Consider the following 72,089-nt stretch of genomic DNA (forward strand, 5'->3'; position numbering starts at 1 on the left):
ACAACTTCACAAAAATTGAAATTCAAAATAAAATTTTATTATTTTGTCTTTAAATTGAATGACCATATTTGCATTGAAAGGACACTATAGTGAATATAGTTCTGAATAACTATAAACTATTGAGAAAAGTAATTATTATAAATAAAGAATTTTAAGTAGCATTATCTGCTATTAATTCCAAATATCTACAAGGAGGTAATCTAAAATACAGAGACATGTGGAACAATCTCTAATTCAAAGCAAAAAAATTGAATACAAGATTCTCAACTAATGTTAGAGAGATAAAAAATATGCTATAGTAACAATGCAATATATATCTTTAAAATTTTTATAGTGAAATATTTAAAATGGGTGGAATTCTCAGTACATAATATGCTTTGAAAGTCAGGATAAAAATATAGAGATATTTAAATCCTAACTTATATATATGTGCATAGTAAAACACTGGAAATAAATACACCAATATATTACAAATAATTTTCTCCACATGGTTATTACAAAGCTCATCTCTGTATATTCATTTCTAATTTACAAATAAATTTTACATCTCCTTTCCAGTAAAAGAAAACATGTTTCATAAAGAAATATGTCAATGGAAGATTTAAAACCCGCAGTAATTGAAACAGCAATCTTCTTAGAATACAAGATGTACTTATCAGTATCCTTTTGACAATAAATGAAAGATTTACAAGCTAAACTTAGGCAAGTGAATGAATGTATTGGCTCATCTATTAACTCATCAAGTCATCAAACAGTAGGGGGAAGGATAAAGCTGAATACCATAAACAGGAACCCAGAACATGAATGTTAACTAATATCCTGCCATTAAATCCTCTATCTTTTTTTCACATATCTTTTTTATAATCCCAAATTTGATTTCTGAGAGCAGGAAATATGACTGTCAACAGTTTGTGTATGTCAGTTCTGAGTTTGAACATTAGTTGCCCTCTATTACCAAGTGCATCATCCTGAGAAAAGCATAGATATGGTCCATGTTGGTCAGAGTCTCATACATACACCATTTATCAGTTGCTAGGACTTGATTCAACTTTTGGCCAAAGGATGGAATATAGGTGGTATCTACAAGTCATTTTCTATAACACTTCATAGTTACTGCAAGAGAAAGATATGTGCCAGAAGAAAGAGCTCTTGTTTTGATAGAAAAAAGATTAGAAGCCCTAGCTACAGCAGTTATCTCTTCAGAGGGGGAAAAAAAAAAAAAGGAGCTTTCTAAATAAAAGCATAAAAGTTGTATTGTTGTTGATAGAGACAATCACTCACTGTGAAGATGAGAAACATTTTTTGTCATAAAAGTAAATGTGGGCCCTCGCTGGTGGCGCAGTGGGTTAAAGCACTGCACTGAGAATCTAAAGCCACTTCCACATGAGTTCGATTCCCACCTGCCCCACAGGTGACCACATGGCGTGGCAGACCTCTCCTGGCCCGCCCGCTGCTCCCCTCAGCAGTGTACTTCGTCAATCTGCCTGTTCTGCTCCCCATTCTGTCTCTGGTGAAGCCTCTCGCCGCCCCTGAGCCTCTGACCTGTACCCCAGTTCTGTATGCACAAATAAATAAATCTTTAAAAAAAAAAAGTAAATGTGACAGAAGACAAAGCAAGAAATGAGTGGGAAGAGTAGGCATTTTTCTGAATCATAACAATTATGGGATGGGCAAGTAGCAATTCCTGCTAGATCGATGGAACAATTAATCATTCAGGAAAAACCACAGTGAAATTTTATATTTAAAAATACCACTAACAGACAAATTCTGGGGTGGTTGAATATAAAATTCTAGCTAGTACACTGATACTATATGAACTGATTTTTAATTATCCAGGAAAGAACTAAAACAAAAAAAAAAAGTGATGGAAAGCAAAAGAAAAATCATATCAAATAAAGGATATGCTTATTTATGAATAAATGAGGACCAGTTATGAGACAAAGGAATTCTGTTAAGCTCTGGTCTGTTAAGTCATTTGTACCATAACTCTAACTTAGAATGAGCCTCTCTTGTTTGTCATTAAAATGGCTATGAATTGAAATTTCAGTGTCTTTTGATATGAATCCCTACTTGCATTAGCATACACAGAGAAATAAAACACATCTCAGACAAAAATATGGATTGTAATAAATCATTTATATGCAGCAGCAACAGTCTTACAGCAGAAATAAGTAAAGGAAGATCTTGGCTAATTATATATGGAAGGAAGACTGAATATTCACAATATAGCAGTCTAGACATTCTAGATTTCCTGATGCATACATATGTAAATATATCACAACTTCCTGTTGCCAAAGAATTCTTAAAGTACCACTCTGTATAATTGTATAATGAAAATTAAAATTCTGTATTTTTTAAAAAAGAACATACAGGAAAATGGCACAGAAATTAAAAGGAAACCCCTGTGATGGCTGGCCAGTATTGTCCATAAAAAGGATTACCTAGTTGCAGAATCTAATTTTCCTGGATTGATACCAAGTATTAGAACATCAAATGAAACGCTTCTGCACAGCAAAAGAAATTATCAGTAAAACAAAAGACATCCTGCCAAAGAAATAATAACACAAATTACAAAGAGGCAATATACAATATATCAAAAGAATTCATGCAACTTAACAAAAATGGGCAGAAGAGCTACATAGTTCTCCAAGGAGACATTCAGATGAGCAATAGACACATGAAGATTAAAGTTCATCATTTTATTATTAGGGAAAGGCAAATCAAAACCACAATTGATACTATTTCACCCCTATCAGAATAGCCTAGATCAAAAAGACCAAACTCAAAGTTAGCAATATAACGAAAAGGAGACCCTAGTCGTCTGTTGATAGGAATACAGACTATCTAGACCCTATGGAAAACAGCATGGACGTGTCTCAAAATATTAATACAGATCTATCATATATGACTCAGCAATTCTCTTCTTAGGTATCTATCCAAAGAATACAAAGCATTCAGTCAACATGATATACTTTCCTTTTAGCCCTATTTACAATAGTTAAGTTATAGAAACAGCCTAAGTGTCCAAGGACAGATGAGTGGATTAGGAATATATCATATATATATATATATATACATACACATAATACAACTCAGCTATAAAAAAGTATAAGCCATTGCCATTCACAACATGGATGGAACTGGAGAAGATAACGCTAATTAAATTAAGTCAGAAGTAGAAGAGAAATACAAAATAGTCTCAATTTTATAGGAATATGGAGAATCATTAAAAACCAAACCAATAATAAAGTCGACATCTACTGCAAAACTGATGCAGCAAGAGGGCCAAGGTGGTGTGATGACAGCGGGAAGGGGAGGGCCCAAAGGAATGTAATAGAGGGTTCTTGGGCACTGTTGGTAGGTAGGGTATGAAAATAAGCTTATGTAGAGATTTAAACCAAGATCCCACAAAGTGGATACAGTGATGTAAACCTACTTTACCTCAATAAACTTAATGCAGGGTGGAAAAAGAATAAGAGAGGAAAAATGAAAATTTAATGGATTTGAGTGTCATGCTTATACCTGGAAAAAAGTCCTGGTGTTTTCACAGTTCTTTGTCTAAGAACAGGTCACATGGATTCTACCTAAAGACGTCAATCACTATATGGAGTAAAAAATTCTGCTGTCCTCGCACAACCATGGTAAAGACCCAAATGAGCAATCTGCAGCATACAGTCTCTTTTAGCCAGCTCTCTTAGCTCTCTTAGTTCAGTCTCTCTTAGCCAGCTGCCCACTGAGTGTTGATAGACTTAATTGTCTGTGAAACAGATGCCATATTTGTACTTCTAATAATTATTACATAGAAGTATTATTCCATAGGAATTAAGACTATAGATTTGTATAATCAGAGACTATAACTAATCCATATTTAATTACCTCCCTCTTGTCAAAAGTGTTGTCGCTTTCTCCTAAGTAATAGACAAAATAGTCTCAGTGTCACTGTATATAAACTAAATCAAGGTAGGGCAAAGAAAAGTAAATGAGTTTGAACATCAAAAAATAATAATAACAATTAACAAGGGTTATTCATAAAGTAGATGTCACTTGGAGATCTTCCTAAAATTCACTAACTGACTACGTACTCTCTTCATTGCCACCTTCATTTCTTGATTCCTGAATGTGTAAATCATAGGATTCAGAAAAGGCGTGAGAGCAACATCAAAGATGGCCAGAAACTTATCTAGATGTAGGGAAGGAAATGGCCATGCATAGAAAAATATCACTGGACCAAAGAAAAAGACTACTACCATGATGTGAGCTGAAAGTGTGGACAGAGCCTTGGAAGAACTACCCAAAGAGTGCTTTTGGACAGTAAGAATGATGACAACATAAGAAATGAGCAGTATGATGAAGGAGCCAACTGAGATGAAACCACTGATTGCTGTGACCATGAACTCTAATTGGTAGGTGTCTGTGCAAGCAAGTTTGATGAACCGAGGAAGGTCACAGTAGAAGCTGTCCAGCACATTAGGTCCACAGAAAGGTAAGTTTACAACAAATGCTAATTGAGCCACGGAGTGGATAATGCCGAGCATCCAGGCAGCCACTATAAATAAGATGCACATGCGTGGGCTCATGATAGTCAGGTAGTGCAGGGGCTTACATATGGCCACATATCTGTCAAAGGCCATGGCGATGAGCAGCACCATCTCCGCACCACCAATGATGTGGATGAAGAATATTTGAGTAATGCAGCCTCCAAAGGAGATGACTTTATGTTTTCTGAAAATATCATAAATCAATTTGGGACAAGTGACAGAAGAAATTCCCAGGTCAATGAAGGAGAGGTTAGCCAACAGAACATACATGGGAGAATGTAGGTGATGGTCATAAATCACAGTGAGCATAATGAGAGAGTTTCCCACCATACTTGCCATATAAAGCATGGAGGTAAACACAAAGAGGAAAAGTTGAATCTCCCAGATATTGGTGAGTCCAAGGAACACAAATTCTGACACTGTGGAATGATTTGCTCCATCCATTGATTTATCAGCTGGAATGTATCCAAAATAAATCTAATGAAAAAGAAACTAAAATAAGAATACTAATAATCTTTTACTTTATTATTCAAAAGTATACACACTATGAAGACTGTATATTCCTACAATCCCCTCTAAGTGTCCTACAATCACTAGAAGGCATTTATTTATTATTGTCTAGGGCAGGTGAGTCATGTCCGCATGCAATTTCCCTGTGACCACAGTCTCTAGGGCTATTCAGCTGTACCAACACAATGAAACATATATGGGAACATGGTAGATTCTGAATCATACACAATTTTCTAACCAGAAAAATGGGTACCAGGGAAGAGAACATAGTGTATGTGCACACAGGGTTGGTATGTGGGTGTAATTGTTTGACATAAAGAGAAAAGCCAGGTGGAGTTGGTATACCCCAGAAATCACTGATTCTGTCTTTAAATTGTTCGTGAAGCAATTCTCCAGTCATCTGAGTTATTGCATGTCTTAACTTTACATCTTCTCATGCACATAATTTGCCTTTTGTAGTCATTTTTGCATCATTAACTACAATCACCTTTGCAATTCACACCAAGTCAGGGAACAGTAAGCAGAAGAGAACCTGGTAAAGATCTTAGAATTAGTTCAAGAACAGAATAAGATAAAGCAAGAATGGAATAGATATTAATGGCACAGGGTATTTGCACTGATGTCCACATAAATATGAGTAATAACTTATCAGATGATTAGAAACCAATATATGGTCAAGATGTGCAAAGTAGGAAACAGGGCATTGTTTTTTTTTACTTACTGTTCAGATTCTTCCCAATCTCAGATATTTTTTAACTTTGATTTTAATTTTTTGGAAACCTAAGTTATTGGTTGATGATAAACAAATAAAAGGTCACAGTTTTAATATAACTCCATTAACTCTACCCAGTCTCCTCAACTCTCCTCAGCCCTTCTATCCATTTTATCTCTTCTGTCTTCTTCAACCTTCCCTAGTTTCAGGGAGACAATGCCAATTGTGAGTGTGCCCTCAACCTAATTCTGGGCAACTATGTGAATCTTTATAGTTATTACCCATTTTTGCAGGGATGCAATGCTACCACACAGAAGATGTGTTTCTATTCCATGCAAAAAAAAAAATCTGATTCTCAGGCCACCCTGCTCTATAGTACTAAACATGCTCCTAAACATTGAAGTTGGGGGAAAAAAAAGGAGGGTGGAACATAAATCGAAGAGGGCGAGGGCTGCTGAAGTAAAGTTAGAGGAAGGAAAGGAAAGGACAGAAGGGAGCAATAGTTACAACAGCAGCCAACATAGAAGGAAACTTCCTTAGCTTCTGTCTTTTAAGATTCATGACATGTATTTGAAAACGTAGGCTTTTTATTTTTTTAACCAGATTTTTAAATTATCTGTAATAGTGATAAGAGTTTTAGTTCTGGAAAACTGAACAGTGCCTATATCAGCTGTATTACTAAGTATTTTCCTTTTCTCATCTTTGTAATTACCTGTTCTCTGTATAAATACAACCCCAAAACATGACTTATCTTAGAGCAAAAACCAGCAAATCCAATGCTGTTTTGACTACAGCAAGGAAGTATGGCTATTTGTTCAGGATACAAAGCAATTTCCCAAATTGGAACTGTTAATATACATTCCAAAACAGTGTATGCCTTAAACTTATCCAGTGTTATAGATCCATTATATCTCAATTAAGCTACAGGAAAAAGATTCCACTTTACTCAAGTGAATATACATTTACATTTAACACAGACATATGTTAACCTACTCATTACAGTAAAATATTTAAACACATATTATTGCTACAAGAGAAAGGGGGCAGGTGATTGATAATAGGAATAGAGAAGAAGCAAAATAAACCTTTTTATTTTGCCAATAAAAGATTAAGCAAAAGAGGATAATTTATTCTTAAAAAGCTATAAGAGTCCACAAAGAGTCTAGTTAAAGAGAAAATTTTGAATTCATCCAGAATTTGAAGCCACAGAAGGGAAGACTGGCTTAAAGGATAATATATAAAAACATAATAGAAACTTAATGTAGGGTCTACACATGGCCAAAAAGTTAAAATGCCTACCGTTCATCACCACCATAATTATATTACTATTATTTTCTTTCATGTGCCATTCTCTAAACAATTACCCAATTCTCCCTTCCTTTATAATATTTACTCCTGGACACCAGCGATCTTTTTTTTTTTGTCTGTTACTTTAAAACATAAGAAGATTCTTGCATGGGAGAATATAGGCCCCCTCACTTCCACTAGCATCAGTACCTACTCTAGCAAAAGATCTTATGGCAGCATTGTCAGGGGGCAGAGAAGTTCCACACACTAAGTTTTCTTCTGTCCACAAGTATTGCCCACATCCTTCCAGCCCTCTCCACCCCCCCAGAGGACAAGAAGCTACATACACCAATGCCATTTTGGGAGGAGACTAATTAGCTGTATTAGATATTGCAGCCATGGGCTGCATTAGAGTTCTGGGATTCTCAGACTGAGGTCATCAGGTCAAGAAAATCATCTCAGAGGATTCTGAGGGAGAGAACAGTATAATTTCTTATTAAAAAAAATATATGTATATATATAAACTGATTCAACATTTTATTTCATATCCTGTTTATTATATAATCCATAAGAATCCCTTATGAGGAAAAATTCTAATTTAAAAATTCTGAAGTTTACTGTAGAACAATTATATAACTGAAACATATGTACACAACTCACTTTATGCATTCGAAGTCCAAAAATTACAAGCAGCAAACATAAGTAAATAAAAGTACAGGTAATGAAGTCAAATGTGAACATTTAAGTACAAATAGATTAGACGAGATACTGAGTCTAAGTAAATATAAGAAATGAAGAGATGTGTCTAGAATCTCTTCTTCCTGGAGAAACAATAGGGTACCAAACAAAGTATTGATTGAGTATAGCAAAACTTTGTAAAAGTAAGATAATTTTTAAAAACATGATTAAAAGGGCAGAATTAATACACTGAGATTATTTAATTCAGAAAAACAGAATGAAAAACATTTTATTTTAAATATACTATAGATGAAAACATGAAAATAAATTACATTTTTTTTAAAGATTTATTTATTCGTACAGAACTGAGGTACAGGCCAGAGATGTGGAGGGTGAGAGGATTCAACAGAGACAGAGTGGGGTACAGAACAGGCAGATTGACGAACTACACTGCTGAGGGGAGCAGCGGGCGGGTCAGGAGAGGTCTGCCGTGCTATGTGGATCTCCTCGGGGCAGGCGGGAATCGAACTCATGCAGAAGTGGCTTAAGCTTCTTTGTGCTGTGTTTTAACCCACTGCGCCACCAGGGAGGGCCTAAAATAAATTACATTTTAAATAAGGGTATGGATTAATAATGATAGACGTATACTTTCTTCTGCCCTATTCAGAGGAGATCAGGCACATTCAGGGTGGTAGGGCCATAGACCTTCTGCCCTATTCAAATAGAACACAGGCAAAAATAGAATGATTTTGACAGTTCATAAAAGAAGACAAATTTAAGCTCAAAAAATTTATAAAAGATACAAAAATAGGAGGTAAAAGGCTTGAAAAATCTGAGTTTTTTGATTATTTTTTATTTTTTAGAAGAACTGGGATATAGACCAGACATGCAGGTGTTCAGAGGATTTACCAGAAACAGAGTATAAGAAATAAATAATTGGAACCACATTAAACTAAGAAGTATTTATACAGTAAAAATATTGTCAGAAACATGAAAAGGCTATCTACTGACTGAAAATATTAGCACACCATATTGTATATGACAAAATGTTAATAGCCAAGATATATTAAAGAACTCATTCATTTAAAAGCAATAAAACCAATAAAACACAAGTAGAAGAAAGTGTCTCTTACTCAAATGATGAGGTATTGAAGACAAACAGGAAGGAACATGAAAAAAATGCTCCACTTCTTTTATTATAAAGAAAATGCAAATCAAAACTACAAGGAGATATCATCACACATTTGCAATAATGCTCTATATCAAAAGTACTGTAAATAACATGTGTTGGGAAGGTTGAAGCAAAAAAGGAACTCATATCATTGTTGTTGGAAGAGTTGTATGGGAAAAGTGAGAAATGGTATGCAGATTCCTTGTAAGAACTGGAAATAGAACTTCTATAGGAACCAGCAATACCACTCCTAGGTATCTAACCAAAAAAGAGGAAAAAACACTAATCCAAAAGGATATCCATACTTCTCTATTCATAGCAAAATTTTTCCAAAAGCTAAGATTGGAAACAACTTAAATGCCCATGTATACTTGGTAAAGTTGATATAGAGCCCTCCTTGGTGACACAATGGGTAAGGATGCAGCACTGCAAGCTAGATGCAGCTACTTCAGTGCAAGTTCAATACCTGGCCCCGGAGGTGAACCACACGGTGTGGCAGTCCTCTCCTGGCCTGTTCACTGCTCCCCTCAGCAGTGTACTTCGTTGATCTACCTGTCCTGATCCCCACTCTGTCTCTGGTGAGTTCCTTCAATGCCTCTGTACCTCTGGCCTGTTCTGCAGTTCTTTATGCATAAAAAAATAAATCAAATGAAATCCTACTAAACGATTAAAAATTATGAGGGACCCTCCCCAGTGAGGCAGTGTGTTAAAACACAGCACTTTATGAAGCTATCTATAGCCACTACAGCATGACTTGGATCCCCAGCCAGGGAGGTGACCCACATGGCACAGCAGACCATTCCTATCTTACCTGTTGCTCCCCTCAGCAGTGTATTTCAGACAATCTTCCTGTTCTACTCCCCATTTTGTCTCCAGTGAAATCTTCTCACCCTCACCCCCGCACCTTTGGCCTGTAACCCAATTCTTGTGTGCATAAATAAATAATTCTTTAAAAATACAATATGAAAATGATGAAACCTTGCCTTTTGCAGCCACATAAACAGGACCTGACTGTGGTGATTATGATGAGTGAATTCAGTCAGAAAGTAAAAGATGATTTCTCACCTTTGTGGAGTACAAATTAGCAAAGTTAAAACAAACTAAGGAAACACATCAAAAACACTCATTTTATGAAAAATATGGTTGTTACCAGAGAGAAAGGAGACAGGGGCTGGAAACAAAGGTTGGAGAGGGTCAATTTCATGGTGGGAAGGGCACTAGAACTTTGTCAGTGACTGAGGTGAGACATATTCACATAGTTAGGAGTTATACCAGAAATAATTATACAATATAAATGTGTAAAGAGTAAAACTTTATTTAAAAAATAAACTTATATGATATACATTTAAAGCATGTACAGGATACATAGCATCCTGATCAAATAGTACTTCATGATATGCAGAAAGATAGAAAGATTTATTAATTCATTCAACAAGTATATTTTCAGTGCTTATTTTAAGTCAACCTCATTTCTAGTTTAACAGAAATATATTTATAAATATAAATATAAAACACTGTGCTTAAGATAGTTTGTGAATTAGAATATGTAAGTAACCACACATCCTGAAGATGATTGCTACTTTTTAACCCATAACCAAAGGATAAAATAAATCAGAACAAATGAGAAAAAAAAAGCTACAAATGCAAATCGATAGGCATGACTTCAAGAAATATCACAATTTTAGAGATCAGAACAGCCTGAAAACAGTGGCTTATGCACGGGGGAAAATTAATTTACATCTTTAATATTTGTGAGAGGAAATATTGCAAACTATTTGAAAACCGATACAGGTTAATATGATCTTTTATTTCTATATCTTTAATGAAAAAAAGTCCCTCCTTTCCCCCCCCCCCCAAGAGAACATCTGTCACCGATTCTTCAGGGAGAACAAAACAGACCCACCTAAGGGATGACAGGCCAAGACTCTCAGCGTGAAACCATCATTCCACCTTCCTCCAAGATGGCAACCTAAGAAGATCCTGATCTCACCCGCTCCCACAAAGGAAAATGCAGCTACCTAGGAAACTGCTTCCACGGGAAAGAAAATCCCAAAAACCACCTGAGCAACATCTCCTCACAGGCCCAGGAGAGAAATTCCACATCTAAGCAGGTAGGAGAAGCTGGGAATCGGCCCAGCCACGAACCCCCCTCAGCGCCGCTACCGCCACCTGCACGGCCACTGGCAGTCGCGAGGGACCTTAACGCTTCTCCCAGAGGAGCAAGCGTCTGAAACCCCCATCAGGCACCCCCAGCTTTTAAACCTGAGCCCCCGCCCGCAGCCCCCAGAACATCTAGTGAGTGGACTCAGGAGGCTCATGGCCGCGAGACCATGATTGTTCCAAAGCTGGAACAATCCGAGAAAGGAGAAAAAGGGCTTATAAACCTCGGTGTCTGACTCACCTGTCTCAGTGCCTGGTACCTGGACTTTGACTCTGTGTGAAAGAGGCTCAGTGCTCTGTGCTTGTCTTTGAGTGTGGGCCTGAGGCGCAGGCCTCTGATTGAGGGGCCTTGAGGCTGCTGGAGTGCTCGCCACTGTGGAGACCCGAGGGCGCCATGTTCTGGCGCCCCCTGTGCTGTGCTCTGGGCGCTGTACGCGTGCGGGGAAGAGGGCGGAGCTGGTGCCTGAGTCTGGTACCCGGGTCTCTGTGCTGCTTTCAGGAATGCCAGTGCTTGCCTGGGGTTTCCTGCCATGTGCAAGACTGGCAGAATCTGAGAGCAAGTTCATAGCAAGCCACCACAGGTGTACGGCGTAGAGCACCGAATGAAGTTAAGGAGAGTCTGAGAAAAAAAGGCTTATTTGCTTTTCAGTGGGTTTCGACCTGAGGGGCGGTCTGAGGTTTGGCACTCGTAGAAATCCTTGAATAGACTTGCTCTAGGTAAATATAGGTCAGTGCACTCCACTGGTTGCTTTCCCTTCACCTTGCCAATGCTCACTGGTACCCCTCAAAAAAGCGAGCATACATTTGTCTGAGGTCTCAATTTTTGTGACTGCTAATCAGGGAACACCACTGGATATTGATTTCTGTGAATTTATCATCAGGTAATGTGGCCTTTACCTAGAAGAGTATTCTGTAAACATAGTTCTGGTTTAGCTATATCGAAACTGTATGCGTTCACTGCAGTGGAATAGTAAGGCGAAAATATTTTGAAATACAACAGGTACTGGCATGTTTATTTTGTTCAATGTATATTTATTATAGGGGTGATAGGGAAGTGGGGAATGATTCCCAGCTGGACCTCTTTCTGTTTGGACTTTTCATGATCTCCCTCTGTCTGCATGGGTTTCTCCAGGTATTTCAGTCTCCCCCCATAGATCAAAGATGTTCACTTTAGATTAATGGCATGTCTAAATTGTCCCAACCTGGATGAGTGTGACTGGGTGTTTGAATGCTCCCTGTACTAGGATGTCCTCTCTAGGGGTGTCTTGGTTGTCTACCGTGAAAGGCGAGGATCGACTCTGGCTATCTCAGCCCTGAATAGAATAAGCAAGATAGAAAATGAATGAAGTACTACAAACTACTAGCTAATATTACAAGTGATGTGGGGGGTTTTAGAAGTTTGGTGAGGGTTTTTGACCAGAAATATACTATAAGATCTTAATTGTTTATATCTAGTCGCTTATGGTAAAATTGGTTTATTTTAGGTTTTTTTTTCAGTTTAAGTCACTATTCAAGAACTAACAACAATCTTCTTCTCTTCTTCTTCTTCTTCTTTTTTTTTTTTTTAACTTACCGTAAAAGAATTGGAATCAAGGCCAGAGATGTGGGAAGTGAGAGAATTCACCAGAGACAGAATGGGCAGCATAACAGGCCAATCCACTAAAATACATTGCTGAGGGTAGCAGTGGGGAAGATAGGAGCAGTCTGTTGTGCCATGTGGGTTAGCTCCCTGTCCCAGGATAAAACTCGTGCCACAGCAGCTGGCAATAGCTTGATAGCACTGAGACTTTCACTCCTGCACCACCATGGAGGCCCCCTATCAATAATTCTAAGGACTTTGTGTTTCAGTTCTAATGGCATATATCACTGCCTCGTCCATGATTGAAAAGATCCAATATAATCATTGTGCCACACATAGCTAGCTAAATTTAGCCCGTTTAGTTATGGTTACAAATGGGTTTCAGTCATTGGCAGGAACCACTCATTGATGGTGGTAGACAGATCACCTTTGCTGAACAGAACTTCATAGTTGGAGCAAATGAGTAGCTTCCATCCCTATAACTATGTTTCCCATGTTGAGGAACACGCAGTGGTTAGGGAAGAAACTGATGAGAATCCATAGATTTATACAATTTTATACAATTACAGGCCTTCCCTAACATGAATTCCTTTATAAATGTCTTCATTGAGTATTCCCTTTAATTAGCCAATCTACCAGGTTGCTAACACCTCTCCAGGTAATCATGTCAATATGTTAATTCCTGAATTTCAAGAGAGTACTCATGTTTTGAACAAAATAACTATAGGTCTATGCCTTGATTTTATCACAAAAAAATGTATAAAGTAAACATTTAGAAGTATAGATATATAAAATTAGGTGTACAATCAATTGGAATTATAATTCTGGCAGATATATAGTGTGTCTAGTGAAATTTAACTTCTAAAATTGTTAGTTATTTTAAGATTTTGTTTTAGAGTTGGTAATGTAGTGGATATTCATTTGATAATTTTTCAATAAGATTGAGTATTCAAGCATTGGTTATGGCGGTCGTGTGCGTGTTGGTGTGTTTACATATAACATTGCAGGATGTCAGTATATTTATATCATGCTAGCAAATGTTCATTTTGCTTTATTGTGAAAAACATTGACTACTTTCAAAGTATAGGTGTTTGTGGCAGTGGGCTATATATTGTGAACATTCATGAGCTTTGTCAGTCTACTAAGGTAATTATATACGATAATTCTCAATTACGTATCATTAAGTTGACAAAAACCTTACTGTGACCTATATTCGACACAGGGTTCAACCTGGGGCCCATCCTTGTAAAGCCTAATTTTAGCAAGAGTCTTCTAAATCTCCGTAGAAAAATTTCAGAATTTGGAGGTCAGCTTAAAACAGGCTCCATCACAGAAGGCAAGGAAACAACCAAAGAGGCAGACCACTCTGGATTAGTAGGTACTAGTTTTATTAAGCAAGGAAATGTATTTATGAGGCTCATTGTGGGCAGTGATGAGGTGAGACGAGTCCTGCACCTACCTACAAGAATATTGAAAGTGTATAAAGATCCCTTTCTTGGTCCAGTCAGTTCTAGATAGTCATAACTAGGCCCTTACTCCTCGTGTTGGGTGGTGGGCCAAACATACAATGGAGAACAGGTGAGGTGACTGTGATTGCTGAAGTCCTGCTCTCTGGTCAACAAATGTTTATGTGCCCGCAAATACCTCCTCCACACTTTAATATATGATCAAAGTCCTCAAATACTTTTCTCACTCTCTGATCACCCTGGTCTGTCTTCACAAAAATCCATTTAGATCAACTTAGAAAAAGTTTCTCCCTACCCTTAGTGTCTAAGTACCAGTCCCAACCAGCTGCTCCTTGGCTGCAACCCCCAGTTTGTTCTAATTCTATTGGGAATTGAGGGCAGATCTCTACTGATGTCTCTTTATTTATCAACATAGCATTTTTACGACTTATACTACTACTGTCAGTCTATAGTTTTTCGGGAATAGACTACTAGCTGTCTGTACAATAAAAAGTTATTACATGCAATAAAAGTCATAAAATGGATTATTGAAATTGTCCTAGAGATAATTAGAGCTAAAATGTGATTTTAAGTATATACTTGATTGTTTATCAAAGAATAAAAATCCATCTATTTTCAAATAATGTACCTTCAAATGATAAATGTAAATTTTTTGTCAAATTTCCCACAGTTCAGCTTTGATATTGTTATGTTAGACTCATATTTTCATTGAGGTAATATTAGTTTTCAACATTGTATATGATTTAGGATACAGTTTCACAACTCTTCTCATGTATGTTTCCACACTATACCCATCACCAATCATTGTATTCCTCCACCCTCCTCTTTTCCCCTTTTTTCCCCATCTCAGTCATCTCTCTCATAGTCTCAATTCTACAGATCTCTAAATTGTTTCATTCAACTTTATCTGTTCCATATTTTCTTAATATTCCACATATGAATAGTCATCCAGTGTTTATCACTCCCCTTCTTACTTTATTTCATTTAGAATAATTTCTTTCAATTCTATCCATATTATGGAATATAGCGAGCAGAGATCTTTTTATGACTGAGTAGTATTCACTTTTGTATTTCTGTCACATCTTTTTTATTATTATTATTATTATTTTAAGATTTTTATTTATTTGTGCATACAGAAGTGGGTACAGGCCAGAGGCTCAGGGGTGGCGAGAGGCTTCACCAGAGACAGAGTGGGGAGCAGAACAGGCAGATCGACGAAGTACACTGCTGAGGGGAGCAGCGGGCGGGTCAGGAGAGGTCTGCCACGCCATGTGGTCACCTCTGGGGCAGGCGGGGATCGAACTCATGCGGAAGTGGCTTTAGCTTCTCAGTGCTGTGCTTTAACCTGCTGCGCTACCAGGGAGGGCCACTGTCACATCTTTTAAATCCATGCCTCTTTCATATGGAACTTAGGGTGCTGATGTGTATTTTTTTTAATTTAGTTTTGTTTTTAATTTGCCACAAAATACTATATTGAAGCAAGACTAGTATATGATTTTCTGTCAGAAAATCTGTCACATGGCAAATATATCTAGGTAGATTCATACTGTTTTTGACTAATGGTAATAAATGTTATTCTCTGCCTTTTGAGTAATCTTCCATATGAAGAGATATTTTTCAATCACAACTACAACTTTGCACTTTATGATGACATTATATAATTCATTACTTTTTAAAATATATTTAATAGCTATAGTTCCTTCTATTTTTATTATAAATATATTTATACTCTGAATAGCAGGTGGCTATGCTACAACCATTTTTGTTCTCAGACCTTGTATTGCTAACATTGCATTTGTGAGTTAATTTGTGTATGCCAAATAGATATAGTGAAATCTTAACATTTCTCTGACATACCTATGAATGTGATCATATTAAGGTGCTTGCAGATAAAGACCATTAAGAAAAGGTCAAACTGCAACGGTGTAGGTGGGAAATGTTTCGTGTGTATATGTTATCCTGTTCAAATAACATTAAGAAAGCATATCCTTTTATGTATCTCTAAAATTACCTAATATATAAATATTATTCCTTAGGAATTTAGATTCAAGATTATTATAATCTTTGCTTTATATATACTTTATATGTAACGCTATGGTTTCAAAAGTGAATTTCCTTCTTCCTGTGAACAACAACAAAACAATAGTATCAGAGTATCTAGCAAAATAAGATAGAACAAAGAAAACTTTCTGAGTTTGGCAATTAATAACAAATACTAGCAATTAACAAGGGTTCTTCACAATATAAGGGTCACTTTAAGAGATCTTCCTATCAGTCACTAGCTGTCTGCATACTCTCTTCATTGCCACTTTCATTTCTTGATTCCTGAATGTGTAAATCATAGGGTTAAGAACAGGAGTGAGAATAGCATCAAAGATGGCCAGAAACTTATCTAGGTGTATGGAAGGAGATGGCCATGCATAGAAAAATATCAATGGGCCAAAGAACAAGACCACAACAGTGATATGTGCTGAAAGTGTGGACAGAGCCTTGGATGAACCACCTGAAGAGTGCTTCTGAACAGTAAGAATGATGACAACATAAGAAATGAGCAGTATGATGAAGGAGCCAACAGAGATGAATCCACTGTTTGCTGTGACCATAAATTCTAGTTGATCGGTGTCTGTGCAGGCAAGTTTGATGAACCGAGGAAGGTCACAGTAAAAGCTGTCCAGCACATTAGGACCACAGAATGGTAGGTTTACTACAAAAACCATTTGAATCATAGAGTGGATAATCCCAATTATCCAGGCAGACACTAAAAAGAAGATGCACATTTTGGGGCTCATAATGGTCAGGTAGTGGAGGGGTTTACATATGGCAATATATCTGTCAAAGGCCATGGCGATGAGCAACACCATCTCCACAGCACCAATGACATGGATGAAGAATATTTGGGTAATGCAGCCACCAAAGGAGATGACTTTGTGTTTTCTGAAAAGGTCATACAACATTCTGGGACAAGAGACACAAGAAACTCCCATGTCAATGAAGGAGAGGTTGGCCAACAAAAAGTACATGGGGGAATGTAAGTGAGGGTCAGAAATCACAGTGAGCACAATGAGGGAGTTTCCCATCATGCTTGCCACATAAAGCATTAAGGAGAACAAAAACAGGAGAAGTTGGATCTCCCAGGAATTGGTGAGTCCCAGGAACACAAACTCTGATACTGAAGAGTGATTTGCTCCATCCATTGACTTTGTGGTAATGCTGCCTGAAAACAATAGTAAGTGAAAATATCAGTTATGATAGGATAGTTTTGTAAATAGACATCAAACATTATGAAAACCTATTTCTATTTTAGGATGAAAACTAATATAACATGCCCATGATTTCTGAAAAGAACTCACACAGAACATTGGTAGCTGTTATGTGGAGCTATTTCTCTACCACCAATTTGTTTCTCATGTGATACAAAATACTAAGCATGAGTTACATGAACTCCACAACAAATCTTTTGATCAAATATTACCTTGCCCCAATAACAGACTTAGTCATTAATACAAACCCTCCAGAGCCTAAATCTTCATCTGGCACAGAGATATATCCTATTTTACTGCACAGCTCCTAGCACTGTGAATATACTTATTTTCAGTCTTAATTAAATGTTTACTGTGCTTGTGAAATCGTGCTTTATTATAACTAGCACTTACTTTTTTGTGTGTGTATTACCATTAACTGAGTACAGTTCTAACTCACCACATAAACTGTAAACTTCTTTAAGCCATCATTTACGACTTATTCAAATATGGGTTTTCTGAATCAATGGAAAAAAAAGTTCACAGAGATGTGCAGGTCTGTGGACTGTTAACATTTTGCATAAAATTAGGTACAAAATTGAATGTGAGTGTTAGCAAGTTCTCTACAGTTTGATACCCAGGTTCTGATTTTTGTCTTGTGCTAAAGTAATGAAAATCAGGAAACTAAAGGAAAAGGCTTATCTTTCAACATGGATGATTTCAGAAACTCTGCCTTAGGACACTTAGCACATGATCTAGAATGATTAAAACTATGACAGGCATCATTGTCTGGTGGAAATCATTTTGTAGAAAATTCTACAAAAGGACTTTTCACTATCTTATAACCCTTAATCTTATTTAGAGAAATAGCATAGTATAATAGAATGTGGGTTTGGGAATTAAATTATCAGAACATATACTATGAGTGAAGCACTGACAGGTTGATTTTGGGCAAGTGACTTTGACTCTTTGAATCTGAGATTATTCATTGATGAAATGTTTTTGTAAAATAATTAATATATCTTAACCATATGTCTACATTAGGCATTCAGTAGATTTTGGGTATTTCTCTTTATTACTTGCTTGCTCAAATTACCACTCAAAACAGCAGCAGTCAATATAAAGCATCATGAATAATGAACAAGAAAAGAAAACACTTATTGATTGTAAAAATCAAATTTACACATCAGAAAATAATTTCAGTAAGTATTAAGGCTAATACAGTATTCATGTTTGTTAGTGACAGACTTAAGCTATCATTGCATAACTTCAAAAGATTTTCTCTCAAAAAACTTTCTTAGTATACTTACCAGAAATGTTATTTTTATACTATTTGCTAATTTCTTCTTCCCAACTGGGCTTCAAGCCCCATAAAGTAATAGACACATGTCTCATTCAATCCGATGTCTCAAAAAATTGGAATCACTTCAGGTATTTAACAGGGACAAAAATACTTGCTGAAACAGTGAATAAAATGTATTTGCTGTAATTTAGAAACTGATTGTGTCATAAAGAAAGGTAAGACAAATTCAGGAAAATGAAATAGCTCTCTAAAGGAAAACCAGAAGAAAAAGAAATGAGTTCAGGAGTAAAACAAGCTAAAATTAATGAGGTCATTTGTGGCACCTATTAATAAACTCAGTCTCCCTAATCTCTGGTCATTATATATCAGAAAAAGATATTAAAATATCTTAAATAACTGACCAAAACAACATATTTTCTTAGTGTAAGACCTTGTACCAGAACCCAAATCTACTGATTCCAAGCTCAGTCCTCTACCAGTTCCCTGCTTTCTTTCTTTTAAGTGTGACTTCCTGAGGCTAAAATTTGCAAAAGGCAGGATGATAGATGTTAGAGGAAAAGTGAGCCCCTCTTTTAGCTGGTAAGTGCCATTTATTGACAAATGCTAACTGCTACCTTGGCCTTCATGACAAAACATCCCTGATCAACTGTTTATCAACTAAGTAATGTACTCCCGTGTCCTGAGAAAACTGACAGTTTTCTGAAACTGTTCTTATTGTTCAAGCAACACTGTGATGTAATGTGGGTGGTTTTCTTATGGACTCGTGATACAAGATGTCAGTGTGATATGTCCCATTCATTCTCTTCCAAAAGGGACTGATAGCACTAAGAGAGTGGTGTAGCAGGGACTACTCACATATTTAGTGAGATATATTTCATCCCTGATTTTTTTTCCATTTATAAAATGGAGAACATTAATGTACTACAGAACTGAGAATGTGAGCTAATATATGTCATCAAATCCAGTTAATTCTCCCTCTGTGGGGTATCTGAACTGCAAAATCTACATAGACCACTCAAAGCCATCTGGAGTGTGGTTCTTTCCTACCTTATTTTTATTACTTTTTCCTACATCTTTTGTTGCAACCCATGATTTAGTAATACTATTTATTATCTAAGAAGATCACATATTTCATAATCTTCTGTGCCTTTAAATATATGAGGCTTCTTTTTCCAACTCCCATTTTCAACATCACCATGCTCTGCTCTTCTATCTGGAAAGTTATAATCCATATCTCACAGTAAACATGGGGTATACAGTTTTAACTCTCTTTTCTACCACTTTGTTGTGGTAGAAATCTGCTCTATGCAGATTCATTTATATTTTTCTCCCCTATATTCCTATATCTAGTACTTTCTCCATGGCCTGAAAGCATCACATTATAGCTAGTTTTATATGTAAGTATTTGAGATCTGGGATTGTGTTTATTCCTTTTTGTAAAATCAACTATTAATACAAATTTGGAATTTAAAAGGTTAATGTTTTTAATGACAAGGAAATTACAACTTAGATGTAACAAGGGCAGCTTTCAACATGTGAAAGTCAGGTTGCAGTTAAAATAATAATAGGCATAATCTAGTATCTAGTATGTATAAGAATAGGCATAATCTAGATCTAGTATGTATAATATCACAGCTAACAAAAATTGAAAAGATATAATTGGATGAATAAAATGCATGAAAATATTCCTGATATGTAAGTAGGGTAGATTAATTAAAAGACTGGACAAAGGATTCTAAAGAAAGAGAAGGAGAAGATGGTAAATATGTAGAAACTAATAACACTGAGTGGTTTTCAGCTAACCCAGGAATAAGATCTAGAATAAAAGAACCTTATAAAAATTAAGTGAGAAATAAATATTCCATTTATGGACTAAAAGGACGGATATACAAAATCATATGTAAGAGAACTTAGATGTGTGAACTCACATATTAAAACCTTAAATCCACTTCATGCATTGTTAAGATCCAATTTTCCATCCTGAGCAAAAGCCATAAAAGGATACTTGATGGTGACACTAAGGTGAAGTTTTTCATCTAGAAGTCATCAAATGCTTACAATAACATACCACAATATATTTTAAATCTATCTTTTCTGATAGACTGATTTTATCCAGAAGACAAAGTTGTTTTTTTTTCTCAAACATTAACTATAACCATTCATCTTAATCTGTTAGCTGTCTTTTATTTATGGTTAATTATTTCTCTTTGACCCAAATAAAATTAATCTGTCCTCCACAAACACATTCCAGACAATTGATCCTTGTAGATTAATGAATTGTTTATGTCCAGTCTCCAAATAATAGACTCATCAAGCAAAGAGATCTAAAGATATCTCCTATGTTCAAAAATCTAGACCATTATTCATATAAATTTCTTTCTCAGTCGAAAGATATTGAAAGTTTAGAACCTCCCTTATATTTTTCATATGGCCACAAAATCCTTCTACTTAATTAGGTAAAAGCTAGCCTTCCATTACTTTCACTTTTTATAACTGTGTACAATATAGTATTTAGTGTCTTTCTGTTAAATTTTCATATATATAATCTCAACAATTGATGACTTCTTCACTTTCTGTTTCCAAGATTCAAAAATGTAACTGATTCTATAGCTTTCCCCTTAGGATATCTTTCTCATATACCTCTCCCTCTGTGGAAAAAATGACATTTATCAACTTTTTCCTAAACTTTTATGCGTTCCATTTATGGTTCAAAGACAAAATTGACACATAAAATCCTAAAATGGTGAAGCATTTAAGAAAGCAGAAAAATTAATTTTATATCTGTAAAATTTCCACGTATTTTGACATAACATTTACATTCAAAATGTTTTAGACAGCTTTGGGCCTTTGGATCCTGCTTCTAGTTAAGATACTCCCATCTTGTAAATATTATCATTACTTAATAAATTTCCACCTCTTATCAAATAAAATCATCATTTTATACTTCATCTAATTTGAAAAAAATTACTGTACCCTGTTTTATTGATCTCTTGTGTCATCAGTTCTTCCTGCCTTCTTAGTAAATTGCAGAGTGAGAATCATTCATATAGTTATCTCTGGCAACAGAGTTCTGATTCCAAAACATCATAAGCCATTTCACTGTCTAATATTTTTCACACCCTACTGCTGTGTAACTCTAGGTAAAAGTCAGTTAGCCTTCTCCAACATGTCAATACCCTTTCACAGTTACTTTCCACTACTAGTCAGTTGGTTACTCTGGACACTGTACTAGCCCAGGAAATCATTCATGCACTTGACAATCTGACTCTCAACCATAGCAATTCCAGTAACAGACACTAGAGCTAGTTCTCTTATTGTTAAAAATTCCCATTTTTCCATTTTACCTGGTAAAGAAAAGATAATCTTCATGGAGCCTTAGATTTTCCTAAAACTTCTAATGCAGAGTACCATTACATTTTGCCATGTGTGGAAATGAAGCTAATTAGGAGCTCTTTAAAAGAGAATCAGGTGATACTACAAGGACCTGAGTTTAGAAGGAACTCATGTTCCAAGGGATTTGGTCCATAGGGACCTATTTGGTTTGACCAGAGCATCCAAATGTCCAAAAAGCTCTTAGCAAAACCCTAGAGAAGAGAGAGTAAGAGTAGAATCTTTACTTTGTGCTTAATATTTTTGTTCGAACTTGCTATTGTACAAATACTGTTTGTTGCCAAATATAGGTAGAATTACCTATGGATTGGTAAATTATTAACTCAAAAAAATTAACCATAATCATCTTGATCATCTCCAAAGTAGATTAAATTTTTAATATCATTTAAGTAGTAGTAGTGGAGTTTGGGCCTCCCTGTGTGTACATCAGGGATCCTCTGCAACCCCCTGTATAGGCTCTGACTCCTGGCCCAGCTACCATCTCTTCAGAACAGATTCAAGCCCCAGTCTGTGCTTTACGGTCCCTCACTTTTTACTTTGGTCCCCATCTAAACCCCAAAAGTGACTCATCCACCAGTACCTCCTAACAGACCTGTGCCCTAGCCTTGACCTCACAGGGCTATGCTCTACATCATGGATCCTCACCAACCACCTGCCTCACTACTCCCATTAAGCATTCCAGACTCCAGCTCAAGAGCAGACACAAGCTTCATTCTAAGCCTTAAAGGGCATACCTTTTACCATGTGCCTCCAGCCACACCTCCATTCAACATTTAGCCACCTGAGCACCTTGGAACCATACTCAAGCCCCAGTCTGGGCCTCATAAGGCTTCCTTCAATATCTGGGACCCTTAGCAACCATCTGGCTACTAGAAACATGCCTTGCCCTGAGCCACTACTCCTGGGCAAGGCAAGGACCCAGCAGCTCAGCCTCTTGGCCCTGAAACACCCAGCCCTTCCCCTGTACCATCAGAACAAGTACTAGAAGTGATGAGAGAAGCTGTAGCACCACCCTAGTTCCAAAAAGACCCAATTAGCTGTGCAAGGACTCATACATCACAAAGTCTCCAACTGCAGAAGAACAAACCTAAAGCAAATAATGGAGAGAAAGAAATATATAAATAGCTAAACAAGCCCTGAGGGGAACAAAACATGGCAAAGAGAAAATAATATCCCAGAACCAAACTACAAAGACATAGAAGAGTCTCCTATCAGACATGGAATTCAAGATGAGCAAGAGTGAGAATGCTAAATAATAGGAACAACACAAATTAAACTTAGAAAAGGAAATTAATAGTATGAGGACCATAACACAGAAGATCAAAATTGCAACTTTAAACAAGAAGACAACATTGCAGGAGAAAGGGAAAATTTCAAGAGAAATCTTTGGAAATAGTATATATCAAATGGGGGAATGAGTCATTGATCTTAAAGATGCAAAGGAAGTAAGAAGAAAGATATAAAAGTAAAAATGGAAAAAGAATGAAGAAACATTTCAAAAATCTCTCACACCAGAGGAAAGGAAATATATGAGTCACAGGAATCCCAGAAGGAGCTAAGAATTTATTGGAGGATAATGGAGGAAAAGCCTCCAAACTTGAAGAAGGCAATGAACATAAAAATAAAAGAACCAAATGAACACCCAGCTACCTATCTGAAAGGAAAACTACAGAAAGACATGTAGTAGTAAATTCCCAACAATCTAGAACAAAGAAAAATAATGGAGCTGATGAGGTAGAAGAAACAGATAATCCAGAAAGGAGCACTGATTACACTAACATCAGCTCTCTCTAAAGAAGCACTAAGGGCATGAAGAGAATGGAATGACATCCTCACAATACTTCAAGAAGAAAGAAAGAAAAAAAAAAGCCAGCCAAGAGTATTCTATCTTGCAAGGCTCTCCTTCCTGAATGAGAAAGACAGGTATCTTCTTAGACAAAGAAATCTTAGGCAGTTTGCATCCACTAAACCCAACCTCTAAGAAATATTAAAGCATCCTTAGGGTCTAAAGCAGAGAAAGGAATGATTATAAAGAACTGAATAATAAGTTAAATAGAACCAAAAGCAATGAACAAAATGGCAGTGATGAACATTTACATGCCAATAATCAATCTAAATATTAATGATTCTAATTCACAAATAAACAGAACAGTATATATAGCTAGTTAGGAACCAGAATCCAACCTTCTGTTGCCTCCTAGAAAATACCTAAGGGCCAAAGTTAAATTTAGATTGAAAGTAAAAGGATGGGGCCTCCTTAGTAGTGCAGGGCTAAAGTCTCAGCACTATGAAGATATCACACTACTAAAGCATGAGCTTAATCCCTGGCCAGCGAGCCAACCAGTACGGCACAACAGACCTCTCCTGTCTTTCCTGCTGCTCCCCCAGCAGTGTACTTCACTGATCTGCCTGTTCTGCTCCTCTCTCTGTCTCTGGTAAAGCCCCTTTCCACCCTGCACCTCTGGTCTGTACCCCAGTTCTGTATGCATATATGGATAAATCTTAAAAAAAAAAAAAGAAGAAGAAGAAAAGAAAAAAAGAAAAGAAATAGAAGTAGATACAAAGAAATGAAGAAATGTTCCCTGCCCTTGGTTTGTCAAAATGCCCACTCTACGAAGACCAATTTATAGACATAGTGCAATCCCAATAATACTTCAAAGAAATAGAACAAAGATTACTGAAACTCATATGGAAGCACCAAAAAACAAACAAACAAACAAAACAAAACCTGAATAGACGACTCTCCTGACTAAAATGGAAGAAAATGGAGCACAAAACATCCAGGATTTAAACTATAAAACAAAACCATAATCATTAAAACAACATGGTACTAGAACAAAATCAAACACACAGAGACCAATTGAATTTCATTGAAAGCCAAGAAATAAAATCACACATTTGTGAACACCTACTTATGACACAGGAACAAGTAAAACCTCTTAAGTAACTGTTTCTGGGGAAAATGTACTGCCAAATGTAAAGGAATGAAAGAACCTATACCATTAATTCATATTGTACACAAAAATCAAATCAAAATGGATAAAATACTTGGGCGTAAAATCTGAAGCCATAAAGTACATAGAAGACATAGAAGAAAACATAGGCTAAATACATGACATAAACCTCAAAAGCATATTTGTGGATTCACCTCCAACAGCATGAAAAATAATGGAGAAAATAAACAACTGGCATTATATCAAACTAAAAGCCTTCTGTAAAATTCATGAGACAGTGACCAAAATAAAGAAATACACTACTGAATGGGAGAAAATATTTTCACACCATATATTTCCTAAGGAATTGAGATAGAAGGTGTACAAATAGCTTATACAACTTGAAAAAAGAAAACAGTCCAATCAAAAGTGGGCAGAAGAGTTAAATAAACACTTCTCCAAAGGAGACATGCAGGTGGCCAACGGGCATATGAAAAATGTTTATTGTCACTTAATATAGGGACATGCAAATTAAAAACTACAGTGAGATACCACCTGTGAGAATGACACATGTAAAACAAACAAACAAACAACAACAACAAAAAAAAATGGCAAGTGTTGTAGTGGGTATGGAGAAAAAAGAAATCATATTATGCTGTTGGTGGGAATGTAGACTGGCCCAGCCCCTGTGGAAAGAAGTGTGGAGATTTCTCAGAAGACTAAATATAAATTAACAGTATAAACCAGCTGTTCCAAATCTTACATTGCCATAGTCCCAAAATAGTATATTCCCTTCCTTTATATAGCCCATCTGTTTTAGAAAAAAAAAAGTCTCATAAAAATTCTCAGAGCATTTTTATATGATAGTCTAAATTCCAATTATCAAAATAAATAATTTGACAAAATTGGTTAATACTTCTTGTTAATAGCTATAGGTCTTTGCCCTATTTTTATGATAAAAATATATAAAACAAGCATTTAAAACTATAGAAATGCGAAATTGTGTTTAATCAATTCAAGTTATAATTCTGACAAATGATGAGTCTATTGAAATTTAACTTCTAAAATTGTTAGTTATTTTAAGATTTTGTTTTAGAATCTGTAAAGTAGTGGATATTCATTTGATAATTTTTTTTAAATAAGATTGAATCATCGGTTTTGGAGTGTATGTATATGTACCTTTAGATGTGATTGTGTGTTTGTGTATCTTTACGTACAAGTTTATAGAGTGTCTATATGTTTCATGTTAGTAAATATTCATTTTTCACTACATTCAGAATAACACTACTATTAAGGTATAAGTGGTTATGGCAGCAGGCTGGTATATTGTGAGCATTCTTGAGCTTTGTTAGTCTGCTAAATTAATTATATATGACAATTCTCAATTATACACCACTAAATTGGCAAAAACTTACTCAGGATCCTCTGAGCCATATTCTGCACAGTCCTCAATCTGGAGCCCTTCCTTGCTAAGCTTGTAAAGCCTAAATTTAGTAAGAATTCTCTACTTCTATGTAGAGAAAATCCTGAACTTTTATGTTGGTTTGCAAACAGGTCCCATTCACAGGGCAAGGAGACACAAAACAAAGAAGCAGACTACTCTGAACTAGTAGGTACCAGTTTTATTAAGCAAGGAAACATTTTTTAATTTATTTTTATAATTCATATTATTTTTACATGTTGTTCATTTGTGTACAAGTTTGATTTCTCCTCTCAAGTGAGAGGAGAAAACTTTCTGAGGAAATTTTTTAAAATTTCCACCACCAAGATGCACCTGACCTATATCACAGAGTCTCTGTATTCTTCCTCCCCTGTTTTGATCCCTTGTTCTCTCCTTCTCTGATGGATGTTTCTGATTTATAGTGGATGTTTCTGATTTATAGTTTGTCTGCTAATATTCTCTCTCTCTCTCTCTTTTTTTTTTTTTTCCTTATCCCTTGCTTGGTTGCCCTATATTCCTCCTGTACGTGAGACCATCTGATATACTTTCTTTTTTCTTTTTCCTCCTGACTTACTTCTCTGAGCATAATTCCTTCTAGCTCCATCCATGTTGCTGCAAATGGCCTGAGTTTGTCTTGTGTGTGTGCGTATATATATAAGTAAGAAGTGTGTTTATTTTTTTAATATATTCATGACATTATTCTTCATTTTTTACAATGAAATTCCCAGCACAAATTCACCCATGCACCATCACTACAGTCCCTTGTGCTCTTCCCAATCCTGTCCTCATCCTTCTCCCTCCTTCTCCCGGTAGAATGTCTCTTATCGATAGTTGCCTGATGATTTTGATTTTTACTTTATTATACTTTTTCCTGATTCTTTATTTGATTCTCTACATTCCTTCTATAAGTGAGAACATTCAGTATTTTTCTTTTTCTTTCTCTTCCAGCTCTATCCATGCTGCTGCGAATGGGATGAATTTGTCCTTTTTTATTTTTGTGTAATAGTCCATTGTGTAAATATAATGAGTTTATCTCTTTTGATCACCAAGCAGTATTCAACTGTGTATATATATCACATCTTTATCTAGTCATCTGTTTTGGAGTATTAGGTTGTTTCCATATCTTAGCTATTGTAAACGCTGCTGCAATAAATATAGGAGTGCAGCTTTTCTTTCAAGTTAATATTTTTGTGACCTTTCAGTATACTCCTAACTCCACTTTTTAGTAGTTTGAGGATTCGCCATGCCTTTCCATAATGGTTGGACCATTTTGCATTCTCATCAGCAGTGCAGCAGAGTTCCTTTTTCGTAACATCTTCACCAGCATTTGTTGTTGCTAGGTTTTTATTTTAATAAGGGCCATTCTCACTGGTGTAAGGTGGTATCTCAGTGTGATTTTGATTTTGATTTCCCTGATTATAAGATATGTGGAGCATTTTTTCATACATTTGCTGGTTATCTGCATTTCTTCCCTGGGAAAGTGTCTTTTTTAGTTCTGCCCATTTTCTGACTGGATTGCTTAAACAAGGAAACTTATTTAAGAGGTTTGTCAAGGGCAATGATGAGATAAGTAGAGCCCTGCACCCACCTCCCTGAATATTTAAAAAAAAATTTTTGACTTACATAATTTATTCCTTTATATTTTTAGTTTATATGTTTTACATTATTCTTCATTTTGCATTTTTTTTATCTCATTTGTAACCCCGTGGACTTCCCACCACTTGAATATTGAAAAAAATTTTAAGGAGACCTTTCTGGGTTCAGTCCTATACATCATCCAGAGAGTCACACATCATCCAGAGAGTCACAATATCTTATGTTTATAAGACAGGTTGTGTTGGAGTGGTGAGCAGAAAATAAACCAAGAAGAGATAATGTGACTCTGATTAGTATGAAAGTCCAGCTCTCTAGTCAACAAATGCTTGTATGCCCTCATATAAAGGCATACAAGCCCTTTAGTATCTGATAAAATTCCTAAACTACTATTCTTACAGTTTAATCGCTCTGGTTTGCCTTTGGCTATAATCCATTTAGGTCAGTGTAGCAAAATTTCTACCAACCCTTAATGTCTCCCCTTAGTAATATTCCAGCCATAATACCATCCCAAGCCTGCTGCTCCTTGGCTACAAACCCCTGTTTGTTCTAATTATATTGGTAATTGAAACTAGTTCTGTACCGGTGTATCTTTTGTCAATTTTAACCACTTAAACTATGGTCAAGCTATAGTTTTTTTTTGTTTTCTTGTTTGTTTTTTCTTTGTTTTTTGGTTTGTTTTTTTTTTTTTTTTGGTAATAGGCTACTTATTGTCTGAATTAAAAAGTAGTAACATACAATAAAATCCAAAAAAAAAAAGGATAAAGATTACACTTGAAGTAATTATTGTCAAGAAAATAAGTAAGTATACATTAATTGTTAATCAAAGAAGAAAATACACAAATATCCAAATAGTGAATTAAAACAAGTAATGATGTATGTGAATATTTTGTCAAACTTTCCATGGCTCATCTTTGATAGTTTTATGCTTACTATGCTATTATTTTTTTATTGAGGTAACAAACGTTTACAACACTGTATAAGATTTAGGGATATAGTTTCTCAACTCTTGAGATGCATGTTTGCACACCACATCATGTCATCACCAAACTATTGTACTCCTCCACTATCCTCCATTGGGTCCCTTCTTCCTTTTCCTCCCCAATTCAAAGTTCCATCTCTGGTAGTCTTAATTCTGCAGATTTCTAGCATTGTTTTAGTTTTACTTTGTCTGTTCCCTTATTTTTGTTTATATTCCACAGAGGAATAGATCACCCAGTGTTTATCTTTCCCCTTCCTACTTACCTCATTTAACATAATCCCCTTCAGTTCATCTGTATTGTGGGAAATGACCAGAGTTCACTGTTTGTTTACCTGAGGTGTATGCCATTGTGTATTCATATCACATTTCTTTAACTGACTCATCTGTCATGAACCAATTAAGGTATTATTGCTTTATTTATTTTTTAATTTAGGAATGTTTTGACACCAAATACAATATTGAAGCAAGACTGTGATCTGATTTTCTCTCTATCAGATGACATGACAAAGTTATTTGGTATATTCATTCTGTTGTTGACTAAAAAACCGTTATTTTCTGCTTTCTGAGTAGTCTTCCAGACCCTAAGCAGACACTTTTCTCATTCACAAGAGTAACTTTTGTGCTTAATGTTGACATTGCATATTTCATTGCTTTTAAAATTTAGTTATCTTTAAAACACTAAAATTCCTTTTATTTTTATTATAAATATATTTTCAATCTAATTGGCCAGTAACTATGCTACAACTGTTCTTGTTCTTCAGATGGCGGTACTAGTACCATAACATTTGTGGGTTGTTTTCTGTCTATCAAATAGATACATTGAAATCTTAACACTTCCCCCACAAAGCAGTGCATGTGATCATAGTGATACAGGGTGTTTGCAAATGAAGACAAATTAATATAAATTCAAATTGTGGCCCTCCCTGGTGGCTACAGTGGGTTAAAGCACAGCACTGAGAAGCTAAAGCCACTTCAGCATGTGTTTGATTCCCCACCCTGGAGGTGACCCACATGGTGCAGCAGACCTCTCCTGACCAGCTGGCTTCTCCCCTCAGCAGTGTACTTTGTCAATCTGCCTATTCTGCTCCCCACTCTGCCTCTGGTGAATCGTCTCACTGCCCCTGCACCTCTGGCCTGTACCCCAGTTCTATATGCATAAATAAATAAATCTAAAAAAAAACAAATTGTATTTAAGATGGATTAGGAGATACTTATCCCAGGACTTTAGAAGTTTGTCCTATTACATATCTCTAAACCTTAAATAATAAAAATATTATTCCTTAGGAATTTAGGTTCAAGATTATTATAATCTTTGCTTTATAAATACTTTATATGTAAAATTCATTTCAAAAGTTAGCACCTCTCCCTCTGAAGTGAAAAAAAAAAATAGTACCAGTGTATATAACCAGGTCAAGGTATGACAAAGAAAAGTTTCTAGGTTTGAATATCTATAATAATGAACAGCAACAATTAACAAGGGCTCTTCACAATGTGTCACTTAAGAGATCTTCCTGAAATTCACTAACTGACTACATACTCTCTTCATTGCCACTTTCATTTCTTGATTCCTGAATGTGTAAATGATAGGATTGAGGAAAGGAGTGATAATTGCATCAAAGATGGCCAGAAATTTATCAAGGTATATAAAGGGAGATGGCCATGTATAGAAAAATATCAGTGGACCAAAGAACAAGACTACCACCGTGATGTGAGCTGAAAGTGTGGACAGAGCCTTGGAAGAACCACCTGAAGAGTGCTTCTGAACAGTGAGAATGATAACAACATAAGAAATAAGCAATACAATGAAGGAGCCAACTGAGATGAATCCACTGTTTGCTGTGACCATGAACTGTAGTCTGTAGGTGTCTGTGCAGGCAAGTTTGATGAACCGAGGAAGGTCACAGTAAAAGCTGTCCAGCACGTTGGGACCACAGAAGGGTAAGTCTATCACAAAAACCAATTGAACTATTGCATGGATAATGCCTATTATCCAGGCAGCCACAACAAAGAAGATGCACATCCGTGGACTCATGATGGTCAGGTAGTGGAGAGGCTTACATATGGCCACATACCTGTCAAAGGCCATGATGATGAGCAGCACCATCTCCATACTACCAATGAGGTGGATGAAGAAAATTTGAGTAACGCAGCTACCAAAGGAGATGACTTTATGTTTTCTGAACAGGTCATAAATCATCCTGGGACAGGTGACAGAAGAAACTCCAAGGTCAATGAAAGAGAGGTTGGCCAACAGAAAGTACATGGGGGAGTGTAAGTGGGGGTCATAAATTACAGTGAGCATAATGAGGCAGTTTCCCATTATGCAGGAGACATATAAGATTGAGGAGAACACAAAAAGGAAAACTTCAATTTTCCAGGAATTGGTGAGTCCCAGGAAAATAAATTCTGTCACCAAGGAGTAATTTGCCTTCTCCATTGACTTTGTTGGCAGTGATGACTGAGGAAGAAAAAGGTGAAAATATGAATTATGATGTGATGCCTACAAATGAATAGAAGTCTTATTTATGAATTTCTATTTCCACTTTAGCATTAGACTGGCCTAATATGCCTGTGATTTCTGAAATGATATCATACATATAAACTGGTAGCTTTCATGTGGAGCTCCTTCTCACCACCAATGTGTCTACATTTAATCCCCCTCTGCTTCTTCCTAGATGTGATGCCATGATATTACTTATGAGATTCTAGATTGTCAACATGAATGACAGGAATTCTAACCCAAATCTTTAGACATTTGTTCTAATATGAACTTGTTAAAATAACAGGCTTTGTCATTAATTATAAACCCCTCTAAGCCTAAACCTTCATCTGGCAAAGAGATCAACCCTATTTTCCTGTACAAAGCCCTAGCACTGGAAATATGTTCATCCTTGAACTTACTTAAATGTTTACCATTTTATAAAATCTTCCTTTATTTTGACTAGTATTTACTTTGTTTATTGTATTACAATTAACTGAGTACTGTTCTAACTCACCAAGTAAACTTCATAAAGGCAGCAATTTATAACTTATTCAAGTGTGGATTTTCTGAAGCAATGAAAAAATGATCCAAAGAAATGTCAGGTATATAGATTAGCTATTAACAGCATAATACTATACAAGTTGCATACAGAGATTAAATGTGAGTGTTAGCAAGTTCTCTAGCAATTTGACACCCAGGTTTTTTTTTTTTTTAAAGATTATTTATTTGTACATACAGAACTGGGGTACAGGCCAGAGGTGCAGGGGTGGCAAGAGGCTTCACCAGAGACAGAGTAGGGAGCAGAACAGGCAGATCGACGAAGTACACTGCTGAGGGGAGCAGCGGGTGGGTCAGGAGAGGTCTGCCACACCATGTGGTCACCTCCGGGGCAGGTGGGAGTCGAACTCATGCGGAAGTGGCTTTAGCTTCTCAGTGCAGTGCTTTAACCCACTACGCCACCAGGGAGGGCCCAGACACCCAGGTTTTTTTATTTTGCCTTGTACTAAAGTAATCTATGAAAATCAGGAAATTAAAGAAAAAGGCTTATCTTTCAACATGGATAATTTCAGTAACACTGTCTTAGGACACTTAACATATGATCTAGAATGTTTAAAACTATGGCATGCGTCATAATCTAGTGGAAACGACTTTGTACAAAACTCTACAATGGGTTTATCTTACTCTCTTGTAATCTTTTACTCTTAGAGAAACAACACAATTTAGTAGAAAAAGTATGGGCTTGGGATTTAGATTATCAAGCTTTATACTATTGGTCTGCAATGACAGATTGATCTTAAGCAAGTGACTTAAACACTTAGAACCTCAGATGATTCATCTATGAAAAGTTTTAGTAAAATAAAGTATTACTACTTTAATTATTAATAAATGAATAATTATATGGCTACATTAGGCATTCATTAGATTTTGTTTATTTTTTTTTTGTAATATGTTTGCCCAACAAAACACTCAACACAAAACATAATGAATAATGAACAAGAAAATAAAATACTATTGATTGCAAACATCAAACTTCCACATCAGAAAAATGTCTCAATAACTATTTAGGATTAATACAGTATTCATGTTTTGTTAGTGATAGAACTTAAACTATCCTGATAATTTCAGTTGATTTGCTCTCAATGAACACTTTCTTAGTAGTACTTACCACAACTGTTATGTTTTACTATTTGTTTAATTTCTTCTTCCCAACTACGTTTCAAGCCCCATAGAGTGACAGACCACATAGGTCTTCTTCAATCCAGTGTATTGAAAACTTAGACTCACTTCAGATACAAAACCAGGACCAAAAAAATGCTGAAAAAACAGTGAATAAAATGTATTTGTTTTAATTTAGAGACGATCAGGTCATGAAAGAAAAAGGGTTTGAGAGAGGGGAATTCAGGAAAATGATGCAATATTTGTCTGAAAACAACCAGAAATAAAAAAGAATTACAGTAGTAATATTGTCTAAAATTAATGAGGTCAATTTTGGAACCTATTGATGAACACAGTTTCCCTAATTGTAATTTCTAGGAAACAAATATCAACCCCTTTTAAGTAACTTGACCCAAACCATAAATTTTCTTGGTGCTAAAACTGATGCCAGAATCTAAGTCCATTGAATTCATGCTAAGTCCTCTTCCAATTCACTGTTTTCTTTCCTTTATGTGTGACTTTCTACAATCTGCTACATGGCAGGATGATAGATGATGTTGGAGGCAAAATAAGCCCCTTGTTTAGCTGATGAGTGCCATTTTTTGACATACTGGTAACTGATACAGTGTCTCTATGATTAATCATTCCTGACAACTGATTATTCAACTAATTAAGGTACATCAGTGTTCTTAAAAACCAGATATTTTTGTGAAACTGTCATTCCTTTTGCACTAGCAGTAAGCGGTTGTAGTATGGGTAGTTTTACTAGGGACTCATGTTACAAAATGTCAGTGTGATCTGTTCCATTTATTCTCTTCCAGAGGGAACTGATAGCCTGAAGAGAGTCTAGCATAGGCTTATCACCTGAAACTTCTGTAATATAAAATTCAGGTTTTACTTTCTTCATAAACTCACTCTTCATTCCTCCAACCTGAGCAGTTTTCTATCTAGTATTTCATTTTAATACCTCATACTCTCGTTTCACCTTCTCCACTCTCTGCTCTTCTATCTGGAAAAGTTTAATACATATCTCACAGTAAACATTAGGCAATAATGTTTAAACTTCCTATCCTACCACTTCTTCATACCCTAAGCAGATCCAAAATTTCTCCTCTACATTCATATTCCTAGTTCTTTACTCATGCTCTGAAACCATAACTTTATGCATCACATTATGGGTAGTTTCATATGTAAGATAGTTTTTCCTTAATAAACTCAGTATAGCCATTCATTTTAATTTATTAGCACTTTGTCTTTTATTATTACTTAATCCTTTCTCTTGACCCATATAGAATTAATCTATCCTCCAGAAATACATTCCTAGATATTTAAATTGTGTAGATAAATAAATTATTGATGTCCAGTTTCCAGATAATAGCAAAATCAAGCTGAGAGAGAGCTAAAGATAGCTCCTGTATTTGAAAATCTAAACCATCATTCATATAAATTTCCTTCTCAATCAAAGATATTGAAAGGCTAGAATCCCCTCCCTAAACTAAATTTCCTGCTTCTTATATTTCAGATGTTCACAAAATCTCTCTTAATACTTAGGTAAAAGCCAGCCTCCCATTACTTAAAGCCATTAAAACCATTCACTTCACTTTTTATAACTGTATACAATAAAATAGTGGTTAGTGTACCTTCTGATTAAATGTTCACATATATAATCACAACAAATAATGCCCTCTTCACTTTTTGTTTCCAAGATGCAAAAAGTAGTTTTGGGGGTACATTTCCCCTTACGATCTCTTTCATATATACCTCCCCCTCTAGAAAAAAATTCACGTTTATCATCTTTTCTCTCAACCTCTTTGCCTTCCACTTACGGTTCAAAGACAAAATCGACACATAAGGTTCTAAGGTTGTAAAGCACTTAAGAGAGCAGAAAAACTAATTTTACAGCTCAGCAGTTTTCATTCTGTTTGTAAATTTCCACATATTTTAATATAACACATTGGAAATGATTTTGTCAGCTTTGGGACTTTGTTTCCCACTTCTATTCAGATACCTATAAGACTTTCCTATCTGGCAAATGTTACCATTACTTAATAAATTTCCTTTCCTTTTCACCTAAGATCATATTTTATACTTCATTTCATTTGAAAAAAAATCAGTACAACCCTGTCTTATTGATGTCTTCAATCGCCAGTTTTTTAACCTGTTTAATAAATTGCAGAGAGTGAGAATCTTTCATATATCATTATTGGCAACAGAGTTCTGACTCCAAAACATTATAAGCCATTTGACTGTCTAATCACCCTACTGCTATGTAACTATAGATAAAAGTCAACATCAGTTAAACCTTTCCAGCATGTCAATACTCTTTTCATAGTTACTCTCCACTACTAGTCAGTTGGTTACTCTGGACACTATACTCGCACAAGAAATCATTCATGCACTTGACAATATGACTCTCATCCATAGCAATTCCAATAATGGATTCACCTCAAACACTAGAGCTACTTTTGTTATTGTTAAAAATTCCTGTTCTTCCAATTTACCTGTGTAAGAAAAGAACATCTTCATGGAGTCTTAGATTTTTCTGTAACTTCTAATGCAGAGTGCCATTAAATCTTGCCATATATGGAAATGAAGTTCTTTAGGAGCTCTTTAAGAGAGAAATCAAGTGATACTATAAAGACTTGAGTTTAAAAGGAACTCATGGATCAAGGGACTTGGTCCCTAATGGACCTATTTGGTTTGACCAGAGCATCCAAATGTCCAAAGAGCTCCTAATAAAACCCTAGAGAAAATAAAAGAGTAGACTCTGCTTTGTGCTTAATATTTTTGTGCCAATTTGCCTTACATTTTATAAATACTGGTAGATGCCAATTACAAATGACAATTACCTGAAAATAGGTAAATATTAACTAAAAAATTTAACCACAACCATCTTGATCATTCCCAAAATAGCTTAGATACTTTTATTAAATTGTAGTAGTGTACATTATAACTGCATTTGTTAAGGAACATGTATTGAGTAATTATGAAGTGCACAGATATTTAGTTCACAGAAGTATATACTTCCATTACTTAACTTTTAAACTCTATTCATTGGCATTCCAGTTAAAGTAAAATTATCAGTTAAAGTAGAATTAAGGAAATTAAGTTATAGCCATACAGAGCCATAGTCTCAGATGTCACTAAAAGGCAAGTACAAACTAAATAATTAAAGAACAAACACTACACACTGCTGATTGAAACTGAATATTAAAACAGTATATCATATGCTGTTATACATTAAATTTATTTGTATCTCAATATATCCATAGTAAAACATTTTCAGTAACTACTTAGTATTGTAAGGTAAAACACAAGATTGTTAGACAAGGGGACAATTTTCTGACTTTCAGTTTTGTACATTTGTGTGAATCACAATCTAGCCAGGACAAAAGTTAGTAGAGTGAAGTTAGGTACTTGGGGAAGAATTTTAAAAGGTGAATTTTACAAAGCTGTAGATAGCATGAAAGGAAACATGGAAGAGGGGAGTATCTCAGGCTAATAATGACAGGGCTGGCAATACAACTCTTAAGCTAAAGGGACATAGATAGAAACCATATGGAAAAGCCTAGAAATAAAGAGCTGTGCCAAGAGAATCACAGTAGAAAAAATATGGATAGTTTACTTGATCTTAAGAAGAAAGAATAAATTCCAGTGACCTGATCTTACCATCATCCTTCCTAATCTGTTCACTTACTAAATTTCCATATTGGCTAAACAAAGCAGAAAGGAGTATAGTGTTTGCCAGTACTTCATCTTCTCCAATAAAGCCTTTGTAACACTTTATATCTTAAAAAGAACCTTTCAGGATAGATTACTTAATCTCTAGCAGACAGATTTTAATCTGAGTATTATTTTTTAAGGTTTATTTATTTATTTGTACATACAGAACTGGGGTACAGGCCAGAGGCTCAGGGGTGGCGAGAGGCTTCACCAGAGACAGAGTGGGGAGCAGAACAGGCAGATCGATGAAGTACACTGCTGAGGGGAGCAGCGGGTGGGTCAGGAGAGGTCTGCCAGCCGTGTGATCACCTCCAGGACAGGCGGGAATCAAACTCATGTGGAAGTGGCTTTAGCTTCTCAGTGCTGTGCTTTAACCCGCTGCACCACCAGGGAGGGCCTAATCTGAGTATTTTGATCATTCTCTTCTTGGCTATTATGTTTCAGTAGAAAAGTCAGATGTTAGCCTCACTGGTGCTCCTTTATATAGATTGTCTACTTCTACTACCTAAAAAGCCTCAAAATTCTTGCTTTATTTTGAAGTCTTGAAAGTTTCACTACTACATCTTACTGTAGGACTCTTTCCATTTATGTAACTTTGTTTTATGTAACTATGATGTACTTATGCGTTCTTTTAGCTTCATGGAAGCTTTTAATTTTAATTCCTTCTCCTAGGAATGTTTTTCTGTTACTGCTCTTAAAAAGTTCTTTGTGCCTTCTACCTCACACCTACAGGTATAACCATTATTTTTTTTATTGCCTTCTTTATAGAATCATATATATGTATGTGTGTGTGTGTGTGTGTGTGTGTGTGTGTGTGTATTCTTATACAGGAATTCTTTGTGCGTTATCATCTTCAAGGTCCTTGACTCAATCTTCCTTTTTTTAAAGATTTATTTATTTATACATACAGAACTGAGGTACAGACCAGATGTGTGGTGGGTGAGAAGATTCCCCAGAGACAGAGTGGGGAACAAAGCAGGCAGATTGTAAAAGCACACTGCTGAGGGGAGCAGCAGGCGGGTCAGGGGAGGTCTGCCACACCATGTGGGTCAGCTCCCTGGCTGGGAATTGAATTCATGTTGCAGTGGCTTTTGAGAGCTTCATAGTGCAATGCTTTACCCATTGCACCACCAAGGAGAGCCCTCAGTCTTCCATTTTATCTATTTTAACTTCCCATAGCTTTGTCTGGAATTTTCTTTATCTCCTCTATTAATATTTTTTAGCCTGAATCACCATTATTTTCTTATTTAATCTTTAACTTCTATCGTCTGTTTCTTATTTTATTACTCAGACATTTATTTGCTGTTCTGAGTTTTCTTGTACATTTTTTATCAAATTTTCTTTGTTTTCTTCCTTTTCTTGGAATTTGTCATTACAATTTTGAAATATGTATCTACTAAGAATAAAAGCTCTTGCATGTCTTTGTGATTGGATTCTGGATATTTGTTCTCTCTCTGGTGTGGTAGTCCCCTGAGAATTCAGGATGTTGTTTGTTTCCCCATTTTCCTACTTTCTGGATGTTAAGGTGTGGAGTTTTTATTTTTAAGCAGATGGCAGTCTATGTGGATGAGAACTAATCAGGAGGTAGTTGTTGAGTGAGTCTGGGAATGTCATGGAGGGGCCATCACTCCTGAGAGTGCTGTGCATGGGCTTTCCTAGTGCCTGTATCAGCATTCTAAGTCCTTCTCTCTGGGTCTCAGATCTGCATCTCTGCCATTTGCAAGCTGGACCTTTGGCACAGCCCCAAAGGTGCCAGAAGAAACAAGAATAAAAATCATCTCTGGGTAATACAAGAGTCCGTAGAGGAAGAGGTAACCATGGCAACCATGGTTCAAAACTGGAAGGAAGGAAGGGCAAAGATGACTGCAGCACATCTAGCTATGGGAGATACGGGCAGGAGTACTGTGATGATCAAGCCCTTTGGAGTGAAAAATTCAAAACCTATTTACCTATAAGAGCAGATGAACATAAGAACAGAGAGAAGTCATATGGACTGTGCAAACAGTATATAACCCATTCCCAAATAAGAAATATAGGATGTGCTTTGTTAGATTGTTTCTTTATCTAAGCATATCATTTTCATTGGAAGAATTTTCTTTTTTCTTTTGATATCTGATATCTATATGCCTCTCTGACATTGTTAGCAACAAAATAATCACTGGAAACTTAAATCCCCCACTTTCACAAATGGGTAGATCACCCAGAAAGAAAGTAAATAAGAAGATAATAGCCTTACATGAGAAATTAGAAAACATGGTCTTAGTAAACATTTATAGCATACCACACTCCAAAAAATCTGAGCATACATTCTTCACAAGTGCACATGGAACATTATTCAGTATAGACAAAATGAATAACAATAAATTCATAAAAGCTTAGATGGTTTTATTTTCAAGTTCTACCAAACCTTCAAAGACAAAGTAATAACTGTTCTACTCGAGCTTTTACTAAAAATAGAGAAAGCAGTAAAGCTTACATTCTCATTTTATAAAGCCAACATAACTCTGATACCAAACCTTGAGAAATACATCACAGAGGAAGAATTACAGACCAGTTTCTCTGGTGAACAGATACACAAATCTTCACCAAAATCTTAACAAGCCTAAGTCAGTGATATATCAAAAGGATTATCTATCATGACCAGCTGACATTTATTCCAGAGATGCAGGGGTGGTTCAACATCTGAAAATCAACCAATGTAACTATCACAAAACTAAAGAAAAGATGAAAATCATCTTATAATATCAATAGGAGCAGAGAAAGCATTTGATAAGATTCAACATCCATTTATGAGAAGAACCTTCAAAAAAACTGGGAATAGAGGAAACACTTCACAGCATAACAAAGGCCATATATGACAAATCCACAGCCAGCATCATACTCAATGGTGAGAAACTGAAAGCTTCTCATCTAAGATCTGGGACAAGACAAGGATGTCCACTTTCACCACCACTATTCAGCTTAATATTGGAAGTCCTAAATAAAACAATTAAGCAAGAGAATATAAGAAGAATAAAAATGGGGAAGAAGATAACTTTCACTATTTGGGGATGACATAATAATAGACACGGAAATCCCTAACAACTCCACTTTAAAAGTTCAATTTAGTAATGGGGCAGCTTACAAAAATCAATCTGTAAATACTAATTGCACTTAGGGCATAAGATCTAAAAAACAATATCATTAACCAGTGCAACATAAAGAAATAAGTTGAATTGAACTTAACAGAGGAAAGGACCTATACAATTGAAACTAAGAATATGGTTAAAGGAAATAGAAAAAGATACAAATTTACAATATGTAAATATATTCCCTACTAATTCTACACAAAGCAATATATAAATTCAATACAGCCTTTATTGAGGTACCAATGACATTCTCAAAGAAATAGGACAAAAAAAATTAATATGGAAGCACAAAAGGCGTCAAATAACCAAATAAATCCTGAGCGTAAAAGAAGAGCAGTGGCATTGCACATCCAGAATTCAAACTATACTAAGCTATAATAACTAAAGAAATATTATATTGGAACAAAAGTATACATACAATCAATATAATAGCATTGAGAGCCCAGAAATAAACCTACAAAGCTGTGAATATTTAATCTATTACAAAGGAGCCTTGGAAAGGAAGTGTCTTCACCAATTGGTGTTGGACAAGTGGACAGCCACAGACAAAAGACTGAAATTAGATCACTATCTCACATATTGCACAAAAATGAACTCAAATGGATTTAAGACAAGGATATAAGACCTCAATGTATAAAATACAGTAAACAGAAAGTCACTACTCTGCACTATATTGTCTTCAGAAATGTCTTTGGTGAAGCAAAAGCAAATATAAATGAATGGCATTATGTCAAAGTAAAAAGTGTCTGCACAGCAAAAATAAAAGTAAAACAAAGGGAAGGAAGGAAGATGGGAAGGACAGAGGGAGGAAGGGACGGAAGGAAGGAGGTATCATTTCCTTTGGTTCTATACCAAGAAGTGGAAATGTTCAGTCACATGGTAGTTCTGTTTTTAATTTTTTGAGGAATCCCAGTACTGCTTCCCATAGTGGCTCTACCAATTGGCATTTTCACCAAAAGTGCACAAGACTTCCCTTTTCTTCACATTCTAACCAGCATTTGTTATGTCATCGCTTTGATAATAACCACCCTAACAGTTATTAGGCAGTAAATCATTGTAGTTTTCACTTATACTTCTCTAGTTGTTAGTGATATTTATTACCTTTTATATACCTATTGGTCATTTATAGGTCTTTGGAAAAAATGTCTACTAAGATCCTAGGCACACTTTAAAAATTAGATTGCTGTTTTGCTATCAAATTGTTTGAGTTCCTTATACATCCTGACTCTTATCTTATGCCTTATCATAAATATGCAAATATCCCCCCATTGTGTAGGTTCCCATTTGTTTTAATTATTGCTTTCTTTTCAATATGAAAGCTCTTTACTTTTTTGTAGTACAATTTAGCTTTTATTATCTGTGATTTTAGTGTCTTATCAAAGAAGTGATTGTCAACATCAAAGTAAAGGAGTTTTTTTTTTTTTTTTACATTTTCTTCTAGGAGCTTTATGGTTTATTTGTCTTACATTTAAGAATCTGATCCATTTTGAAATCCTAAAATTGTAATGATATGAAAATTTTCTGATCCTTCATAGAAACTTCCTCTACCTTGAGGACATATGTGTATTACCAAAGCATCCACTGTTCTTGCAATTTATGGATCATCTGGTTTGATAACCTTAACGTTTCTAATATATTGCATAATTATGAAGCTATATCCAGATGGCCCAAGTCTCTTCAGTCTACATTATAACAGAGGCTAAAACTATAAACACATATTTTTGTTCATTTCATATGAATATTTCTAATATTCCTTTCTGAAAGTGATAGAAAATTCAGTAAGTTAATAATCACATATCATATACCCAAAACAGTGATAATCTGCTCTATCAAAATTACCACTTTTGGTACAACATTTACAATTAATAATGCTAGTGGATTTGTTTACAGTAGTACATTATAATTCTTCATGATGGATCCTGTTTTTCAGAGGCCACAGTGGTTAATTGAATGCAGATAGGATGAGAGCATCATTTCTGCATCTTTTGAGTATCTTTGTGCCACAACTATCCCCACAGAATATACTGTATCTTTAGAAATATCATTTTAGTTTATGAATGATAGTCATTCTCTTCCCTCTATGATACCTGTAATGAAAGAGTGTGGGTATTAAGTCAACTACCAAGCATGTTAACTAAAATATAAATTCAGAAAATTTAATGATAACTGGGAATTATCATTTAGTATACCCATTATATGACTGATCTATATTAGGACTGAACTAACACCTTAATTCCATGTACTTCTGTTCAAACAAAAGGGCCATTGATCCTTCAGGTATCTGGGGTAAATAGCAACTCAGACTATGTCCAATAGTCCTCAAAATGTTGTAATATTCCTTTTTAACTGGTTTATAATGATGCAGGAAAGTGGTTACCAGTAATGTTGGGGGAAATACTGGGAGAAGCATTTCCATATGTACTTACTGAGTATGAGTATATCCAATCATTAGTCATGACATTTTTATTTCATGACCAAGTGGAGGACGCTTGGTGATGCCCCATAGATGGACAAATTGGATGTTATCTACGTCAGTTATACATAGTAGAGCCATTCAAATATATACTTGGAACTTTTAGATTCCTCCTTAAGGACTATGTCAGGGATTTCAAATTCCTTCATAGTAGTGAGTGTCTAGAACAAAATACCTGGTTGGCTCTGTATGCACAATAATTGATTTTATTCATTTCATCCCAAAAATACTGGGTTTGAGATGACTGGACCAGCCAGAGGATGGCCCACAAGTAGACCATTTTCAAGTAAAGGTTTTATTCTGACATCTTATGTTACAAGAGATAACAAGGAAGGAGATCCTACACAAGATATTCTCGATTCACTGTACAAGTTTTTGATTCCAGGATTATTACTTAATGGACCCTGAGAATATTTAGAGAATATTTAAACATCTTTGTACCTCAGACTTCTCTGTAAATGGGAACGAGAGTGTCTCCTTCAAAAGGTTCAAGGTAAAACAATTAGAACAACACTGTCATAAACATAAACCTTCAAAAGCACTGTGTGAGTCAAGTCAAGTATCAACTAGTAAGGAAACTGCAGGAGAACAGGCTGCTTTCTGTTTTTCAAAAACATGTGAAATAAAACCTGCACAATTTGTAGAAAAAGAAAGCCTACACATATTTTTTAATATTTTGTTTTCTGTTTACTACTTTTTAAAATTTCTCTTTCTGGGAAAGACACAATGATTTCAGTGTTACTTAATTAACCTGACTACACAATTCACTAATCACATTTATTTGCCACAGAAAAGAAAACATCATTAATTATAAGCATGAAGGGAAAATTCATCCTAAAATACAATTTAACTAGAGATTTTCCTGAACACAACTGTAGACAAAGAATACTGTTTAATACTGAATAGTTAACATTATTCTTAATAATTAAACAATAGTTAAAAATTCAGCATTGGTTAGTACCTGAACAAGGAAATGTATGGTAATGATAGAAAAAAAGAAATAATTAAGAAAAGATAAAGTACAAAATGGTAATGATAAATTGCTCTGTAGAAAGAGTACTAAGAACAGTTGTAAACATCTACAAGAGCAGAAATTAAATACAAAATTAATTTTAAATATAAGTACACTAAGCTGAGAACTAGAAACATGGTTTCTGGTCCCTTGCTCTCTATGGTAACTTTTAGCTGTGTGCCCTTATGCAAATGGTTCATTTGAGGAGATTAGAACAAATGGAGGTAAATTCCATTTGAAAACACTGAATTATGATAAACTATTTATTTCCTAACTCCCTGATAGAAAAGACTTATGGGGAGACAAAATATGTAGAAACGGGAAAAATAAGAAGAAAACAGAGCAGGAACAAAGAATTAAAACCAAAATAGGAAGTAATTAGATGACAGATACTACAAATACATAGCTTGTCTACCAAAAAATAATCTTTCCAATATAGAAAAATGATAAAATGTTCTAATTTACTCAATTACATTATACTTTCTTCACTCTGTAAATTACAGGGGATATGTGATTTGGTATTTAACATTTTGATGGATAGATTGTCAAAATAACTTTACTTGTAATTCAGTAGTGACATATATAATACATTAATGAATTTCTAGGCATATAACAAGGCCGAAGTTTTTTATTATTTCTCTAAAACTGAAAAATATCTTCTGCAACCAGCATGAAAGAGAATCTGTAGTTCCATTTCTTCATGGCCAATTCATTTAAGACATCTTCCTATAATGCATAAGACGACTGTATAATCTCCTCATTGCCACTTTCATCTCTTTGTTCCTGAACGTATAGATAACTGGATTCAGAAAAGGTGTGATGAATGCATCAAAAATGGCAAGATATTTATCCAGGTGTGATGTAGGATAAGGCCATGTATAGAAAAACATCAGTGGTCCAAAGAACAAAATTACTACAGTAATATGAGCTGACAAAGTGGAAAGAGCCTTAAATAACCCACCCGAAGAATGTTTCCTAACTGTGAACAGAATGAAGATGTAGGAAATGACCAGTAAGACAAAGGAGCCCACAGAAATGAACCCACTATTAACAGTGACCATGAACTGCAGTTCTTCAGTGTTTGTGCAGGCCAGTCTGAGGAGCCGGGGCAGGTCACAATAAAAAGTGTCCAAAATATTTGGGCCGCAGAAAGGCAAATCTGCCACAAAAACTATTTGAATCAATGAGTGGCTAAACCCAATGATCCAGGAAGTGACTAAAAAAGATAGACACATCTTTGGGCTCATGATGGTCAGGTAGTGGAGGGGCTTACATATGGCCACATATCTGTCAAAGGCCATGGCGATGAGCAGCACCATCTCAGTGCCCCCAACAGCATGACTAATGAAGATCTGAGTAAGACACCCCCAAAAGGAGATGGCTTTGTGCCTCTTAAAAATATCACAGATCATTTTAGGTGCTACAATGGAACAAAATAACATATCAATGATTGAGAGGTTAGCAAGGAGGAAATACATGGGGGAGTGCAGATGAGCATCCAAGGTTACTGTGAATACAATGACAAGGTTTCCCATCATACTTGCTAAGTAGCACAAAATGGTGAAGAAAAAAAGGGGAAATTGGAGTTCCCAACTATTGGTGAGTCCCAGAAACACAAACTCTGATACCATGGAGTGATTCATTCCATCCATTCCCTCAGACATCAGGATGAGTTTTCATGTTACCTAAAGGAAGAGAAAAAATACAAAAGGATAGCCTAGGAAATGTTAGTGCACAAGAAAGAAAACCTCCCACCCATGAAAACAAGTATTATATTAATATCTCTCACAGGGAAATATTCTTTATCACATTCACTTTGGTCTTCTAGTTAGTGAGCTGATTCCTAGATGACACTATGGTTTTCAGAACTACTGCTACCAGTTAGTCTTATCTCTGAGTCTATTTCCCTTTTACTCTATTTTTATATTACATGAATGTTTCCTATTGCATAATGCTCAATAGCATATGAAGTCATCTCCAAATACTTTTGAGTCTGATGTGATATGAATTCTTATGATTCTGACCATTCCTGCGAGCCAACCAACAATACCTCTTGTGCAGAATTAGTTTTCAAAATCTCTATTATACATATTGCTGAATTTGACTTTTAAATTTTCCTTGCATTTTTCAAAATTTTTCTCATTTTGTTTTCTAATTCACAAACTCCAGTATTGAAATGCTTCCTCATTTGTAAAAAACAAATGAGTTTTTGGCCCTCCCTGGTGGCGCAGCGGGTTAAAGCACAGCACTGAGAATCCAAAGCCGCTTCCGCATGGGTTCGATTCCCGCCTGCCCCGGAGGTGACCACATGGCGTGGCAGACCTCTCCTGACCCGCCCGCTGCTCCCCTCAGCAGTGTACTTCGTCGATCTGCCTGTTCTGCTCCCCACTCTGTCTCTGGTGAATCCTCTCACCCTCCGCATCTCTGGCCTGTACCCCAGTTCTGTATGAATAAATAAATCTTAAAAAAAAAAAATGAGTTTTGCCCAAATCTCTGTCTTCTCTCTGCTTGTTAGTATTTCACAGTGTCTTACTTTACCATAAATTGCTACCTCTCCAATTATTGTAGGTATATGTATTATATCTGATTTTTATGAGTAGCTGTTACTTTTACCACTATCACTAATACTAATGGATATAAAAATTTAGTGCTTACTTCACATTTGTCAAATAAAAAAACCTAACAGACTAGAGAAAGTTACTGTAGCTAAGAGTATATCATAGCAGGTTCCTATTATGACATATTTTAAGTTGCCAAATAGAAATTATTACACTATCCCAAGTCTCATCCCTGCAGTTGCTTACCTGCACAGAGTAACGATTTTACAGAAACTATTGCCATCCAAGTTCATTAGACCTTAATTACTAATATGAAAATGTCTATCAATGGCCTGTCATGTCAAGATTAGATATCATTTTATTTTATAGGTGATATTCTCAGAAAAATCACAGTGTCTAAGAAATTTAAAATCTTTGGTGAAAGCAGTTATCACATTAACACTTCATATTGGCATAAAATATGTAATGACGTAAGTGTACTTTGTCAGTTGGCTTGTTCTGCTCCCCACCCCGTCTCTGGTGAATCCACTCACCACCCTTGCACCTCTGGCCTGTACCCCAGTTATATATGCCTAAATAAATAAATCTTTAAAAAAAGAAAACAAACATGTACTTCAAGTGGATGAAAGAATTACAGAAACAAATATGGGGGTGGGGAGGAGAGACAAACAATGCCTGTGTCAGTAAAATGAGGTTTGTGTTACAAAGTTAAACTCCTTTAAAAAGAACTAATGCACAGTAGCCAGATCCCAGAATGGGTAAATAAGATAAAATTACAGTTATTTTGGGATAAGAACTGCAAATGGTAAATCAAAAGCCCACTTATCAGTGGAATGTTCCTGATTAGAACAACACCATCTTTCACTAGTGAAGTAATTCTTATAGAAACATATATAGGAAATTACTTGTTCATTCACAAAGGTAATTCATAGGACAACTTTTACCAGCATCAAGATCTCTCACTCCCATTAGAATAAACTTTATATAATTTAAAATAAACTTTATATAATTACATTTTTCTGTGGGAACAACTTATCAGAAACATGTTTTATTAAAAAAACTCAAATATACATTTCACATTTCTAGAAATGAGGAAAAAAGTGGTCCTCAGAGCTAAAATAAAATGTAAGTAAATATGTATAATTAATTAAATCAAGAAAGCATCCCTGTGTGTGGTAGCATGAAATTTTTTTTAGTACCTTGGAATAAGTCTAATAAAGGAGGTGAAAGCATTGTTCATTGAAAACTGTGAGACATTATTAAAAGAAATAGATATTTCATGTTCATAGATAGAAAGAATTAACATTATTAAAATGCCCATCTTACCCAAAGCAAAACATAGATTCAATGCTCAGACTTCAAATGGAATTTTTCAAAGAAATAGAGAACCATTATAGAAATTTATATGGAGTGATAAGAGATTCCGGGGAAAAAATGAGATGTGTGTAAACCTTACATAAAGTCTAGCCATAGACTTTATGGGAGTGAAAGATATTTTTAAAGTTCAGTACATATTTTAAATTGAAAGAAAATTTGTAGGTGAAAAAAGGAAGTCGGGACAAAATTAGGTTATTGAATGCAACTGGAGACTAAGATGACATGCAAATACTGATAAAGGGGGATTAGTGGATAGTGGGAGCTTTTCAGATTTGCAATCTTAAAGTATCCATATTTCCTACTCCTATCTAGCGCAAGAGTTGCTGTCCCTTACATTGTTACAGGAAGTGAGCTATAAACAAATTAGTACAGACTTTCCATAGCTGAGATCTTCCACATGAAAACAGGAGAGTTTTGATGATGAATAAATAAGTGACCCATTTTAAACTTGTTCTATTACCTAGAAAAGGCATAGCTTTGATAGGTTGCTGCAGAAGACAAGCAAAAACAAGTTTATTAAACAGGAGATGATAACCCAAGAATGAGAACTAAAGTTGAGAAAAGAGGGAGAAGTAGAGTCAAAGACAAAAATGTAAGAATAAGTAATACAAATAGCAAATAGCAGAACTAGAAACTTACCCAGAACCTGTCTTCAAGTCCTCAAATTGCTTGAATATTCATCTAATGGCTCTGAGTTCTTGTCTCTAAATCACTTTTAGGGGAGACCCTAGGTTTTTGTTTAATTGATCACTGAAGCATAGCAAGCCTTCCATGCATGCCCTCCCACACCATTGCTACTAGAAGATACCCTCTTTGCATTCTCTAGCTCTCGCCTAGCTTTTAGTCTACTATAATGACATGAATTATAGCCAATAAATATTTAGAGTTATTTATGGTATGTGACTCATTCAGATTTTGCAGAATTGGCTAGAATCTTCTTTAAAATTGCTTGATTCATATATAGTTATATTTGTTTCCTGGTAATTTTGCGTCTCAACATTTTGGGAGACAATAAAAAGAGATGCTCATTATCTTCAGTTAATAAAATCACTTAACTGGAAGAAATCTAAAACTAAGCTCTGACAAAGTCCCTTTCTTTTGTTTCTCTACCCAGTACATTTCTGTTTTGAAAATGCATGTTTCCTTGGTTTCCTGTTCTGTATTAACACAATAGCCTGAATGTTCTTCCCTACAGTAAAGTCTCTCATCCTTTCAATTATGCCATGTCCATTAACTATTTCTCTGCCGATTTAAAGACATCATCAGAAACTCTCTGAGAAAAATGTTTAATAGCCTTCAACTTGGTAAAAGCAAATAAAGGAAAATTATATGTATCTTCTAGTTTTGTTCATCTCCATTCCTTTAGCCTCTGCTCATAGGTTCAATCTTCTATCAGTTTAATCTTTGTCACTTTGTCTAACCACTCCCATCTGACCACCAAACATCTCATTGTAATGATCTAGGGGGAAAAAAAATCAAGTCAGTAATTAAAACAGGAGTATTGATTGCTATTATTAAACATTAAATTATATATAGTTTCCTACTTTTTCTGAGTTCTTCCATCATAATTTTAAGTGACTCTGTAATATTTAAATTTAGAATTAATTAGATCCCTAGATATTTTATACTAAGTAATTTTTACTCATTCTTGTTTGAGTCTATGAAACTCAAGTTCTATTTTTTTCAAAAACACCACCTCTCAACAATACCTGATGAACTTCTCCGTTTTAATTCACTAAATCAGGTGACAAGCTTGTTTTGCAGACTACAAGCATATATCGTTACTTTAAGTGCTCAGAAAGATCTGTGGATGCAGTGAACAATTCATCCTGCATCCTAGTCCTGACCTCATGTGGTCCCCAACTCTGCAGTGTATCTTCAGTTGCACTTTTAATTCTCTAAGTCATTTCCAGGTCCTCCTTAGAAATTAAGACTTTTAATTCTTGCTCTCCTATTCTACAGCCATCCCTGTTTATTCCCTCACCAGCCACATTTCTCCACCACCACCTGCCTCTTCCTACCCCCAGGTCACAGCTTAGTTGATAAAACAAAAAACAAACTTTTACCTGAGTTGCCCCTGTTGCTGACTTTATTTAATTTATTATTTTCCTCTGGCTGGTCAACTTCACCCCTTCCTTCCCTTATAGTTTTTCATCTCAAGCACACCCATTTATATTAAGTGTTTCCATAACTGGAAAAATTGGCTAATTAGCTACACTGGAGGATAGTAACCAAATAATAGTAGGGTGATCTGGGACTGCAGAATTAAAGTCAGTTGGTCAAGGATATTTTCTCCTCAAAATATTTTCACTGTGATTCAAACATCAAAGGGGAAAGGTTGATAATGAGTCACAGGAGGGAGAAATGGCACAGGAATCTTTAAGAATATCAACCTGTGTCAACTTAAATTCTATTATATCACCAAGTAATTTAACACTATTCATCTTCCAAGAAATTCATGCAAATTTTATGGACCAGCTGTTATATATCAATTTTTTTAAACCTAACAAATAGATAAAAGCAAAATAAGTATAAATATTGATACAAACTAGGTGAAAAAAATTTAAATAGTTTGTCATTTTTGTTAATTTTAAATTTACCTATTTATAATACTTGCTTTGAAAATGCAGTCTTTCTTTCTCATATTTCTCATATTTCTTTTTTCCAAGCAACTGTACAATTTCCTGCAATGGAAGACTAAAATATTTTTATTGAAGTTTACAAAAAAAATCCATTATTGAAAAAATGCCATTGTCCTTACTATGCCTGTCTAGAATGAATAATAAGAACCCCTCAAAATATTAAAAAGTAAAAAATTTACAATTTACATTGCAAAGTAACACATCTAGTTTCCCTCTATATTTTTTTAAAGATTTATTTATTTATGCACACAGAACTGAGGTTCAGGCCAGAGGTGCAGGGTCAGTGAGAGGATTAACCAGAGACAGAGTGGAGAGCAGAATATGCCTGTTAACTGTTTGCATTTCCTCTTTGGAGAAGTGTTTTTTAAGTTCTTCAGCCCATTTATTTTACTGGATTGTTTACTTTGTTGAGTCATTTGAATTCTTTGTATGGCTTTGTGATCAGTCCCTTAACAGTTGTATGGAGTACAAAAATTTTCTACCAATCTACAGTAGGGTATCTCTTTGTTTTGGTGTCTCTTAAGATTCTACTTACTGCCAAGTTACTTCCCCAGAGCTTTTTATGAATCAGTTTCTAAAGATTAATGACTTTAAACCAAGGTTCTCCAGAACTCTTCTACAATTCTATTATGAGTGTGTGTTCTATTTAGACCGTACCTATAAAATACAGTTATTTCGGGGCCCTCCTTGATGGCGTAGAGGGTTAAAGCACAGCTTTAAGAAGCTAAAGCCACTTGAGCATAAGTTCAGTCCCTGGCCCCGGAGGTGACCCACATGGTGTGGCAGACCTCTCCTGATCTGCCCGCTGCTCCCCTCAGCAGTGTACTTAATCAGTCAGCCTGTTCTGCTCCCTACTCTGTCTCTGGTGAATCCTCTCACTGTCCTTGCACTTCTGGCCTGTACTCCAATTCTGTGTGCATAAATAAAAAAATATTTTAAAAATATACAGTTATTTCATATTTTGTATATCATACTACCCTCCCTCTACTAAAAGCAACATTACAATAAAAACCTCATTCATGTCTTCTTGTGGTTCAGCAGTAGTCAAGATAATACCTATTAATGCATTGATGCATTGACCTATTGAACTTGTAACCATAATTTTCTTAATAGCTTTTTTAGGGTCTAGGAAAAATGATACAAATAAAGCAAATGGCCATTGTAAATTAGTGGGAAAATTCCAAATTAGGATATGTCGGAGTGGAGGAGACAATTTTCCTCTTCACTGTCCTGAACTCCAGTAAAATCGTTGGCTTGTAGGACAGCAATTTCTAGTATTTTGAGAAAATGCCTCATTACTTTATCCACAGGGTCTAGAGCACTTCACATTGTCACCAGCTGTAACAGTTCAGTGTCAAAGATTTGTGACAAAATGTGCAAATGTTCATTCAGGTAGAATTAGACTAGAGCAACTGCATAAAACATTGGGGCACCAAGAAGTTGCAAGGAGTGATTACGCAAACAGACATATGAAAGTTAAATGCATTGGGGGAAAACTAAGCCAAATTCTAAGGGCATAAGACAGAGATCAAGAGTTCAATCTGGATAGAAACAAAACGTAACTGAACTACAAAAGGAGGAAAGGGAGAGGCTCATAACCAATCACCTACATCACTTGTCTTGATATTCTAAAGGGTGGGGGGGGGAGGAATAGAGTTGAAATAAATTATTGTTTATACTCCCAAGAAATACAGAAGTCACACATGCAAAAGCCTCAAAATACCAGGAAATCCATAGGTAGCTTGGACTAAGGGATTGACTACTTGAGTAGAAAGAATGTGAATATCAGATGTAACATATAATATATTGCTTCTTGTATTAGGGTCATATAATAAACTAAGCAAATTTAGTATCACTCATGAAGACGTTTAAATATTATGTAATGTGATCTGAAGTAATAAGAGGGTCACTTCATTTTTATGGCATTCTTTATAAAAGCCCAGGCTAATAGGAAGAACTGCAGACAAACTCAAACTGAGGGAGATTTTACAAAATACATGACTAGTAATCTAAAGAGCTCACTTTTGAAAATGAATTAAGAAGATGTAGCATATACATACAATAAAGTAGTAAATTACAAAACATTTTGTATTCTTACATGCAAACAAGATAGAAAAGAAATAAATCAAAGAACTATCCCATTTACAATGACATCAAAAAATTCTACAGCTAGGGTTAAACTAAATTGTATAGTGAAAATCACTTGTTGAAATTCTACTGCTTCATAAAATGGATATTTAAGATACAAGATTGATAATAGAATGTAACTAGTGAGAAATTAATAGTCCAGTGGACTTATAAGAAAACAACTAAGATCTAAAAGACAGAAGACAACAAAGATCAATGAGTCTGTCAAACTAAAATTCTAGATTAGACTATTCCATATATTCCTTATCAATTTTGATATAACTACTTAACTTTCCAATGCCTGAGACATTCTATTATAGGGAACTCAATGAGTATATTTATACTTTACTTTAAATTTCAAAAACTCTGTATGAGCCTAGTTTGAGTTGAATATCTTTCTATAAGATTGCAAGTAGTATATGAGTTACTATATTCATTTCCAAAGTACCTTTCTACAATAGAATGATGAAGCAATGTAGGCTGTCCAAACTATGTCTCCTTTTTCCCAGCATTGCTATTAGAGGGCACTAGAAGGAGAGTCAATTTTGGAAGATGGAGACAGAATGTGCTCCTTCCACTTTGCTACCTATGAGCTTTCCTCTGCTTACTGCACTTTCAAACATCACCTGTCATACTCTTCACTTCAATGACCTGTATTTTATTCCAAGGCAGCAACTGTTCTCCAATATAAGAGGAACCATCTCATCACACCCAGGCTTATCATATCCTCTTCAGAAATACCTATTTATTTTTGCAATGACTTGACTTTATATTATATGCGTGTTTCATCTTCGCTGTTAAATCACCCCCCTTAGGGATTATTCCCTCCCTTCATGGACTATTTCCTAAGGTCAAGAAACAGGCATCAGCCAAGAAGCTTTGATCTTTGAGTTATACCTTCACATATTGTCCCACCCAATTTGCAATAGCTTTTTGAATTTGACACTCATATACACAGAATGAGTTGTTTATTCCCATCCTTAAGGTGCTTCATAAAAGAGCTATATCAGAGATAACTTAGAGCTTATTCTTTTCAAACACCTCCATAACAATTTAAATTATTTAACAATTCTTTATATCAAAATGACTATTATAAAAGGATTTCCTGGCCCTCCCTGGTGGTGCAGCAGGTTAGAACGCAGCACTGCAAACTGGCTGCAGCTGCTTCAGTGCGAGTTCGATCCCCAGCCCTGGAAATAATCCACATGGCATGGCAGACCTCTCCTGACCTACCCACTGCTCCCCATAGCAGTGTACTTACTAGTCAATCTGCCTGTTCTGCTCCCCAGTGTCTCTGGTGAATCTCTCACCCCCCACACCTCTGGCCTGTACCCCAGTTCTGTATGCATAAATGAATTAATCTTTAAAAAAAAAAGGACTTCCTGTATCCTTACTAGACCCTGAAAAAACCAGACAAGTAATAATACAGTGAAAGAAGTTAACAAATAATGAGCAGAAAAGAAAGAAAACAAATCATCTCACTACATCAAAAAATCAGTTAAGTAAAAATTAAAATTTACTTCTGAAGTGGTCCAAAGAACATGGAAAATACAGAATATGAACAATATGTAACATATTGACTTTGAAAAGGATTATCTTACATTTTTATTAATTATGTTTGACACTGTACAAAGAGAATACCATTGGAGAGCTAAGAGCCATGACCATGAGTCTTTAAGACAGATCCGTAAGCAGAGTTCAGAGACTGTCATCACAATTCAGTCTAGAAGGAAAAAATAAAACAGGACATAATACACAGCATGTTATACTTTGGTCATTCTGGCTAAATTAATATACCTTACTTGGTTTACTCATGTGAGATTTTAGTATACTTTGTTAAGAGATTTCACTATAATTCACAAGCTGAGCACATAGTTTCCTCATTGCTACTTTCATATCTTTGTTCCTAAAAGTATAAATGACTGGATTTAGGAAAGGAGTGATAACTGCATCAAATAGGGCAAGAAATTTGTCCAGAGGTGATATAGGAAAGGGCCATATATAAAAAAAGATCAGTGGCCCAAAGAATAAAATGACCACAGTGACATGAGCTGACAGGGTAGAGAGGGCCTTGGATATGCTGCCTGAAGATTTTTTCTGAACAGTCACCAAAATAAAGATGTAAGAGATTATCAGAATGAAAAAGGCAGCTACAGAAATAAAACCACTATTGGCAGTGACCATAAATCCCAATGTATAAGTGTCTATGCAAGCAACCTTGATAAATCCAGGCAAATCACAAAAAAAGCTATCCAATTCATTAGGGCCACAGAAAGGCAAGTCTACAACAAAAACCAGCTGAGCCACTGAATGAATAAGGCCAATAATCCAGGAAGTGACCAAAAATATAATGCACATACGTGGGCTCATGATGGTCAGGTAGTGGAGGGGCTTACATATGGCCACATACCTGTCAAAGGCCATGGCGATGAGCAGCACCATCTCAGTGCCACCAATTGCATGAATAAAGAAGATTTGAACTATGCAACCCCCAAAAGAGATGGTTTTTTGCTTTCTGAAAAGATCATAAATCATCCTGGGAGTTGTGGAGGAGCAAAACATCACATCGATGATGGAGAGGTTGGCCAGCAGGAAGTACATGGGGGACTTTAAATGAGGATCAAAGATCACTGTTAGCACAATAAGGAGGTTCCCCATCAGGCTTGCAGCATAGAACACAGAGGAAGAAAGGAAGAGGAGCAGCTGGATCTCCCATGAGTTGGAAAGTCCCACGAACACAAACTCAGACACCACTGAGTGATTCACTTCATCCATTGCCCCTGAAGCCATGAAAACGCTCATGCTTCCTGAAAGAGGAGAGTAAGGAGGAGCTGATTTAGGAAAATGGCACTGATCTTAAATTTAATATGGACAGCTCAATAGACGTAGAAAACCAGGCAAAGGCTGGAAACTGGAAACTGAAACTGGAAACTATTTCAGTTACAAACCTATGTGTGTGTGTGTGTGTGTGTGTGTACACATATCTCTCTGTTAACTTTCATTGCTAGAATGTGTTCTAGGTAATAAATCTTCTAATTATTTGGAGACTAACTGTTGTAAACCTCATTATTGCATACTCATAGTTCCTTTATGGTTATAAGACATAGGACATTTACATTTTATTTAGTTATGTGAAAATATTAAGTGATAGTGTGTATCATAATTCAGACATATCGCAGTAATGCTGCTGTATTTATGAACACATTGGCAAGTTAATTCAAAACCCAGGTAAACATTTTTTTAAGGCCCAAGATGTGAATTTGTCATATCTCTAAATTAGGACAAGTTAAGTTATTTTCAGGAAAAAGGAAATGAAAAGAGATGTCAGGTCATGGCACCAGTCTTTTCTACATATTCCATTCTCACAGTTACCGGTTTTTAATTTAAATTTCTCTACTATTAAGTAAAGTGGAACTTGTTTAATGTGCACACTGTTAGTCATCCACTATCCACTCAAATCCTCTACTCTTTTTTTATTGGGTTGCTCTGTTTTTGTGTTGTATTAGATCTTCATATTTTAGATATTAAGTCCTTGTCAGATGTATGATGATCAAATGTCCTCAATTACTCTATAGGTTTTCTTTCCATATATCCGATGTTTTCTTTTTCTACACAAAAGAAATTTTAATGATATAGATCCATTCATTTATTTACTTTTGTTTGTTTTGCCACTGGAATTAAATTTCCAAATATGAGTCAAGATATCAATGACCAGGAAGGAGTTAATTTTGTTTTATTGTATGCATTTTATGGCCAAATGTTTTCTAAATCTTTGCATGAGACTTTATCTTCAAAAATGGATGATATTTTTTATTAGATTAGCAAGATTTTCAAAGTTACATAATTCCTAAGTTGTTTAAAAATTTGTAAAAGAATATAGTGTATTCATGTACTATATTAATATATAGTATTTCTATACCATTAGTACACTAACATAGTACCCAGGCCTCCTGGACACTCTTCATGTTCTGTCTTTATGTCTTGGGGTCATACTTTGTACCAGCCTCTAGCAAGCATGTTCCCCTTTACAGAAGAGCACAATAATAGTTTAAATCTGATCCTTTTAACACAATGGAATTTTGCACCTCACTCACTGCTGCAAAAGGAAAACAAATTATCACTGGTGATCACAAACTTAAATCTAGTGTGCCCGTATAGTGTCCTGACCTCCTTGATTTTGACTAGTAGAGCCCTGACTCACCCAGCCTCCCAGCACTAAGCATATAATGTAAGAAATGAGAGATACCTCAGAGATCATCCAATAACCAGTTGACTCTGTTCTCATCTTGAGCTGGCCAAAAGAAAAGGAAACAAATTTTTCTTTAAATTTCAACTCAGGAAGGCTGATAATTGTAGACTGTTTTCTACAGATCAATATTTGATCTTCATTCAGATGATGATCTGTACTTGCTACCTTTAATTTTATATTACTAGTAAGGTTAGTTTAAACTAGATACTGGAAATCATAAGATTAACAAGAAACTTGTAATTTCTGATCATCCTAGCACTTTCTTCATTAGATCATTCTTCCTGAATTTGGTAAAATAAAGAGCTCATGACAGAATAGTAAAAAGACGTGCAGGATCAGGCACTGCAGCTGCATATTCCAAAAATTATTGCTTTTACTTTGGCAATGCAACAAGCCTGCTACAAGGCTATTGTTCCTGGCACCTGAATGCACATTTACTAGTGACTATAAAATCCTTTTCTTTGAAATGTAGGGGGACAGATAAAAGGAGCGTAAATAGCTTTGCTGACGCTAAGGAACCAATTGGTTAACAAATTCATAATTGTTATGTTTGACCCTTGGCTTTCAGACATTCCACTTCAGATGTCTGTTATATTTGGGTCCTGAGTATGGTAAATATTGCCTTTTCCCTGATGAATATCAGAACTGTGCTGTGTCTTCTGGTTCATTAGATGCCCCGTCTAACCTTTCTGAACCAAGGTTGAAATTATAGATTTTAAAAAGCCACAAAATATAGAGTTCCTATCTTTCTAATGTTATGAACACCTGGAATATAAAGTCCTACATAATACCTCCAGCACAGAAAAAGCTGCTAATTACAGCACTGGAAAGTTACTTAAGTGCTGGGACTATGGAGATCTGGGACTCCCAATTGAGTACACTCAGTCAAGGGAATTGTCTCCTAGGGCCACAGAAATTTGACCACAGTGACCAAAGGGGAATGCTGGTAATGGGTTGCTTGAGGAGAAGGTGGAAAGTAGACTTAGGAAATTTTTGTGAAAATAGCAGAGTATTTTTTAAACTGCCTGCTTATTTTCGTATTTGTACAATAAGAGTTTGTGTAAGAATGAAAACAGTTTACCTCCACATAAGTGAAAATAATTCTTACTAATTCTATCAGATGGAAGGACAAGAAAGAAAAAGGGAAGAAAAACAGCTGTTTTTGAAGATGTGTAACTGATTCCTGAGTGGGTCTCAGAGTGAGTTTTGTTTAATTAGTTCAATAGATACCTTTAAGTACACGGTATGCCAGACACCATTCCAGGAATTGGGAGTATAGAATTAACAAGGATTCCTGCCTGTGTGGAGTCCACATTCATGATTGAATATGCAATTGTAGTCTTATATTCCGATAGCCCTTTTCTAGAAAAGATGCGAACACTTGAAGAATTGATGAAATCATCACATTTGTGGGGAGTCTCTATACTGCTTGTTTCTAATTCAGCGCCCATCTTTTGGAAATCTCTTAACAGGCATCTTCTTCCTTTATCAGGAATTTATGTTTAACATCTGTATCAATCTATTTAATTTTTCAGTGACTCTCTAATAAATATGCATTGGTCGTTATCTCTCCCAAATATAAGACATATGTGGCAATTTCCATTTATTTTAATTCTCCTTACTGCTCGAAAACCTCTCAAAAATGATGGTGGCAGAAAGATTGCCTGGCTTTCCAATCATTCATTCAAATACATTTCAGAGATAATGTAAAGATGAAAAAGAAATGAAAATCAACCATGAATGATAAAAAAGAAATTGAACATATATCAAAATGGGGCAGTAGAATTAGTAGAACAACTCTAAGTAATGCGTGTATAAACTATTTTAGAATTTATAACCAAACTTCCATGTCATGAGTTCTTAACTAATCAAATGGACAGTAAAAAAGGCAAAAATAATCACTAAGGCAAAAATTATTCTAACCAGAAGTTTTCAAGGTTTCCATGAAATAGAAATAGCAATTGGAATGATGTTTTGTAGTTTTCTTGTTATAGGACTTTCACCTACTTTGTGAGGTTTATTCCCAGGTATTCAATTTTTTTAGTACAACTGTGAATGGGATGGTTTTCTTGATTTCTTCTTCAGGTATAGTGATTGCACATAGGAAAGCTGCTGATTTTTATGTGTTGATTTTGTAAGCTGCTACATTTTCTACTTCATTAAACTTTTATTATTTTAATTAGTTTTTATATGGAATTTTAGGGTTCTCTCTATATATTGTCATATTGTCCATGAATAGTGAACTTTTACTTCCTTTTTCTCTATATGGATTCCCTGTATGTTTTTCTCTTGCCTAATGGCTCTTGCTCAGACTTCCAGTATTATATTAAAAAGCAGTGGTGAAAATGTTCCAGATCTTAAAGAGAAGGGACTTAGTTTCTCACCATTAAGAATGATATTTGCTTTAGGTTTGTTGTATGTGAGTTTTACATACATACAGGTATGTTCTTCTAAGAATTTCAAGGGCCTTCATCATAAATGAAGTTGAGTTTTCTCCCTTTTTTCCTTTGTCAGCTCACTTGAGGTTTACCTATTATTTTTAAAAAACCAGTTTTTGGTTTCATTGATCTTTTAGATTGTCTTTTTACTTCTATTTCATTTACTGCTGCTTGCATTTTTATTTTCTTTCTTCTACTAGTTTTTTGAGTCTCTTTGTTGTTCTTTTTCTAATTCTTTGAGATGGGAGATTAGGTGCTTGTTTTGGATTCTTTCTTGATTCTTGGTGTGGGCCTCTATTACTACAGAGTTTTTTCCTATTACTTCTTTTGCTTTGTCCCATATATTCTGGAAATTTGTGACCTCTTTGTCATTTTTTCCAGTGTACTTCTTATATTCTTCTTTGATACCCTCATTGATCCAGTGGCCTTTCAGTATCATGTACTTCATTCTCCGTGTCATGGGTAGTGGGGGGAAGATCCTTGCTTTTACTTTGTAATTGATTTCTAGTTTGATGCCTTTATGATCAGAGAAGTTGGTTGGTATGATTTTGATATTCATGAATTTTGTTGATTTATTTTGTATCCCAGTACATGGTCTATCCTGGAGAATTATCCATGTGCATTTTAGAAGGATCTATATTTGAGCTTTTTGGGTGGAGTGTCCTATACATGTATTCAAAGTCTTTGTTTAGGGCTGTTGTATCTTTATTTTTTGTCTTGTTGATCTGTCCACTGATGAACATGGGGTGCTGATGTCTCCTACCACATATATATTTTCTCCATTGTCTTTTTTTCAGATTTGAAAGTTACTGTCTAAATGTATGTTGGTGTTCCTTCACTGGGTCCATAGATACTTGTTATTGTTGTAACTTACTGGCATATTGTCACCTTGATCATAATGTAGTGACCATCGATGTATCTTTTTATCTTTTTTAGTTTGAGCTCTATTTTACTGATGTAAGTATGGCTGCCCCTGCCTTCTGATGGGGGCCAGTTGCTGGTAAAAAATTTTTTCCAGCTTTATTGTTTTAAGTCTTGTTTTTTAAATATTTATTTATCTTTTTAAATATTTATTTATTTTTGCATACAAAACTGGGGTACAAGCCAGAGGTATAGGGGCAGTGAGAGGATTCACCAGAGACAGAGTGGGGAGCAGAACAGGCTGACTGGCAAAGTACAATGCTGAGGGGAGCAGCGAGCAGGTCAGGAGAGGTCTGCCACACCATGTGGATCACTTCTGGGGCAGGTGGGGATTGAACTCATGCTGAAGTGGCTTTAATCCACTGCACCACCAGATAGGGCCCTCCAGCTTTATTTTTAATCTGTGTTTATTTTTGGCTCTTAGGTGTTTTTCCTGAAGACAACAGAAGACAGTTCTGTTTCCTATCCAGCAGGCAACTCTGTGTCTTTTAACTGATGAATTTAGTCCATTATTATTTATACATCGGAGTCTATAGTTGCCATTTTATCATTTTATATTTCTATTCATTACCTTGTTTGTTTCTTCCAGCTCATTCATATGTTGGCTTAATTTTTTTTTTAAGATTTATTTATTTGTGCATACAGAAGTGGGGTACAGGCCAGAGGCTCAGAGGCGGTGAGAGGCTTCACCAGAGACAGAGTGGGGAACAGAACAGGCAGATCGACGAAGTACACAGCGGGCGGATCAGGAGAGGTCTGCCACGCCATGTGGTCACCTCCGGGGCAGGCGGGAATCGAACTCATGTGGAAGCGGCTTTAGATTCTCAGTGCTGTGCTTTAACCCGCTGAGCCACCAGAGAGGGCCTATGTTGGCTTAAATTTTAAGGCATCTTGTAATGTTTCTTCTTGGTCTAAGAAAGTCCTTATTTTTCCTTCATATAGAAAGGAAAGTTTTAAAGGATAAGGCTGACATTTTTTATATTGGAGATTTTTTCTTCTTGCTATAGTGTTTCTTCAGAGCAGTCTGATGTCAGCCTGATTGGTTTTCCTTCATAAATTATCTGTTTCTTCCCCCTTGTCAACTTCATTATTTTTCTTTGTCTTGGACTTTTGGAAGTTTCACTATTCTGTGTCTTTCTGTCATTACCCTTTCATTGTGGTAATTTGGTGTTCCATATTCTTGTATTTCTGTTTTCGTACACTTCTTCATATTTGGGAAGATCTCTTCAATTATTTCCTTAAATATGTTCACGGTTCCTTTGGTTCTCTACCTTCTGGGATTACTAAGATTCATATTTCCACTCCTCCTGGAGTCAGGCATTTCACCAGATGTTTCTTCGTTCTTTTTATTTTGACCATCACATTCCCTTTTTTATTTTTTGGTTCTTGTTGTGTGTGTATCTTCAAGAGTACTGATTCATTCTTCCATTTCATCAATTCTGTTTTGTAACTTTTACCAGAATTCCTTAGCTCTCCCATTTATCTTTTAATAGACTGCATTTACTTAATTTCCTTCCTAAAAAACTCATTTTCATTCTCCAGTTTGTTAATTTTACTTCATTTCATTCCAAAAAAAACTTACCTTTTTTTTTCCTTTTCATCTTCTTTATGTTTTTATTATGGCAATTATGAATTCTCTATCATTCAGGCAGAAAAAGCCTTCCATGTTGTTGTTGAGTCCTGGGGGCTGATTTTCTTATTGTGATTTTCTTATTGTGATAGTACAGAAGTACTATTTGTACTTTTCCTTCTACCTGTTGTTTGTTTTCTAATTTGTTGTCTAATTTGTTTTCTAATTAACCACTTCATCACTGGAGCTGGTGGGCATTTCTTCAGAGTGCTCTCACTGGCATATTGGGGGCTGGTGGCCAGACCAAGTCTGGTGTGGTCATACCACATTTCACAAGGACTATGGTGCTATAGATTGGTTATTTGGCATGAGCTGAGTTCAGCAAGTCTCTCTGTGATGCCTGTCTAAGTCTGTCTGTGATGCCTGTCTTTTCCCCCACATGCCTGTTTTAACCTGTAATGCAGGCAGGGTCTGTGCATGCACATAAGTGTTAACGCAGACTCTAAACACTGCATGTGGGCCCAAACCTCTCCCATGATGTTGTTCCCCATAATGATGAGTCCCTCTCTCTGCCTTCCTGGATTTACTTACTGTTCTGGATGGGGTACATGGTGCACAAGGAGTCACAGGCCTCTTGCAGTGGTATGTGGGCCCAAGGGCACTGTCCTGTACCTCACTGTTCACCTTTCGTTGCTGAACCCCCTTCTGCCTTTACTCAGATTCAGTGCTTGAAGGGGTATTCAGGGATCACCAGTGTCCATCACCCGTGAGGGCTGGCAGTTCACGTTTACTCGCAGAACATTCCCACTGCCTTTACTCTGTTTCAGAAGAGGGGTGCACTCAGTATATTTTTATGTCAAAAAGAATAAGAAGAAAAATGCAAAAAAGTAATGCAAAACAAAATTGGGCTATTGAATGCAGCAGGAGCCTAAGATGGTCAGTTAGGTAGAAATTATGATAAAAAGGAAGAAATGAAGAATAGGAACTTTTTTCATATTTGTAAACCTAAAAGATCCAGTGCCCCAAATTATTTCCTAGTGGCACATACCTTTAGAATTGTTTCCTGTTTATAAGACTTGAAAATTCATCTGTTTTTGGTTTTCTGTTCCTTATTAGCAAAAAATAATCTGGGTATTCTTTCCTACAGTAAAATTCTATCATCCTTTCATTTAAGCCAAAGAAACTTAACTTTTTCTCTGTCAATTTAAAGATGCTGTCTGCAGTTTTTTCAGATAAATGTGTAATAGCTTTCAACTTAGTAAAGACAAATAAATGTCAATTATCTGTACCTTCTAGTTTTAGTCATCTCATTCCTTCAGCCTCTCCTATGGGATCTTCTATCAGTTTTATCTTTTTCACTTTGCCTAACAATCCCTATTTGACCACCAAATATCTCATTGTAGTGACCTTGAAAAAAAATCTAATAAGTATTTTGAAAATTAATTAAAACAGGAGTGTTTATTGCTGGCCACTAAACATTTTACATCTAATTTCCTACTACTCCACCATTATTTCGTCATCTGATTTTAACTGACTTTATAATGTTTTATTATAGAGTGAGTTAGATCCCTAGTTCAGTCTGGAAAGGAACAAACAGTAACTTATTCACAGAAGGAGCAAAAGAAGTAGATCATAAACATTCACATACATCATTTGCCTTAATATTCTAACCAAGGTGGGAGGGATGGTGTTGAAATAAATATTCCCAAGAAATACAAATTTATATATGCATAAATATTAAAAAATATATATCAAGTCCATTAAAAAGATGTGGTACATATACACAATGGAATATTTGTCAGCAACAACAACAAAAAAAACTTGCATTTTGCAGCAACCTGGATGGACCTGGAAAAGATCATGCTTAGTGAAATAAGCCAGAAAGAAAAGGAAAAATAGTGGAGGTTTCACTTAGGAGGTTTCATAGCAGGAGTATAAAGGACCAGGTGAGAAAATAATAATAATAGTAAACAACTATATACCAGAGACATTTCACAGGGGTGGAATGGGAAATGGGATCAAAAATGGTGGAGGGAGGGAAATGCACTGGACTATGGTGATGGTACACGGTTGATTTGGTGATGGGAAACCCACGGGGATTACAACTGATGGAAAAGGCACAAAATGATGTAAAAATGAACTATTATATTGTTTTTAAAATATCACGCCCAAAGTTGCGTTAGCTAAGGGATTGACTACTCAATTCGGAAGAATCTGATTATCAGATGTAATATCTAATATGTGCTTCCATTTATTAGGATCAAATAATAGATCAACTGAGCAAATTTATTTACTTGATGACAAGTGAATATTATGTACACTATGACCTGACATAATAAGAAGGTCACTTCATTTCTGTGGTATATTTACAGAAACCCAGGATAACTACGGTTTTTAAGACTCAAAAAAAAAAAAAAAGCCCAATTGAGGCACATTTTACAAAATAGTTAGCCAATAATCCTCAGACCCCATTTTTGAAAAATATGCCAAGGAAATATGGATGACAACAATAAAAACAGCTGAAACCAGCTGAAGTGTATATAGGAAATGTCTGAACTGTCTTTACAGTTTCTCTACATTAAAATTATTCCAAATGAAATAACTTTATTTAAACACATAAGGTTATGAAACAGGGAAATTATTGTTAAAAAATTTTATTGAGGTAGCATTTGTTTACAACACTGAATAGGATTCAGAGGTGTAGCATCACACCTCTTCAGGTATTTATCACCACACCATACCTACCACCAAGGCACCCACCCACTGTCCACCACCTCAGTGTATCCTACTCTCCACCTTACCCTCTAGTAAACCTAATTTTGCAGTGGGGTTTGTTATTAGTTTGGGATTGACTGAGTCCTTATTTTGTTTCTTTATATTCCACATGTAAATGAAAGTATGTAACATTGGCCTTTCTCCAGTTTAAGTTTACTTACTTTGCTTACATAAAATTCCTTCAGTTCCACCCATGTGTTCCAAATGGCAGTGTTCCTCATTTTTTATCAATGATTAGTATCATATACCACAGATTAATTCACTCATCTGCCATTTGACAACTTAGCTATTGTCAAGAATGCAGCATTGCATGTATACTCTATATATAATCCTTTGAATTAGTGTTTTTTTTTTATTCTCCAGAAAAATACCTAGGAGAAAAATTGTTGGATTGTATGACAGATTTATTGTTAGTATTTTGAGAAAAGGTCACACTGGTTTCCATAGGGGCTAGAGCAGTCCACATTGCCACCAACAATACACAGAGATTCCTTTTTATCCACAACAGTGTTTTTTATGGTCTTTTGATATGCTTTATGTGTTTTGGATTTGCATTTCACTGATAATATGTAATGATGAAGTCTGAGAGTGTGATACCATTAGTCTTATGTGAGGAGTATTTGGGGTCATTTGTGCTTCCATGTGAATTTCATTGTTTGTTCTATTGCTTTGATGAAAATCATAGATACCGTGATAGGGCTTACATTGAATTGTATCTGACTTTAGGTAAGAGGGTTATTTTAACAATCCTAATTCTTTCTAGTCATGTTTGGGAAATATCTTTCCATTTCCTGTGTCTTCTATTTCGTTTAGCAATATATGGGCCTTTCACTTTCATTGTTAAATTTACTCCTTAATTAAGGATGCATACGAAAAAACCACAAGTGATATGATATTCCATGATAAATACTAAAAGCACCTCCTCTAATTTCCTGCAGAGGAGAAAGATGTCCACTTTAAACACTACTATTCAGCACAATATTCAAGGTTTTAGCTAGACCAATTAGCCAGGGAATCATACAAAAATAATTCAAATTGACAAAGAAGTAAAAAATCACTCTTTGCATTGACATGTATAAAAAATCCTAAAGACTGAACTAATTGAAATTGTACAATAAAGTAGCAAGTGACAAAATAATTTGCAGTTTGATATGCAAACAAGATAGAAAAGAAATAAATCAAGAAATTATTTACAATCACATCAAAAAATTCTATTACTCAGTTTAAAATGAATTGTATAGTGAAAATCACGTATTAAAACTCTACTGCTTCACAAAATGAACATTGAAGATACAAAATGTATAATATAATGTATATGTTAGTGAAAAATTAACAGTCTAGTGGAGTAATGAGAAATACAGCTAATTAAATATGATCCAAATGACAGAAGACAAGAAGGGACCATGAGTCTGTAAAACTAAAATTCTAGATATGGTTACTCTGTATTCCTTATGCAGTCTTGTTAAAATTATTTAATTTTAATTTTTAATTTTAAAAATTAAATTATTTAATTTTCTTTCTATTTTAGGGAACTCTATGAGTAGGTTTATACTTTACTTTAAATCAAAAATTATATGATCCTAGTTGAAGCTTCACACCAAGTGCTATATGAGTTATTGTACTTATTTCCAAAATACCTTTCTACTATGGCATGATGAAGTAATGTAGGCTCTACAAACTGTCTCCTTTTCCCCAGCATTGAGAAGGAGAGTCAGTGTTGGAGGAGGGAAACAGAATGTGCTCCTTCCACTTTGCTACCTATGGGCTTTCCTCTGCTTGCTGCACTTTCAAACATCACCTGTCCACACTTCACCTCAGTGACCTGTGTTTCATTCCAAGGAGGCAGCTGTTCTCCAATATAAGAGGAACCATCTCATCACACCTAGGCTTATCATACCCTCTTCAGGAACAACTATTTATTTTAGCAATGGCTTTACTTTATATTATATGCTTGCTTCATCTTCACTGTTGAATAACCTCCCTCAAGGATTATTCCCTTCATGGACTATTTTCTAAGGTCAAGAAACAGGCATCAGCCAAGAAGCTTTGATCTTTGAGTTACACCTTTGCATGTTCTCCCACCCAATTTGTAATAGCTTTTCATATTAGACATTCATGTAAACTGTTACCCTTATTTCTATCCTTAAGGTGCTTCATAAAAGGGCTATATCTGAGATAACTTAGAGTTTATTCTTTTCAAACACCTCATTAACAATTAAATTAGTTAACAATTCTTTATATCAAAATTTCACTTTAAAATGGGGTTCCTGAGTCCTTAAGGCCATGAAAAAAACAGACTAGTAATGATACAATGGAATAAGTTAACAAATAATAAACAGGAAAGAAAGAAAACAAATCATCTTATATAAAAAATCAGTTAAGTAAAAATTGATATTTATCTCTGAAGTGGTCCAATGAGCATGGGAAATACAGAATTTGAACAATATACAAAATATTGAATTTAAAAAGCATTGTATTATGTTTTTATTAATTGTGTTTGGCACTATACAGAGAAGATCATTGGCAAGATAAGATCCATGACTATTGAGTCTTTAAGACAGTTCCATAAGTAGAGTTCAGAGACTGTCATCACAGTTCAGTCTAGAAGGAAAAAAACAAAACAGGACACAGTACACAGCACGTTACACCTCGGTCATTCTACCTAATTTAATATAACTCACTTGGTTTATCCCTGTGACATTTCAGCATACTTTGTTTCCATGTATCTTTAGAATTGTTAAGAAATTTCACTATAATTCACAAGCTGAGCACATAGTTTCCTCATTGCTACTTTCATATCTTTGTTCCTAAAAGTATAAATGACTGGATTTAGGAAAGGAGTGATGACTGCATCAAATAGGGCAAGAAATTTGTCCAGAGGTGATATAGGAAAGGGCCATATATAAAAAAAGATCAGTGGCCCAAAGAATAAAATGACCACAGTGACATGAGCTGACAGGGTAGAGAGGGCCTTGGATATGCTGCCTGAAGATTTTTTCTGAACAGTCACCAAAATAAAGATGTAAGAGATTATCAGAATGAAAAAGGCAGCTATAGAAATAAAACCACTATTGGCAGTGATCATGAATCCCAGTGTATAAGTGTCTATGCAAGCAACCTTGATAAATCCAGGCAAATCACAAAAAAAGCTATCCAATTCATTAGGGCCACAAAAAGGCAAGTCTACAACAAAAACCAGCTGAGCCACTGAATGAATAAGACCAATAATCCAGGAAGTGACCAAAAATATAATGCACATACGTGGGCTCATGATGGTCAGGTAGTGGAGGGGCTTACATATGGCCACATATCTGTCAAAGGCCATGGCGATGAGCAGCACCATCTCAGTGCCACCAATTGCATGAACAAGGAAGATTTGAACTATGCAACCCCCAAAAGAGATGGTTTTTTGCTTTCTGAAAATATCATAGATCATCCTGGGAGTTGTGGAGGAGCAAAACATTACATCGATGATGGAGAGGTTGGCCAGCAGGAAGTACATGGGGGACTTTAAACGAGGATCAAAGATCACTGTTAGCACAATAAGGAGGTTCCCCATCAGGCTTGCAGCATAGAACACAGAGGAAGAAAGGAAGAGGAGCAGCTGGATCTCCCATGAGTTGGAAAGTCCCACGAACACAAACTCAGACACCACTGAGTGATTCACTTCATCCATTGCCCCTGAAGCCATGAAAACGCTCATGCTTCCTGAAAGAGGAGAGTAAGGAGGAGCTGATTTAGGAAAATGGCACTGATCTTAAATTTAACATGGACAGCTCAATAGACATAGAAAACCAGGCAAAAGCTGTTTTATTACTTTGGAAACTGTTTTAATACAAAGTAATATAGATCTATATATGTATGTATGTGTGTATGTATGTATATGTACATATATACATATTCCTCTGTTGTTAACTTCCATTGCTCAAATGTATTCTAGAGAATACATCTTCTAATCATTTGGATGGCTAACTATGTTGTAAGCCTCATTATTGCATAATCATATCTCATTTGTGGCTATAAGACACAAATAATTTACAAATTATTTAGATGTGTGAAATTATTATATGACAGTAGATTTCATAATTCAGACAAGTCTCAGTAATGCTGTCATATCTGTGACCACATTGACAAGTGCTTTAAAAATCCATGTAAGCATTTTTTTAAGGCATGAGTTGTGAATTTCTAATTAAAATGCAGGAAGACGAAAACATAGGAACAGGAAGATGTCAGAGCATGGCATTTACTTTCCCATAGAAGAAAGACAGGTGATAGAGAAATTGATCAGATTATGGTTCTATAGAGGAGATTCCACTGGGTTGGAAAGAGGAAAAAAGGTAGAATAGAATTATAGTGATGAATCATAAATCCCAAGTACAAGAGAAGTATAAATATATTTTTCTACTAGTAGAAATGTAAATATTTGACAGAATTTGGACTGTGAGGAAAATGGAGACACAGGTAATCTCATAAGTAGTGGTGAAAGATTATAGTGATAAAACATTTACCAATTTGACAGCACCTTCCAAAATTTGATATGATCATGTACTTTCCCTCATTTATTCTACTTATTTTAAAAATTTAGTTAAAAACATTTTTATGAAAATAGTTGGGAAAGAAGTTATATTAGAATATTATTTTTCATGAAGGAAAATACCCAAAGTAACTAAAATGTACAGAAATACGCGACTACCCTAGGTAAAACAATTAATTAAATTTGGTCTACTAATACTATGTAACCATTTACACTGATAAGGTACAGCTAGAGATAACTAGACAGGGACTACAATAAGGAAATCATTCATCATCTATTCCTATAAAAATGTATTTTAAAAGATTACATATATAAAGTTATATTAATAAAACTAAATGCAATAAAATGCCTAGTTTAATTCATACACACACATGCACGCAAACACACACATATAGCAATGATTAGAACTCAGGAGTGGGAATGCACATACACCACTTGAGAATTTTGTTCATTATAGTATCAATGTCATTCACATTCATGAAAAGCAACTAGACTTGAAATCAATGCAGTTCATTTCACAAGCATTATCATCAGCAATTTCCCAATGATGCAATCTATTAAGAATATAATTGAATTCTAAAGTACTCCCCATGAGAGAAGAATACTGTTCTACAATGCTTCCAACACCCACTTAACCCCAAGCCCTTTTTGTCAACTTAATAAAAAATCTCCCTAGATTTTGTGGGCACTTAGGCACCTGCATGCATGTGGCAGCCTCCTCTCACCACCACACAGGTCTAGCGCTGTTCAGACTCCCAGTTGCTGCCCACTGCCTTTCCCTGCTATCTCCTTTATGATGTCCCCTTAGGTTACCACTGTGTGTTGGAGGGACCAAGATTTATTTTTATATGATACTTTGTTTCATTTGCTTTGGTTACATTCCAAAGAGAGAAACTATCTAGCAGTTGTCTTTCACTTCCTGACTTGTTTGCTTAGCATAATCATGTCAAGTTCCATCCATGGTGTGTCAGTAACAACTGTGAAGTAATATTTCACTGACTTTATCTGGTCCTGTGTAAATGGGCATTTAGATTGTTAACCTGTCTTAGCTACTGTGAATAATAATAATGCTGCTGTAAACATAGGAATGCGCACAAATTTCCAAATTTGTGCTTTCATCTTTTCCAAAGTGTTGTCAGGAGAGTTATTTCTGGCCCATACAGTACTTACATTTGTAAAGTTTTGAAGGACTCTCCACACCATGTTTCACAGGGGCTGAATCAATTTACATTCCACCAACAGTAACAGTTCTTTTCTACACACCTTCATTGCACACATTATTTCCAGTCTTTTTTTACATATGCCGTGTTCACAGGTGGGAGGTTTTAATTTGAATTTCTCTAATAATAAGTGGAACTTTTTGAATGTGCCTATTAGTCATCTTTATATCTTCATTGGAGAACTAGCTACTTAAATCCTCTACTCATTTATTGGGTTCCTGGGTTTTAGTGTTGTTTAATTATATAAAGTCTTCATATTTTTAGATTTTAAGTCCTTATTAGATGCATGATGATCAAATATCTTCTCTTACTCTGTAGGTCTTCTTTTTGTATTTCTGAAGTTTTTCTACACAAATGAAATTTTTATTTGATACAAACCCACTTATTTATTTTGCTTTTGTTCCTTTTAGACTGGAGTTAGGTCTCCAAATATAACTTAAAATGTTAATGACCAGAAAGATCAAATGCTTCCTGATTATATGGCCAAATGTTTTCCAAATATTTGCAGTAGAATTTATTTTAACTTATTTGTCAGATTAGCAATGATTTTCAAAGTTACATAGTTCCTAAGTTGTTAAAAGTTTGAAAAGAATATAATATACTAATTATGGGTGCACTGCCTCCTGGCCACTCTTCATGTTCTGTCTTCATGTCTTGGAGTGTCATACTTTGTACCAGTCTCCAGCAAAAATGTTTCCTTTTACAAAAGAGTACAATAATAGTTTAAATCTTTCAAGACAATGAATTTTTTCACTTCACTCACTACTACTGCAAAAGGAAAACAAATTATCTCCATAGGTCCCAAACTTAAATCTAGTGTGCCCTTATAGTATCCTAACCTACTAGATCTTGACTAACAGAGCCCTCCTGACTCACCCTCCCACCACTAAGCAGAGAATGTAAGAAATGAGAGATACCTCAGTGATCATCCAGTGACCAGTTGACTCGGTTCTCCTTAGACATTCTCATCTCGAGCTGGCCAAAAAAAAAAAAAAAAAAGAAACAAGGTTTTTGTCTTTTTTTTTATTTCAACTCAAATAAGGCTTATAATTCTAGACTATATTCTATAGTAGATCAATATTTGATCTTCACTCAGATGAAAATTTGTGAATGTACTTGCTAACTTTCAGCTCAAAATATGAACAAGTAAGATTAGTTTAATTAGCTACTGGACATTATAAAATGCACAAGAAACATGTAAACTTTCTGATCATCCTAGAACTTTCTCCACTAGTTGGTCTTTCTGAGATCAGTAAAAAGAGCTAATGACAGAGTAGTAAAAAGATGTGCAGGATCAGGCACTGCAGCTGCATATTCCAAAAATGGTTGCTTTTACTTCTGCAACGCAACAAGCCTGCTACAAGGCTATTGTTCCTGGCACCTGAATGCACATTTGCTAGTGACTATAAAATACTTTTCTTTGAGATATAAGGGAACCAAGATAAAGGGAGCATAAATAGCTTTGCTGAAGCTAAGGAACCAATTAGTAACAAATTAATAATTATTATATTTGACCCTTGGCTTTCAGACATTCCACTTCAGCTGTCTGTTATATTTGGGTCCTTAGTATGGGAAATATTGCCATTCCCTGATGAATAACAGAATGGAGCTGTGCCTTCTGGGTTATTAGATGCCCCATGTAACCTTCCTGAACCAATGTTGAAGCCACTAAAATGCAGAACTCTTAGCTTTCTAATGTATGGTCACCTGTAATATAAAGTCCTATATAATACCTCCAGAGCAGGAAAAGCAGCAAATTAAGAGCACCAGAAAGTTACATAAGTGCTGGGACGATGGAGACCTGGGATTGCCATTTGAGTACACTCAGTCAAGGACCACAGCAATTTGACCACAGCAACCAAATGCGAATGCTGGTAATGAGTCACTTAAGAAGGTAGAAGAGATACTAGGGATTTTTTTTTTGTGAAAATAGCAGATTATTTTTTAAATTGCCTGCTTGTTTTCTTACTTGTAAAATAAGAACTTGCATAAGATGAAAATATATTACCCCCAAATAAGTGAAAATTTTTTCCTGGCAGAGCAAAGGAATTAATAACGGTTTATTATTAATAGTAAGTAATACACATAGCAAATAGCAGTACTAAAAACTTACCTAGATCCTGTCTTCATATCTTCAGATGCCTGAGTATCCATCTAATGACTTTGGGTTCTAGTCTCTGAGTCACTTATCAAGGAGACTCTAGGTTCTGGATAATTGATCA

The 72,089-nt window shown here is 35.5% G+C and overlaps 6 protein-coding genes across 6 annotated transcripts; all 6 read right to left on the reverse strand.

The window, feature by feature from the left end:
- Nucleotides 1-4,040: 4,040 nt before the first annotated feature.
- LOC101626580 (olfactory receptor 4F3/4F16/4F29-like) lies at nt 4,041-4,982 on the reverse strand. The gene has a single exon (XM_004687494.1). It carries the CDS (start codon nt 4,980-4,982, stop codon nt 4,041-4,043), a length of 942 nt encoding a protein of 313 aa, XP_004687551.1.
- Nucleotides 4,983-16,356: 11,374 nt separating this feature from the next.
- Nucleotides 16,357-17,295, reverse strand: LOC101626806 (olfactory receptor 4F3/4F16/4F29-like). Its single transcript, XM_004687495.1, has one exon. It carries the CDS (start codon nt 17,293-17,295, stop codon nt 16,357-16,359), a length of 939 nt encoding a protein of 312 aa, XP_004687552.1.
- Nucleotides 17,296-30,480: 13,185 nt separating this feature from the next.
- Nucleotides 30,481-31,419, reverse strand: LOC101619939 (olfactory receptor 4F3/4F16/4F29-like). The gene has a single exon (XM_004687594.1). It carries the CDS (start codon nt 31,417-31,419, stop codon nt 30,481-30,483), a length of 939 nt encoding a protein of 312 aa, XP_004687651.1.
- Nucleotides 31,420-44,157: 12,738 nt separating this feature from the next.
- Nucleotides 44,158-45,126, reverse strand: LOC101620170 (olfactory receptor 4F15). The gene has a single exon (XM_004687595.1). The coding sequence runs from the start codon at nt 45,118-45,120 to the stop codon at nt 44,170-44,172; it is 951 nt and encodes a 316-aa protein (XP_004687652.1). The 5' UTR covers nt 45,121-45,126; the 3' UTR covers nt 44,158-44,169.
- An 8,870-nt stretch (nt 45,127-53,996) lies between these two features.
- On the reverse strand, nt 53,997-54,935 carry LOC101620409 (olfactory receptor 4F6-like). The gene has a single exon (XM_004687596.1). The coding sequence runs from the start codon at nt 54,933-54,935 to the stop codon at nt 53,997-53,999; it is 939 nt and encodes a 312-aa protein (XP_004687653.1).
- Nucleotides 54,936-66,850: 11,915 nt separating this feature from the next.
- LOC101620638 (olfactory receptor 4F6-like) lies at nt 66,851-67,789 on the reverse strand. The gene has a single exon (XM_004687597.1). The coding sequence runs from the start codon at nt 67,787-67,789 to the stop codon at nt 66,851-66,853; it is 939 nt and encodes a 312-aa protein (XP_004687654.1).
- Between the last annotated feature and the right edge of the window lie 4,300 nt (nt 67,790-72,089).

This window comes from Condylura cristata, unplaced genomic scaffold (genome assembly GCF_000260355.1).
Source record: "Condylura cristata isolate star-nosed mole 26May11 unplaced genomic scaffold, ConCri1.0 scaffold00023, whole genome shotgun sequence".
In the NCBI taxonomy this organism is placed as follows: domain Eukaryota; kingdom Metazoa; phylum Chordata; class Mammalia; order Eulipotyphla; family Talpidae; genus Condylura; species Condylura cristata.

Bases quoted from the DNA above. Each gene is read 5' to 3' on its own strand.
- LOC101626580 (XM_004687494.1), bottom strand. From the start codon at position 4,982: ATGGATGGAGCAAATCATTCCACAGTGTCAGAATTTGTGTTCCTTGGA.
- LOC101626806 (XM_004687495.1), bottom strand. From the start codon at position 17,295: ATGGATGGAGCAAATCACTCTTCAGTATCAGAGTTTGTGTTCCTGGGA.
- LOC101619939 (XM_004687594.1), bottom strand. From the start codon at position 31,419: ATGGAGAAGGCAAATTACTCCTTGGTGACAGAATTTATTTTCCTGGGA.
- LOC101620170 (XM_004687595.1), bottom strand. From the start codon at position 45,120: ATGTCTGAGGGAATGGATGGAATGAATCACTCCATGGTATCAGAGTTT.
- LOC101620409 (XM_004687596.1), bottom strand. From the start codon at position 54,935: ATGGATGAAGTGAATCACTCAGTGGTGTCTGAGTTTGTGTTCGTGGGA.
- LOC101620638 (XM_004687597.1), bottom strand. From the start codon at position 67,789: ATGGATGAAGTGAATCACTCAGTGGTGTCTGAGTTTGTGTTCGTGGGA.